Source organism: Lepus europaeus, chromosome 3 (assembly GCF_033115175.1).
Source record: "Lepus europaeus isolate LE1 chromosome 3, mLepTim1.pri, whole genome shotgun sequence".
NCBI lineage: Eukaryota > Metazoa > Chordata > Mammalia > Lagomorpha > Leporidae > Lepus > Lepus europaeus.
In genome coordinates this window covers 160,110,152-160,180,702 of record NC_084829.1, presented here as the reverse complement: position 1 = coordinate 160,180,702, position 70,551 = coordinate 160,110,152, and the positions used below count along the sequence as shown (strand labels likewise).

The 70,551-nt window shown below is 51.0% G+C and overlaps 2 protein-coding genes across 2 annotated transcripts; both read left to right on the top strand.

Moving 5' to 3' along the window:
- The first annotated feature begins 1,195 nt into the window (after positions 1-1,195).
- TAGAP (T cell activation RhoGTPase activating protein) lies at positions 1,196-8,314 on the top strand. The gene is made up of 10 exons (XM_062187286.1): positions 1,196-1,222; positions 1,314-1,367; positions 1,675-1,741; positions 2,848-2,996; positions 3,650-3,811; positions 4,331-4,440; positions 4,869-5,064; positions 5,458-5,572; positions 7,146-8,108; positions 8,160-8,314. The coding sequence occupies exons 1-10, from the start codon at positions 1,196-1,198 to the stop codon at positions 8,312-8,314; spliced, it is 1,998 nt and encodes a 665-aa protein (XP_062043270.1).
- A 21,300-nt stretch (positions 8,315-29,614) lies between these two features.
- Positions 29,615-52,410, top strand: RSPH3 (radial spoke head 3). The gene is made up of 8 exons (XM_062186997.1): positions 29,615-30,335; positions 35,444-35,531; positions 41,905-42,046; positions 45,208-45,353; positions 47,669-47,872; positions 49,445-49,607; positions 51,185-51,271; positions 51,953-52,410. Exons 1-8 carry the CDS (start codon positions 29,785-29,787, stop codon positions 52,252-52,254), a joined length of 1,683 nt encoding a protein of 560 aa, XP_062042981.1. The 5' UTR covers positions 29,615-29,784; the 3' UTR covers positions 52,255-52,410.
- Positions 52,411-70,551: the final 18,141 nt, after the last annotated feature.

Genomic DNA, 70,551 nt, shown 5'->3' with positions numbered 1-70,551 from the left:
ACCATCTCTCAAAGAAGGGGCCGTGCCTTGCCTTTGTTTCTGGTTCTGTGGCAGCGTCCTGCACCCAGGGGTGCCAGTGGGGGGATGGTGCTGGTGGACAGTGGGTGGGAGGGGAACAGTACTGAAACAGGATACCAGAACCAAGAGGCGCTGAAATCCCCACTTCACAAACGAACTCGCTGTTTACAGAGAACAGGACTCTTCCTCCACGTTCCACCCGTGACCTAACCAGAGCTCCCATCCATGCGCTCTGTCATCTTTTCCACCTCTCGTAGTTTACAGACTTTTTTTTTTTTTTTTTTGCTTTGAAGTGGAAGAGAAAAAAAAAAAAAGAGGAAAGAACAGAACCACGGCTGCCCTAAAAGGAAGGAGGAAGTGAGAGCCAGCAGCGCCTGGCGGGCTGGGTCTGTGACAGCGGTGATGCGCCTTCCGCCTGGCTCACATCTGAATTTCCACCTGCCCGCCCCCTGCTTATAACCCGCGCACGTGAAGCCAGAGCAGCTGCTGGCACCCTGCTGTGGCCATGCTGCTCCCCGCGGCTTCCGCCGCTCCCTGGAGGTAGCCCTGGGGTGAGTACTCGCAGGTGCCTGCAGAGAGGGGCGCGGGGCCCGCGAGCGCTGGGGAGCACAGGCACGGGGCGGGGGCGCCGGGCTAGGCAAGCGCAGGGCGCCCACCGCCTCGCCCCAGTGTGCAGGAGGAGCGACTCCGCGCTCACTGTTTGCTGTTCACGGCGAGCAGCCTCCTGGGAAGGGGTTTTTGCCTCTGGGTGGGATGAGAAAAGCCAGGGAAAGCAGCGCAGGCTTCCGTGCGGTGGACGGAGCGCGCGCAGGCACAGACACACACACACACACACACACACCCCAGTTGTTACAGTCAGTGGTTCTGGGATTGCCTCTGGAGGCGTCCGCAGCCCACAGATAACAGAGCTGGGAACCGCCAAGCACCAGCTCAGAGAATTCTAAAATGACCGTGTTCTGGGGCTGCTGGTGGCGGCACAAGGCTTTGGGTAACACAGAACTGACAACTTCCCAGTGACAGCTTCTCCGGTGGCTTCAGTCTCTGTGTTTGGCAAAGCCGCGCGGCAACTCAGCGACTTAACCCGAGTGCCTCTCACTGCCTTCCGTGTGCCTTTTTGTAGGCAGAGCCAGAGACCCAGGGGAGACAGAGCCACCCGCGACTGACAGCCCAGGCTCCGATGAAGCTGACAAGCGGCTTCGACGCTGTAGGTGCCCCTGCTTCCACTCCTCCATTCATAATTCTTAGAGGCTACAGACCAGAGACCTTTACCTAATTTTATTTTTTTTCCTCTTTAGCCAAAAACACTAAATGCCAATAACATGGAGACATTGATCGAATGCCAATCAGAGGTAAGAAAACTGTTTAAAACCTTCTATCTGCACTGTGAGAAGATGAAAAACTCTGTGAAATCAATTATCTGGACTGTGTAATTATCAGAGTAGAAAATTAACATCATAACTAGAGTCAATTAAACTCATCAGTTGGAATCGTCTATGATAATCAGGCTTTAACACGGATTCTAGAAACTAGAAAAAAAACCAATGCACTCTTTAGAATTCCTTTTTGGAGGGAATACAATGTCATACGCACATTTTATGGGGAAAGGCTGGGTAGGTTTCTTCAGTCACAGTTTTAACTGAAATAAATATATTTTAGGGTGATATAAAGGAACACCCCCTGCTGGCGCCATGCGAGAGCGAAGACAGTATCTGCCAGCTCATTGGTGAGTTTTGAAAACATACCATCTTTTCCTGAAGTGCAGACAACCAGGGTTCTTGGTTTGCAAAGCCACCGTGCTTCTCTGTGCTAGGAACCTGCCTTACCAAGTGTTCTCTGAAAGACCGCAGAACATTAGCACTTTGGTGGCAGGCAAGCTCCAGCCATCCAGAGCTGTGAGTGCTCCAACGGGCAGCCCCCTCTCCACGCATCCCCCTGCCCCATAAGGGGCTTACGAATCTGCTCTGACAGGGCACGCAGACATCGGAAAAGTGCCCGTCTTCCTTCTCCCAGGAAGCAAGTGTCGCCCATCTCAAATCCCAGCTTTTAATTCTTCCCCAAAGGCACCTGAGGGTCACGGGGCCCTGGGGGCCCCTGGGGAACCCTGGCCCAGTTCTGTAGGCTCTAGCCAGGCCATGATACTCTCCGCCTTCTTCCTCCTGCTGGAGCACAGCGGATAGGAACAGGTGCCAGTGCAGTTAGAAGGGAGACCCTTGCTAGCCAGGGAGGATGTCGAGGCCCCGGGCGCCCCGCCGCCCAGACTGTGGAAGGACGGGCTGTCCTCGGAACAGTTCACTGGTAATTCCCAGTTCAAGCCCCTCCCTGAAGCAATTTGGGCTTCCCCAGCCCGAAAGGGGGCAATCTTGAAATCCCAGGGGACGGCAGGCTGGCGCCCTCTAGTGGCTGCTTGGTGCTAGCATGTGTACAAGCCGCTGCTCCCTCTGTTCCATGCTCTTCCCTAGTGAAAGGTGGACGCTAACCCATTTCATATCAGAAATGTCCCCTACAGTTATTAACACCAACACCTTAAGATGTTTGCCTGTGGCCTTCTTAGGCTCTGCTACCTTTTTGTAACAAACAGCCAGGGAAGGGCAAAAACAGGAAAGGCGGGGCTTTGAGGAACCTTGGTGTTGATGTTTAGGGGCCGGTCGCCCTGGTAACAGTGCGGTTTTGTGTGTGCATGTGTGTGTGTGTTGGTTTTCGAAATTATCCCCTCCCCCATGCATACCATCAATGACACTGTGTGTTGGGCGCTATCTGTTTTTTCGTGTGGACTTGGACTCGTTAGCATTGCAATCTGATGTTCTGTCCGCCCTGTCTCCCGGGCCGCAGAGGTTAAGAAGAGAAAGAAGGTGCCGTCGTGGCCGTTTCTCACGAGAAGGCTGTCCCCTCCGTCAGACTTCCCGGGGGCTCTGTCCCTGTTTGATCAGCCCTTGGCCATCATCTGTGGTGACGACGACACACTCCCCAAACCCATTCAGGTGGGTGCGCGTGGCTTGACTCGGACGTGGGGAGTCCGTGGGAAACCCGACCGTGGTCCTCACGTGGGACTCGCTGGGGCCGTGCCTCCGTGTTTGCGCTCTCAGGAGCGAGGCTCCTGCACACGCGTGCGCCCAGGACACCTGATGGCTTGCCGTCTGGGAATGAGCCGTCCTTGGCAAGGAGCTCAGAGCGACGGTCCCCCCACCCCGCCCTCGCCTCCCACCACCACGTTGCCCTGTCTCCATGGAGTTAAGAGTCAGAAAATGTGTTGCTTCTGCAACGTGGGCAGGCGGAGAACAGAAATCCAACCCTGCGTAATGCTTCAACGGAAGGGTTTGAAAGCTGAGAGGCCTGAAGTCATTTTAAATTTGCGCAACCGGAATTGCACGGTTGGTCTCCTCTTAGGAAAATGGAAGGGGGCTGAGAGACTCGCTGACAGCAGATGTACTGGAAGCGAAGGCTGGCGGGAATGCTCTGGCCGAAGCGCTCTCCCGGTCACCCCAGAGAGCACGGCCTTTTATGGAGAGGATATTTTATGGCTAGGCCAGCTGCGGAATGTCCACGGGCACGCAGGTTTGCATAGATCCGAGGCGGAGACGCGCGCGTCCGTGCACCCAGTGACTGCTTGCTGTCCCGCCCCTCTCTGCTCCAGGACATCCTGGCTGCCCTGTGTCTCCGGGGCCCTGCCACGGAGGGCATCTTCAGGAAGGCGGCCAGCGAGAAAGCCCGCAAGGAGCTGAAGGAGGAGCTCAACTCCGGGGCGGCGGTGGATGTCACGGGGCTCCCTGTGCACCTCCTGGCTGTCGTCTTCAAGGTGAGTCTGCGGGGGCCGTGCCCAACAAACAGCCTGCCAGCCGGCTCTGCCACGCCCCTTCTCAGGAGCCAATGAGCAGCCTCTCTCCCTACAGGCTGCTCTTGGAGTTTCGTCGTTTTAGCTTAAGCCTTGTCACTGTTTCTGCAAGCACCCCTGTTTCCCATCACCCCAAATTCCGGCAGCAAGGGAATGCACTAAGTTCTGCCAAAAGTGTGATGACAAAAAGGAGCCTTGTGGGTCCCATGGCCAAGTCTATGCCCCGAGATCTAATGGCCCCTTGGAACCCACCCAACTGGGGCTGGAGCTTCTCGCTGTGCCCGCTGTCGGGCGAGTTGTGAGATGTGGGTTTGAGAGAAGCTTCCCAGACTAATCAAAGAGCAGAACCCAGCAGGTACAGCCTAGCACCGGACAAGCATCAGGGTGTCCCGGGGTGGAATGCAAGCGAGGGCAGAATGAAGACTCCACGGGTGGTGCAACCACCACAGGCCAACATCCTCCCTTCCCCCACCCCACCCCCAGGACTTCCTCAGAGGCATCCCCCAGAAGCTACTTTCCTGCGACCTCTTTGAAGAGTGGATGGGGGCCCTGGAGAAGCCAACTGAGGACGACAGAGTCGAGGCGCTGAGAGAGTAAGTCCCCGAAGACTTCTCAGGCTGGGATAAAAATGAGTCCCCCACGCTTGGGGATCACAGTTCAATAAAAAGAGGCAAGCAAGCCAGAGTTCACGGTCTTAGAAGCAGAAGGAAATTCTGCGAGGCTGAATGATAACAATGCGATTTTCAACGTAGCCGTTTTCAATGTAAAGTCACCGGGTGGTGACACGGGTGGTATGGGCGTCCCGGTGGCCCCGACCGGCCTCTTGGCTCTTCCAGAGCCTGTGGTTAACCAGTCCCGTTCCGTGTCCGTTGCCACCGAAAGCGTCTGAGTGAATATTTCACAAGACTACTTCCTCTTTTTAAAGGAAGCCTGGCTCTGGCAGCAGCTCGCGGCACGCTACGCTGAAGCCAGCCGAGGTGAGGAGCTGCGCCAAAAACTCAGGCCCCTCCTCTCGCTGCAGGATCGCGGACAAACTGCCCCGGCCCAACTTCCTGCTGCTCAGGCACCTGCTCCTCGTGCTGCACCTGATCAGCAAGAACTCCGAGGTGAACAAGATGGACGCCAGCAACCTGGCCATCTGCATCGGGCCCAACGTGCTGTCGCCCGCGCACGACCGCCACTTGTCCTTCGAGGCCCAGAAGAACCTGCACGGGAAGGTTTGTTCTGCTGGCGCACGAGAAGCCTCCGGGCCGGGATCGCAGCGTCAGGCCACCAAAGCCCCGCGGGGGAGCGCTTCCGTGTTTCTCAGCTGGCCGGGGATCGTGGGCAAAGCGCACGGCGCAGGCTGCCCCCTTAGATACGCACAGCCCACGCGGCCTCCCAGGTCTGTGGCCTTGGTCTAACAGCGTGTCCTGAAACACCAAACGGTGTCCCACGTCAGCGGAATGAAAGAACAGCCTTCTGTCGGCCCTCTGCAGACACAGGCATCCCTCGTTCTCCTTCCAGTTCAACCTCCCCCAGGGTCGGCCCTCAGCGCGTGCCCGTTCTTCCCCCACTCCCTAAGGAAAAAAATGTCCCGAAGCCGACAGCCTCCTGATTTCTCCTCCCAGGTTAAGACGCTGGTGGAATTCCTCATCGATAACTGCTTGGAAGTATTTGGGGAGGACATTCCGGCTCCTTGCAGCCTCACGTCTGACGACTCCCTGGAACACACTGACAGTTCAGGTACGGAATGTGCGGGGTGTGGGGAGTGGGGCCTGCGTGGCCAGGGACGGCAGGGATCTCTGGTATGTGACGCTGGAGTCACCTTCACAAATCACCAGGGAGGACCAGACGCCAGTCCATAAAGAGGTCCTCGTCCGGGAAAGCCGCGCTCTGTCTGGCGTCTCCCAGCAACCCCTGCAGCCTGCAGCCGCTCTGCTGGCTTCAGTCCAGAGCTGTCCGCCTCCACGCCCAGCCCAGCCCACTGCTTCTACTAAACACTCATTAGCTGTGGCGCTGGGCTGAGCAGCCCTGGTCTCCACACAATGGAAGTGGGCCCAACAAGACAGCCATCACACTTAAAGTGCTTAAAACAACAATTTTTAAATTTTAAATTCAATAAATTTTCAGTGAATGCTATCTTCTCTCTCCTCCTGCCTCCCTCCCTTCTTCCTTCATTCATTTCCTTTTTCTACTGTCTTCTCATCTCAAAATAAATTTGGAAAGAAATTTTAAAAAATTCTTATGTATTTGTTTGCAAGGCAAAAAGAAACAGAGAGACAAGGATCTCCCATTTGCTAATTCACTCTCCAAGTGCCCATGATGGCCAGAGCTGGACCGGGCTGAAGCTGGGAGCCAGGAACTCCTTCCAGGTCTCCCACGTGGGTGGCAGGCACTCAAGTCCCTGAGCTGTCCCCTGGAAGCTAGAATCCGGGGCACGGCTGGGACTCCAAGCCAGACACTCCGATACGGGAGGCGGGCATCCCAAGCAAACTCAGCTGCTGAACCAAGGCCTGCCCTGAAACTAAAATTTAAGACTGACTTATTTATTTGGAAGTCAGAGTTAGAGAGAGAGACAGGGTCTATCCACTGGGTCATTCCCCCAAACGGCCACAATGGCCTGAGATGAGTCAGGCTGAAGCCAGGAGCTTCAATCCGGGTCTCCCACATGCAGAGCAAGGGCCCAAACACTTGGCTTTTCCCAGGCGCATTAGCAGGGAGCTGGATTGGAAGTGGTGCAGCCAGAATTCAAACCAGCATCCAGATGGATGCCAGCATCCCAGACAGTGGCTTAACCCACAACGCCACCACACCAGCCCCCCAGAATTTTAACATGATACATCTTTGTCATGCCAGGCCTTGAAGTGGTTCCCTAGGGCCATGATTGGCATGAGTGGGGTGAACTGCAGTAAAAATGTATTCTGGGCCGGCGCCGTGGCTTAACAGGCTAATCCTCCACCTTGTGGCGCCAGCACACCGGGTTCTAGTCCCGGTTAGGGCGCCGGATTCTATCCCGGTTGCCCCTCTTCCAGGCCAGCTCTCTGCTATGGCCCGGGAAGGCAGTGGAGGATGGCCCAAGTCCTTGGGTCCTGCACCCGCATGGGAGACCAGGAGAAGCACCTGGCTCCTGGCTTCAGATCAGCGCAATGAGCCGGCCGCAGCGGCCATTGGAGGGTGAACCAGCGGCAAAAAGGAAGACCTTTCTCTCTGTCTCTCTCTCTCCCACTATCCACTCTGCCTGTCCAAAAAAAAAAAAAAAAAATGTATTCTGAAGAAAGCCGTGTGCAAAGTTCAACTGTCCTTTAACCTCCCACAGACACGTCCACCCTGCAGAACGACTCCGCCTACGACAGCAATGACCCCGATGGCGACACCACCGGTTCCGCGGACTCTCCGGGCCGGCAGCCCCCGGCGGCCAAGGCCGAGGCGGCCAGCTCAGACGGCAGGGCACCGCGGGCCGTGGGCGAGTTCCGGCTGGAGCCCATTGCAAGCACGGTGGCCAGGCTGAAAAGCTACGCCAGCCAGCCAGACCGGAGGTACTCTGAACCCGGCGCCTCACCCTCCCGGGAGTGCCTGGAGGGCCAGATGACAAACCAGAAGCTCACCAGGAGTGAGGACGACTTCACCAGGGGGCAGGCTGCAGACCCGTTCCCGGAGGAGGTCTTCCCGGCCCCGCCAGGCAAGGGTGGGAGGCCTGGGGACCTGAAGATCAGGAACCCGGCCCAGGATCTGGCGCTGCGGCGGGGGCTGGTGGCCAAGGCCTTCTCCAGCGGCTCCCTGGATGGGGCGGCTGACAGCCCGCCCCCAGCGTCTCCTTCCAGCCCCAAGAGAAATTTCTTCACCAGGCATCAATCTTTCACCAGCAAGACGGAGAAGAGCAAGCCCAGTCGGGAAATCAAAAAGCACTCCGTGTCTTTCTCCTTCGCCTCTCACAAGCAAGTGCTGGCCAAGCCCCCCAGCGTGGGCCCCGGGAGAGCCAAAGGCTTCGCCACCGGGGACCAGGGCAGGAGGGTCCTGAAAAGAGAAAGCCAGCTGGCTGGCCGCATCGTCCAGGAAACGGGGGCCGAACGCTGCAGCCAGACAGCCCTGGACGGCAGCACGCGCTCCTACGCCCTGTTGGTGGACGAGGTGTTCCCGCTGGCTGCGGGCAGGGGCCCCGGGAGCCCCCCGTCCTACGAGGAGGCCGTCCGGTGTCAGGCGGCCGGACTCACGGCCTGTGCGGGCCAGACTGTGGCGAGCATGAGGGCGAGAATGCTGGGAGGGGACTCGCGGGACGGGTGCGGGCGCTGCAGGCTGGGCAGGATGGTCCCTGCACCTGCGGGAACGCCAGGGCCCTGGGCTGTGCACCAGCCACCTGAGATGCTCATGCTGAGGACCACGCCAGAGTCTCTGCAGAGGGAGAAGCCGGACGGCCGCGGGCTACGCTGCAGCCAGCCAGTCTTTGAGGCAGACCAACTCCAGTATGTTAAAGAATCCTATATTTAGCAAGGAAGACCACGCCCCCAGGACGCTGGGTGTGGTGTCTCTGTGAACCTGTCACTGGGAAACTGCCTGTAGATACATTGTTTCCAAAAGAAGTCACGAATAAGCTCCTTCAGACATTTGTCCGTGAGGGTGTCTGCGCACCTGAATTTGTGCAATATGGAACACGTGCAGAAAACGCTGTATATAGGCCAGTGTCAGGTGCAAGGGCGGCCAGGGTCAGGACCCCTGTGTCCCTGTGTGGGTGGGCTTGCAGCAACACTGCTCTGTGTCTCCCGTCCTGGGACAGATCACCACCGGCCTCTATGTAAAAATCCCCTGTGCTTGTCTGTGCTGCCGGTCTTCCCCTTTGTCCACAACTCCACTTAAATGTTCCAATCTCTGCAAAAAGTTTACTCCACTTAGCGGCCCTGGGCGACTGGTTGTCTACAAGGAACAGCTCCGTGGTTGGTTGATAATCCAGGGGATTATCAACACCAGGCAAAGAAAAGGCCACAGTGAAAACTATGAAAAATGCTTAAACATGCCCTTTCCATCCCTAATTAAACTTGGGTGGGAGACTGAGAGTGTGTTCTAGCAACAGGAACTCGTGGGAGTGTCTATGTAGTTCCACAACGTCTTTTCCAACACTGCGAGTGAATGGTTCTACGAGCACCAGGGCTCATGCATAAAGTCTCAGTGTAACCGCACTACAATAAATCGCCCTTCTCATTTAAAAATGAAAATGTTCTTTCTTTACTAACGTGTTATCTTCTTTTCCTTCAGTTTGTGGAAATCCACTAAAAAAATTCATACATTGGTTCATTCAGCAAGCACTTATTAAATTTATACTCATTATTCCAGACCAATGGCAAGACCATGGATCTTGGGTTTAGGAAAGATAATCTCTGTTCTCTTGAAGTTTATAAAATCATTTAAAAAAAAAAAGTGCCCATTTTGCTGGAGTTGTGGTGTAGCAGGTAAAGCCACCACCTGCGATGCTGACATCCCATGTGGGTGCCAGTTCAAGTCCTGGCTGCCCCACTTCTGATCCAGCTCCCTGCTAATGGTCTGGAAAAGCAGCAGAGGATGGCTCAAGTGCTTGGGAGTCTGCACCCACATGGTAGACCTGGAAGAAGCTCTAGGCTCCTGGCTTCAGCCTAGCCCAGCCCCGGCCATTGCAGGCATTTGGAAGTGAACCAGCAGACAGAAGATTTCTGTCTCTCTCTGTAACTCTGCCTTTTGAATAATAATATAAACATTTTAAAGTGCCTATTGTACCCCATTTTTTGCAGCAGCACGAAGTCACAGGGTGCTATCACAAATGTAACTGTTCCCAATTCTAGTGAACTAAACTTTTCATCACTCCTATGTCTCATTTTTATTGCTTGCTTGTTAGCAAACTTCATAGTAAAAAGTGTGCGATGTATCCCACTTCTCCTGTCCAATGATTAAGACATTTATACAGCATGCTGGGGACATCAGGCTTCCATTTTTCTTGCTATCTCAGCTTTTCTCATGCTTTTGATTTGTTATAGAAATGTGTCTGTGTTGGTTGGCTACCAGATGGCGAAGTCCAGCCCTTTTCGAAGGTGATTTGTCATTAATGATGTGCAAAGTTAGTAAAGTTGTAAACCAGATTTCTCAAGTCTGCATGCTGAGACCTAATATGAATAATACCTTTTTTAAAGATTTATTTATTTATTTGAAAGGCAGAGTTACAGAGAAGCAAAGGCAGAGAGGGAGAGGGAGAAGGGGAGGGGGGAGGAGGAGAGGGGAGGGGGAGGGGAGGGAGAGGGGAGGGGAAGGGAGAGTCTTCCATCCACTGGTTCATTCCCCAAATAGCTACTTTGCAACGTAGCACTGGAGAGCTTGATGGTGCCAACAACATCCAACAGTGCAACGTGACCAGAAGGCTGAGGCTTGCAGTGACGTCAAGCTGACATTACAATGATGTAATCAAGGACCCATGAACACCAGACTCCTGTCTTCCATGGACCTCTCAAGGCCTGTACAATGACGAACAGGACAACTTGGAGTGTCCCTGACACCCCAATTCCAGGGATGTCGTAAAAACGTGTTGCATGTTGATGGCCACGAAGGGATTTTAACCTACATCCAGGGACCCACACTGTGACTTAGTGGGTAAAGCTGTCACCTGCAGTACCAGCATCCCATATGGGCACTGGTTTGAGTCCTGGGACTCTGATCCAAGTCTCTGCTGTGGCCTGGGAAAGCAGCAGAAGATGGCCCAAGTCCTTGGGCCCCTGCACCCACATGGGAGACCCGGAAGAAGCTCCGGGCTCCTGGTTTCGGATCAGCCCAGCTCTGGCCATTGCGGCCATTTGGAGAATGAACCAGTGGATGGAAGACCTCTCTCTCTCTGCCTCTGCCTCTCTGTAACTCTACCTTTCAAATAAAACAACAACAACAACAACAACAAGAACAAAACACCTTACATCCAGGTCTGATTCCCTGAGAAAGCTTCCCTGCTCTACTGACACAGGATACCCCAATTATCAGAAGTCCTGCTCTGTGCCCCCTTCCCACACCCACCCCAGCACCACCCAGGACTGAGAGAAGTGGAACCTTGATCTAGAAAGGTTGACTTGGGGAGTTAACCAAGGCTGGGTGCTCTTGCTGGAGCAGAGCAGGCCTGCCATGGCCTTGAGTTCACACGCAACCAACAGCAGCTGAGGTCCACTGGGCCCCCTTAGCAGCTGCACGAATGCCTATGGTTTGCAGCGCTAATTAACTGAAGAAGAATGGTCACAGTGCTGCCCGTGGTCATGGATGAGGACGTCCAAAGGGTTGTGACAAACACTGTTTATCTGAACGCAAGATTAAAAGAATGAATTTATAGATGGGTTTCGCTAGTTGTGATCTCTGCGGAAGATGTGCCAGTACATGCTGTCCTCCTGGGGCCAGACGCTGGAAACCCACATCAGATACGGCCTCGCATAGCTGGAGTTTCTTTTCTAATTGAATTATGTAATCCTAACCCTTCATCTGCAAAGGGGGGGGGGGTGGATTTCTGAGAACTCAGAAGCATAAACATTTTGCTAGCGATGGAAGTGAATCACTTTTGAGCAGTGTTTTAAACGTGGGCTGAGATCCTACATAGTGCTCATTCCAGAGTACAAATGAAGTGTAAACGAGGAAAAATCAACTGGATGAAGTGCCATCCTGCAATCCTCCTCCCACAGGCTGCAGAGAAGCGGAGGCTTGGCTGGGGGTGGGGCACTGGGAAACCAGGCAAATTTTGCAGAACACAGCATCTCACCAGAAGAAAACATGGACTGTTAATATCTCTGGGAAAACGAAGACCTCATATCGACAGGGGAAGAGCATTGATCTGGATGCACAGAATCTTACTTAGTCGGTGAGCACTGCAACAAAGCACCCCGCCCCTCTAAGAAAATGAGGCTGACAACCACATACATTCCTTGAAGAATCCGTATATCCAAAAACCCAGACAACAAGGACTAAGAAAGAGGAGGTTGTGCTCTGTATCAAAAGATGAGGAGCTGGGCATTGTGGTGCAGCAGGCTAAGCCACCACCGGTGACACCAGCATCGCATAACAGCACCAGTTCAAGTCCCGGCTGCTCCACTTCTGATCCACCTCCCTGCTAATGTGCCTGGGACAGCAGCAGAAGTTGGTCCAAGTGCTTGGGCCCCTGCCACCCACGTGGGAGTCCTGGATGGTGTTCCTGGCTGCCGGCTTTGGCTTGGCCAAAAGCTGTTGCCACCATCTGGGGAATGAAGAAGCAGAGGGAAGATCTCTGTTTCCCATTGCTCTTTCAAATAAATAAATAAGTCTATTTCAAAAATCAACTGTACAGGTGCAGATCTATTTTTGGTCTCTCTGTTCGATTCCACTGATATGTACATATACATGTGTACACACTGGTTGCTTATATGGGCACACTATATTGATTATTGAACTTTCTAGTCTAAGTTTGCAATTTATCCCTTCTTTAAAGATTCTGCAAGGGCTTTACCTATGGTGACTGCGCAAATGTTTTCATGGGGATTAATAACTGTAAACATTTTATAACTAAATGATATTTATTTGAAAGGCAGTGACGAAGACAGAGAAACAGAGACAGAAAAAGATCTTCCATCTGTTGGTTCATGACCCAACAGCCCAGGTTGGAGCAGGCCAAGCCAGGAACCAGAAACTCTGTCTGGGCCTCCCACAGGGGTGTCAGGAATCCAAATGTAAGGGGCTTCCAGGCACATTAGCAGGAAGCTGGATCGGAGCTGTGCCGTAGTCAGGACTCCAATATAGGATGGGCGGCCCAAGCAGCGGCTCAACCCACTGTGCCACGATGCCTGCCCCTTACCTTCTGTGTTCTAGAAAGCTGTTTATAATTTTGTTTTCATTCCCACTGTCTGTGTTGGGCACATTCAGCAATGAAGCCATTTGAGCCTGCAGTTTTCTTTGTAGGTTAGTTTGATGCTTACAAAGTTGATGTAGTCAAATTTCCAATCCATCTTTGCTCACTTTTGATAAATGCGTCCAGTTATGTCAGTTATCAAATGTGTTATCAATTTATTTATAATATTCTTATCCCTGAAATATTCAAGGACTCTTCAAAAAAGTTCATGGAATTGCATGTTATGAGAAGAATTATGCTTGGATGTAAATTTTTTGCACCAAATAAATTTATTTTTTAATTCCATTTTCCATGAACTTTCACTGATGATCTTTGTTCATCCATGATACGGTGATTTGCATTCTTTTGTCTTCCTTTGTCAGCTGGCTCGGGGTTCTGTTTTTGGCTGTTCTCTTCCCATTCTTCCATCTGAGCTAACTCCGCTGCCTGCCCTCGCCTAGGTGACCGACTTCTGCCCTCACTGCTGGATGCCCTGCACACAGGCTTGCTTCACTTGCTTTTCCTCTGCTAGCTTAACGGTGAGAACGCATATGATCACATTGAGGCTTTTCTTCTTTTCTAATACAAGCACCGAAAGTTACAAAATTCCCCCTAAGCAGCCTTGCAGGTGCACCTACAAATGTTGACATGTCACATTTTCATGGTCATTCAGTTGAGAATATTTTCTAACTTCTCTTGGATTTCTTCTTTGACTCATGGGAACACTCCATTTGGCTGCACTGTTTTTAGATTTATTAAGGCTTCTTCTATGGAATAGCATACGGTTTATCCTGGTCCAGGGACCACGTGTACCTGCACACAATGTATGTTCTAAAAACAAAAACGATTAAAAAAGAAAAAAAAGTATGCTCTTCAGTTGTGTGTTACAATAATGAAATAATATATTGAAAATATTTTATTTTATAATAAAATATGTCATTTTGTTATATAACATTAATGTTAAAAATTAACTTTTATTTTCTAAGAATTAATTATGTAATTATAAAAATCAATTACGTCAAGGTAGTTGATAGTCTTTTTAGGTCACTTACTCCTTTACAGGTGTTTTGTCCAGTGGCTCCAGCAATTGCTGAGTAACCAACGTGGCCATACCCTACAGTGGCTAAAATAGCACCTATTTGATCAGTTCCGTCCCCTCGGAGTCTATCCTGGGCGCATACACACGCACGCCTGCTGCATCTTCGGAATCGTTCCGTTTTCTCTATGTACTGCTCACTTATCTCTCTGGTACACTCTGTAAGTCCGGCTGCCTGCTAGGAATGTTGCCGCTGGAGACTTCGCGTGCTTACTGTTACCGTAAGGCTTTCCCCACCTGCTTACCCTGAGCATTTCTGTGTCCTCATAACTCAGTGTGCATCTCTTCCAAGCCAACATATAAGAGAACCTGGCTTTTCTCCTGCCCTGCTAACCTCTGCCTTGCTAAGGGCACGGATGTGGGTGGACTATTTCATTATTTCTTCTTTTAGTTTCTCTTGTTCCCCCTTTCATACAATCTTTGGAGTTACGTGGATCTTTTCTTCAATTTCATTTTACTTTACCTCTCAGCTTTTTGGCCTTCTGCGTTCTCAGAAGTTCCTCTAGGGATCCCCACACTCGACCTTCCTTCTCGCAGCCTGCTTCCTCCCCCCTCCCCTCCACACGTCACCACGCTCCATGCTGCAGCTGCCACGCCCAAGTCCCCTCCATCCAGTGTGAAGCCTCAAGTCAGCAGTGTGCTGGTGTTTCATACAGGCATGTAGACTTTAAAGGAACTAAGAGGGGAAAGGGGGTGTGTTATGTTTATCCCAATATTTGTAATTTTTGATGCTCATAACTCTTGTAGTGCAGGCTTTCAGGCGATGGATTCTCTTGGTCTTCCTTGATCTGAAAAGGCCTTCGTTGTGCCTCCATTCTTGAAGGGTACTTTTGCCAGATACAGAATTCCAGGCTGACGGTTTTCTCTTTAAGTATTGCAAAGACTTTATTCCACTGTCACCTGACTTCCATGGGTTTTGCTGAAAAGTCCACAATAATTCAGATGACTTTTCCCGGTGTCTTTATACAACGCCACTTTTCTCTGCTTTCAAGACTCTTCCCCTGGTTTTGGTTTTCGGCAGTTTGACTATGATGTGTCTGCTTTTCTGTCTGTCTTCTGCCCGCTGCTCCTCCAAACTGTATAATTTCTATTGCCCTATCTTCAAATTCAGTGGTTCTTTCTCTGTCGTCCCCACTATGCTATGAGAGCCTATCCAGTGGACATTTCCATTTCCTATGCTGTGTTTTTAAATAAGATTTATTTATCTGAAAGGCAGAGTTACAGAGAGAGGAGAGACAGAGGGAAAGAGATCTTCCATCTGCTGGTTCACTCCCCAAAAAGGCCACAACCTGAGCTGGGCCAGGCCAAAGCCAGGAGCCCAGAACTCCATCCGGATCTCCATCGTGGGTGGCAGACTCCCAAATACTTGGGCCATTTTCTCTGCCTTCCCAGGTACATTAGCAGGAGCTGGATCAGAAGTGGAGCAGCCGGGACGTGGACCAGCACCTGGATGGGATGCCAGCAGTACAGGCGGCAGCTTAACCTGCTGCACCACAACACGGCCCAAGTTTCCAGTACTGTGTTTTTCAGTCCTAAAATGTCCATGTGCCTCTTTATACATTTTCACTTATTAGTGTCTCCTTTTTTATCCTATCAAGCACAATAACTACTTTAAATCCCTTGACCAAGAGTTTCACCATTTCAGTGATCTCTGTTGGTTATGTGCTACGTGGACAACAGTCACATGTGCTCCTGACCCACGGTAGGTTCATTATAGGACAAAATGTGACCATTTAGGAAAACAACGCTGATATGTCATACAATCAAGAACAAGGAGACATTTAAAGATAAGTCAGTTTCCCAAACAAGGCACATGGGGCCCAAATAAGAAAAATCCCTTAAAGCCGGGGCAGGCACTGTGGCACAGCGGGTAAGCCGCTGCCTAAGATGCTAACGTCTCATATTGGAGCAGCAGTTCAAGTCCTGGCTGCTCCACTTCCCACCCCCCTCCCTGCTAATGCATCTGGTAAAGCCACAGAAGACGGCCCAAGCACTTGGGCCCCTGCCACCCCACGGGAGACCTGTAAGAGTTCCAGACTCCTAGTTTCTGCCTGGCCCACCCCCAGGCATTGTAGCCTTTTGGGGAGCGAACCACAAGATGGAAGATAGCTATTTCTCTCTGTCTTTCCCTGTCTCTGTTACCCTGCCTTCTAAATAAATAAATAAATCTAAAAATAGCAAAAGAAGAAAAATATCTTAAAGTCTTAAAGAACAGAAGAATGTCAACCGGAAGGTCTTCATACCAGGTAACAGGCAGCTACCCCGTCATTTCATTGAGGATCCCAATTATTTTTATCTGTGGCTCTGTAGCAAAAAAATCACAGGATTTTCACAGTGATTGGAAATAGGAAAAAGCGTATCTCTGGTTTTTGGCGAATTTGTCTTGAATTGCATGCATATTGTTTCTAATAATAATTTTGTATGACGACTTAGATTTAAATAAAATCAAATATCCTCAAAGCACACTGAGACACATGTAATATAAATCCATTATTTCCAGGATTTGTAGTTATAAAGTTCAGGAATCCCTTTAGATGTAGGGATTGCTTATCTAGTCAACAACATTACAGGAGATCCCATCTACAGGAGGCAGCCCATCCCTCTGTGAGACTGGGCATCTAACCCCAAAGAAGAGCCTCTCTCTAACTGCCCGACTTAATGCTGCTAAAACTGCCCGTTCTTGTCTAAGAATGTTCACAGGTGTTCATTTGCATGTGTGAAATTCCTCCTGTCACCTCAGCTTAGACAAGTGCTTTGAGCCAGGTAAAAGTCTGATTTGTCAACACAGATGTCTGGGCGTCCAGCCCCACAGCAGAGAGAGAAACTGCTCAAAGTTTCCATCCTTTCTAGAGACTGAAGGGACAGAACAGAAGAGCAAGACTGAAACCATGACTTCCCGGTCCAAGGCCATCTTAGCAAACGCCCAGACTTCCAATAAGCCTCCTGCTTTACCATCCTGGCTTCCGTCGCATGACAGACACTGCACGTGGTAGACGCAAGCCTCACCTTCCACACCCACTTTCGTTCCTCCCAAACTGTCAAACCCCGCCTTCTCTCCCGACTCTTCATCCAGCCGCTCCTAGGGTCACCACAGCCACCGTCGTTATTGCCTGATGCAATGCCCCACCAGCCAGCACTGGCGCGTGGCAGGCCGGCTCCCTCCCGTCAGACCCCCACGCCGCCAGCCTAGCGCAGCTCCCACACGTGTGCAAAGCTGGTGCTCACCTGTGCTTCTGCCACTTCCAGTTCCCTACCTGACACGCCTACACAGAACTCACCTCTGTCCTCCCTGCCGCCCGGGTCCTTCACCTCCAGGGTCACCTCTGAGGAGCCACAACTCCCCGCTTCCTGCCTCTCGTGGTCTCCACTTTGTACCCACATTGTTTTCTCACTTTTCTCTCCCCCTCGTAGATTTCTAGCATCTTTGAGAGCAAGAGGAGTCTCGTTCCTCTTTGTGTCCTGCAATACTAAAAAATGTCCGAGGCACACGCTGAATGTTCATTTTGTCTTTGCTGAATCAATGACAGGACAGAGGAAGGTGTATTCTTTAATCCGACCAAGAAACTATGACACTGGGTCCCTACACACAATCCATCTACCTACACCTGAGCTTTCCATAAAATGCTCTCAACTAGAAGTCCCCCAAACGAGGGTCACTCGTCCAATGGCCACTGCGGCCGGCGCATCGTGCTGATCCAAAGCCAGGAGCCAGGTGCTTCTCCTGGTCTCCCATGTGGGTGCAGGGCCCAAGGACTTGGGTCATCCTCCACTGCCTTCCCGGGCCATAGCAGAGAGCTGGACTGGAAGAGGAGCAACCGGGATAGAATCCGGCGCCCCGACCAGGACTAGAACCCGGTGTGCCGGCGCCACAAGGCAGAGGATTAGCCTGTTAAGCCACAGCACTGGCCGGGTCACTCGTCTTTCTACCACTTCTTCAAAAGTCACGGAAGGAAAGGCCCCCTCACTGGACCCTCTCAGGTCCTCATTTCTGGATTCCACCCTCCACAGGGGGCGCTCTCGGGCCCTTTTATTTAAGCATTTATTTAATTTCTTCATCGTGCCAGCTACTACAACTACATAGGAAAGGTCTTTACTTTTTAATTTACTGCTAATTCACTTAAACCCTCACGCAATAACTTCCTGGGTGAGAATTAACATCCACGCTTCTGAGAGACAAGATGGAGTCACTTCTCCCAAGTAAAATCCCACAGATGCCAAAGCAATTTTATTGCCTGGGACCATTTTTTCCTGTGTTTTAAAAATGCAAATCCCCAAAGCACAGTCAGCACAGGAGGAGGGGAGGGGAGAACCTGCAACTGGGATGGGGCTGGAGCCCTGGGCCTTACTACAACCTGCCAGACTGGGATGGGGCTGGAGCCCTGGGCCTTACTACAACCTGCCAGACTGGGATGGGGCTGGAGCCCTGGGCCTTACTACAACCTGCCAGACTGGGATGGGGCTGGAGCCCTGGGCCTTACTACAACCGGCCAGACTGGGATGGGGCTGGAGCCCTGGGCCTTACTACAACCTGCCAGACTGGGATGGGGCTGGAGCCCTGGGCCTTACTACAACCTGCCAGACTGGGATGGGGCTGGAGCCCTGGGCCTTACTACAACCGGCCAGACTGGGATGGGGCTGGAGCCCTGGGCCTTACTACAACCTGCCAGACTGGGATGGGGCTGGAGCCCTGGGCCTTACTACAACCTGCCAGACTGGGATGGGGCTGGAGCCCTGGGCCTTACTACAACCTGCCAGACTGGGATGGGGCTGGAGCCCTGGGCCTTACTACAACCTGCCAGACTGGGATGGGGCTGGAGCCCTGGGCCTTACTACAACCGGCCAGACTGGGATGGGGCTGGAGCCCTGGGCCTTACTACAACCGGCCAGACTGGGATGGGGCTGGAGCCCTGGGCCTTACTACAACCGGCCAGACTGGGATGGGGCTGGAGCCCTGGGCCTTACTACAACCGGCCAGACTGGGATGGGGCTGGAGCCCTGGGCCTTACTACAACCGGCCAGACTGGGATGGGGCTGGAGCCCTGGGCCTTACTACAACCGGCCAGACTGGGATGGGGCTGGAGCCCTGGGCCTTACTACAACCGGCCAGACTGGGATGGGGCTGGAGCCCTGGGCCTTACTACAACCGGCCAGACTGGGATGGGGCTGGAGCCCTGGGCCTTACTACAACCTGCCAGACTGGGATGGGGCTGGAGCCCTGGGCCTTACTACAACCGGCCAGACTGGGATGGGGCTGGAGCCCTGGGCCTTACTACAACCTGCCAGACTGGGATGGGGCTGGAGCCCTGGGCCTTACTACAACCGGCCAGACTGGGATGGGGCTGGAGCCCTGGGCCTTACTACAACCTGCCAGACTGGGATGGGGCTGGAGCCCTGGGCCTTACTACAACCTGCCAGACCTATATTTTTTTTAAGGTATTGAGGTTTCAGATCCTTTGACAAAAACAACTCATTTTCAAGAATTGCAAGCGTTGGGGTTTTTTATAACTTCTTACAAGAAAATTTCCATCCATTGGCTCTACATTTCACTTCTGTTCGCCGGCACAGCGTGTTTTCGCGTTGGACACTCCCCAGGAAGCTGAGGGCCACCCTCCCACACAGCGAATCAGGGTTTTGCTCTGACTGGGTCAGCAGCCAGCAGCCCCAGACCCTCGCCAGACAGAGTCCCCGACGCCCTTAGATCACACGGAAACGAGCAGTAAGCCGCTTCTCTGGTTCTCGGGCCTCCTGGAGGAAACGGAGCAGCAGGAGCCTGCGAAGCTAAATCCCAGCACCAGATTCAGATACCGACTCTGCGGAAGAACAAGGACGGGTCTGAGGGCCGGGGGGTCCCTCCCATCTGCTGCAGGTCCACGGGGCCCCAGGGAGCTTGCAAGTACAAAATCCAATCGTGAACAAAGCTATTTACCGGAGCAGCAAACAAAATCTCAAATGACAAATTTAATAAAGTTCCCAAATACCACAAAATTTCCTTCCCCCAAATTACATGTTTTTATTAACTGCCTGAAATGTTTCTGTAATGCCCCCTTTGCTACATTCTTTAATTTAAAAGGCTGCATACCTTTTTTTAAAAAAAAGATTCATTTATTTATTTGAAAGGCAGTTACAGAGAGGCAGAGGCAGAGAGAAAAAGAGAGAGAGAGAGGTCTTCCATCTGCTGGTTCACTCCCCAGCCACAACAGCCAGAGCTGCACCAATCCAAAGCCAGGAGCCAGGAGCTTCCTCCAGGTCTCCCACACGGGTGCAGGGGCCCAAGGACTTGGGCCATCTTCTACTGCTTTCCCAGCCATAGCAGAGAGCTGGATTGGAAGTGGAGCAGCTGGTGCCCATTTGGGATGCCGGTACTGCAGGTAGCGGCTTTACCTGCTATGCCATGGTGCCGGCCCCCTGGCATACCCTTTTAAATCCCTTCTTCCTAAAAGTACAGATGTTAAAATATCTTCTACAGAAAGAATTAAGTTGCTTTTCTTTTAATTTGGTTAACATTGGGGTTTCCTTTCAACGTTAGTAATTTAGAATGACTGGTTTCAGCTTCTCATGATGGGCTATGCCATGCAAATGCGTAGGATTGCTGTCAAGTCTGGAGAAATGGCCACCAAGTGTCTCTAACAGAACATCTGTCGAATCTGGAAGAATGCCATGACCAGCTTCTCGCTGCTATTTTTTTTCAAGCCTTGTTCCTCTAACAACCACATACTGCTAACGCTAGGCTCTGTCGGAAGTGCTCTTACCAAAACACGCAGTGCAAGCTGCGTTTCTAGGCCCTGCGGTCCACCCACTCCCCAGGGCAGCTGTTCATAATTTACCTGTTAATAAAGTGACTGCAGACCACATAAGCAAATCCCACCATTCGGGTCTGGATGTTGGTTGCCCCACCCTGCTCCACCCCACTCCACCCCACCCCATCCCTCCCACCCCACCCAGGTGATGGTGTAAGGAGGCGGGGCCTGTGGGAGGGCTTTGCAGAGTCCTCGTGGGTGAGGCAGAGGTGCTCCCCACTCCCACCACCACCACGGGAGGACCCAGCGAGAAGGAGCCCTCAGCAGACCAAATGTGCCAGCCTCCAGAGGGAGAGAAACCAATGCCTGGTGTTCGTACGCCGCCGCCCAGTGTTTAATGGCAGCCCAATTGGACTAAGACACTCACCGATTCCTAACTTAATAGCTCCTACGTCAATGCTCCCTTGACAGATCCCCAGATCCCCCATGGCCACACCAGGGAAAGCCAGTCTGAGGGGAAGACAGCCAGTTTTGTTTTTTTTTTAAAGATTTATTTATTTATTTGAGAGGCAGAGTTACAGAGAGAGAGGGGTCTTCCATCCGCTGGTTCACTCCTCACATGACCACAATGGTTGGAGTTGGGCCAATCCAAAGCCAGGAGCTTCTTCTGGGTCTCCCACGAGGGTGCAGGGGCCCAAGCACTTGGGCCATCTTCCACTGCTTTCCCAGGCACATTAGCAGGGAGCTGGATTGGAAGTGGAGCAGCCAGGACTCAAACCGGCGCCCATATGGGATGCCAGCACTGCAGGTGGAAGCTTAACCCACCACGTCACAGCACAGGCCCTGACAGCCAGTTTTAAGAGATGCCGTCAACTGAACACAGGAAGACATCTTGTGCGAACTGAGCCCACCCTGACATCTCCCGAGCCTCAGTCAGGGCCCGTGTGAGGTGAGAGGCTCTGGGAGCAGACTGCATCGGCTTCCCCGGGGATGCGAGCTCTGGCTCCCTGCTGTCTCCCGCTACCCTTCAGTGAAGAGAGCGAGCCCCAGGGCTCCCACGCTGCCCCGTCGCTCACAGTAAGCCACGGTGGTCAAACGCACCACAGAGACAGAGGCACCAGACTCCGGAGTGCGTGGCTGCACGGCACCCACCTCCATTTGCTCATGTCCTCCTCACAGCAACACGGAGGCCTATCCCCCACGTCACGCACCCACTGAGAGACTCCAACAGGAGCCGTTGCTCAGGCAATTTCCGCAGGTCCAGCCTCACCCCCAGGTGCAGAACGGAGCGGACCCCATTGGGCCAATCATGAAGCCGCCCTTGGGGCAAAGTGAGCGGGGCGGGTCTTACCAGGCCCTGTGGATCCCGAGGTCTCATGGCCAAGTTCTCATGTGGATTCTTGTCCTGAGCGCCTTTCATCTCCCCATACGGGTCCACCCCTCTCATCCTCTCTCCACACCCTGGGAACACTCTCAGGTGGTTCTTTAAATCCCTGACTTCAACAGCCTTCTCTCCAAGGGGGACTTCATGCCGCTGTCGCCTCTCTAACTTCCTTTTATGCACCCATACTCCCTGCTGCACACTCTGCTTCCTCTAAATTCCAGGGTCTTTCACTTCCACCCCTGTGCTCTGTTGTCGGGAAGGCCCCTGCCCCCACCTTCGCCTCATCCGGCCAACTCCTGCCCTTCCCATGCTCTGAGCTGCGGCATCTCCCACCGGAGCTCGCCCCAGTGACGCTGGGGCCGCGCGAGACTGTGGTGCTTCGTCAGTACACCCTCAGCCCCAGCACCACTCCCGGCTCGTGGTGAGCGCTCAAACACTGCACTCCCTCGCAATCACATCTCAGGACCTTTGCACCTAAAGAATCATTTCTGCCACTTTCTGCTCCTGCTCACAACGGTGCGAAGCCATGCACTTCCACTCTTGGAGATCCGTCTTCCTCCCACTGTGCCTTTATCCCAGCCACAGCAGTTGTCACAGGCCTCCTGTTCCCCCCCCACCCCATCCTCCAATGAGGAAAACAAATCCAGACGTGGTGCCTGCCACAGACACGGTCTCGTTCGAGCCTCTCCCTTTCAGGCTAAGCACACTGCGATGCCCAACTCTGTCCCCGGCTCCTGGCTCCAGCCGCTGCCCTCTCCTGGGCAGAAACGGGCCACAGCCTCTCCCCGCCAGGAGCTCCCACCCCTGTCTTTTTAAACAAACCCCAGGGTTGAGGGCGTATGAGCTCATCTCAGCAACAATCCTGGAACACACACTGAAGCCCTAACTCTGTCCTATATGTTAGAGTTTCTTACGGAAGACACTTAAACACTGAAGAATAGACACTTGCGTAAAGCCAAAGCCTGCAACACCAGCATCCCACATGGGCAGCAGTTCGAGTCCCGGCTGCTGCACTTCTAATCCAGCTGTCTGCTAATACTCCTGGGAAAGCAGTGGAAGATGGCCCAAGTGCTTGGACCCCTGCACTCACATGGGCGACCAGGAAGAAGCTCCTGGCTCATGGCTTTGGATCTGCTCAACTCTGGCTGTTACAGCCACCTGGGGAGTGAACCAGCAGATGGAAGATTGATTTCTCTCTCTCTCTCTCTCTCTCTCGCTCTCTCGCTCTCTCGCTCTCTTTCTCTCACTCACTCTAAAACTCTGCCTTTCAAATAAATAAATCTTTAAAAAAAACAAAAACAAAAATCTGTAGCGCACGTCCCAGCCCCTAGTCACTAACAGTCACAGATACAGTAAGGCACAATTCTGCCAACTTTACCACTGTTTGCAGACACCAGGAAGGCTGTGTGAAGGCACTGAGCGAAGTGAATAGAGAAGCATCAACTATCTCTGGTTTAATAACAAAGCAAGACAAAGAGTAACTGAAACTTTGCCTAGGGTCACATGGCTAGGCAGTGCACCAGTGAGGGGGCTGAACTCAAGTCTTTGAGTTGCAACACCTCTGAATTCAGATCCCAGGTCTTCCAATCACCAGTAACTACCTTCTCATAGGACTACTTGGTAATTGTGGTTTCTTAAAAAAAAAACCAAAAATCGTGTTTCCTTAACACAGGTACTCACTAAGCACTAACAGAGAATTAGTGACACCTTGTGGCCAACACTTGTTAGTTCATGTAATACTGCTACCCATTGTCACTAGAGAAACTTGTTCAAAGACCTCACGTGCTTCACTGAGAAGCCAAGAGTGACAAACCGAATGGAAGAACGATCTATGGTTGCAGACTCTTCTGTAACTCGATTTCTCTCCTCAAGGGCTCTTCACAGAGAGCGCTGACTGTCACGTTCACAGATGACGCTCAAGGTCACAGGTGACTGTCACGTTCCCAAACCCGGTGGCTCCTTCTCAGCCCTCACCTTACGTAACCTCTCAGTGCATCTCACAGTGATGGCACTGTTCCCAGATCCCTTGGTTTCAACAAGACCCATTCCGTTTGCCTCCTACCTTCAGTCTTTAGAGCCCACTCAACGCTCGTGAGTTCCAGATCTGTATCTCCAGCCCGGCCTTTCCACTGACCCCGACTCACCTTCGAACCTGTAGACACGTGGACGTGCGAGAGCATCCCAAGGCTAACCAGTCCGACCTGGAACTCTAGATCCTCTGCTCCTCCCAATGTCGTCGTTATTGTGTCATTTTCCTCAATCTAAAAGCTTAGCAGCCACCTATATTTTCTATTCCTCCCCCTCACATCTAATCCGTTAGTAAGTTATTTGAATTCATTCTCCAAGATATCCCAAGCACAGCTATTCTGTTTCCCCTTCTGTCACCCTAATTCAAGCCACATCCCCTCTCTAAGTGACAGCAATACCTTCCTGACCAGTATCTTAATCTCCAGCCACAGGAGCCCATTCGCCGCGGGGCAATATTTGTGCAACATAACTCAGATCATCATCCTTCATGATCACCCTTCATGGCCCCAGAATCCCAACTCCTCCCCCTCCGGCCCCCCAGCAGCCCTCCTGACAGGCTCCTCACTGTCTCCAAGCACTACTGAATCTCGCTTCTGACTCCTCCCCTGCAGCACACGCCCCCCCCCCCCCCCCCGGCCTGCCTGCTGCCCCTGCTGCCGAGCCGTGCCCCAGCTGCCACCCTCCGCCTGCACTGCTCACGCCCAGAACTTCCTGTGGTTGGTTCCCTGCGGGTCACACAGGCCTCCCGTTAAACACGGCCTCCTCGGGCCTTTCCCGCCATTCACTATAAAGTACCCCCGGGGGACTCCCTGCCATCGCATCTGGCTTTTGCTGTCATCATAACTGTCATCACGCCTGGGTTTTTCTGTTTTCCCTTCTGGGTTTACCTGCCTGCTATCTGCTTCTCTACCCTAAGGTGAGCGCTGTCTCTCCCGAGCTCTTACGGCAGTGCCTGTTGCGTAAGGAGCCGGCACGAGTCCCCCCAGCATCCTCCTACCCGAACCTGACTATCCCCCGACCATTTCACACTTACAGGGGAAGATGCTCCCTCGATCGTCCCTTGGATCAACCGTATCAACCTCTGCCATTCATTCATCCAACAAACATTTACAGCCTAACTGTGGGCTGTACTACGGGGCTACAAATGCCAACAGGACACGACCCTTACCCTCAAGGAGTCCATGGCCTGGTTAGGCAAATATGTTCACAAATTATCCTAAACACCACAAGGTAAGTAACAGGGGGAGCACAGCTGAGGACTCCACGGCCCCAACTCAGAGCCATCAGAAACCTCTTCCGGGATCAAACGAGGAGCTGAGGTTGAAAAGAATAGAAAAGGAGGCAGGAGAAGCAAAGCGCAGGGCCTCAGAGGCAGACACAGGCGGTCTGGGCAGTAGGAAAAAGTCCAGGGCCAAGCTGGTGAGAGGAGATTGACAAACAGGCAGTAACTGGACAGTGACGGAAGCCTGAACTCAGGAGGCACTGTGGTTGTGGCTCAGGGGAGCGAGTCAGCAGGATCAGAGTGGCGTTTCAGTGAGGCCAACCGTGGCTCCGTAGGAGACTCAACTGAGGTCGCAGGGCCGGCGCTGTGGCGCAGCGGGTTAAAGCCCCAGCCTGCAGCGTCGGCATCCCATATGGACACTGGTTTGAGTCCCAGATGCTCCACTTCCTATCCAGCTCTCTGCTATGGTCTAGGGAAACAGTGGAAGATGGTCCAAGTCCTTCAGCCCCTGCACGCACTGGGGAAACCCAGAGGAGGCTCAGCTCCGGCCACTGCAGCCATTTGGGGGGTGAACCAGATGATGGAAGACCTCTCTCTCTCTCTCTCTCTGGCACTACCTCTCTCTGTAACTCTTTCAAATAAATAAAATAAAAATCTTAAGGAAAAAAACCTGAGGTCGCAGGGGTCAGGATGCTCAGGTCAAAAGCTGGTAGGAGTGGTAAGTGGGCTAAAAGTGGACCCAGAACCACGAAAGATTTAGGTAAAATGGACAGGACTTGGCAGCAGGACATGGATGTGGAGAAGGGAGAGAGGAAAGGAAAAGGGAAAAGAAAGAGGAGTTTGGAGTAGGAAGGTTAGGAGCACCGGAAGCTGCTCTACCTGGGCACACGGCCCAGGGTCAGGCACACGAGGACTTGCGTCCAGGCTCCGTCACCCACTTGCAGAATGACTGCGGGAGTTCCTGGAACTTCTCCAAGTTTCAGCTCCTGTGTAAGTTAAATGGGGACAGGAACAGAACTGACCTCATGGGGTCATCAGAATAACTAAATCACATCCTATAAAGCACTTAGCATAGTGACTGCTATACCAGAAATGCCACTAATTACTAAGTTATCACTGACCTGTTCCTGGACAAGGTCAACCCCTCTACTTATGCACAAGAGCCCACCCCTTCCCCCCTCCATGGCTCCATCAACTCTGCTATCCCCACTGAGCTATGCCTATCAACAGTCAACTCTGTGACAACCCACAGAGCTTCCCCAGATCCAATCTCCTTCCACCAGCCCTCTTCTTCCCTTGGCAGGAAACCTGCCCGAGTCACAGATCCCTCTCCTGCCACTCCCACCTCACCCCACTGCAGCCAAACGTTCTCCTCCACAGCTCCACAGAAGGTGCCCTTGTGCACATCCCGTGTCCTGGTCTTGCTTGGCCTATGTAGTACCGGACATGGACAATCACTCCCTTCTCCCATGTCCACTTTCATCACATGACCGCCAAAGGGCCAGCCCTGCTTTTTCTTCCATCTCTTTGGCCCCTCTTCAGTCTCCTTTGCTGGTTATCCCTCATCTTTCCAATCAGTAAATACTGAAACACTCAAGGTCTCACGCACGCCCCTCCACACTCCCTTAATAACCTCACCAAGCTGCATTGCTCTAAATCCCATCTGTACACCATTAGCTCAAAAACGCCTACCTGTGGGGCTGGCGCTGTGGTGTATCGAGTAAAGCTGCCATCTGCGGTGCCGGCATCCCATAGGGGCACCAGTTCCAGTCCCGGCTGCTCCACCTCTGATCCAGCTCTCTGCTATGGCCTGGGGAAGCAGTGGAAGATGGCCCAAGTGCTTGGGCCCCTGCACCTGCATGGGAGACCTGGAAGAAGCTCCTGGAGGCCACTTGGAGAGTGAATCAGTGGGTGGAAGACCTCTCGCTCACTCTCTCTCTCTGCAACTCTGCCTTTCAAATAAACATTTAAAATAAAAATGCCTATTTAGACTTTCAGGAGCAGTCCATCCCCTGGAACTCTAGACTCCCATAATCAACTGTCTACTCCACTTCGCCAGCTCACCAGCTAGTGTATCTCAAGGTCAATGTGTCCCAGAACGAGCTTCTAATGCTGGCATGCTGGCCTCAGAACCCGCCCAGGGATGAGCGTTTGGTGCACAGGCTGAGACAGGCGTGGGACCCCTGCGTCCCCTATCGGCACGTTCCGCCCGAGTCCCAGCCCCTCTGCCTCTCATCTCTCCCTGCTCCTGATGTGCGCCTTGGGAGCCAGCAGATGAAGGCTCAGGTGCTTGGGCTCTGCCGCCCACACCGGAGAGCCACACTGAGTTCCCGGCTCTCGGCATCAGCCTAGCCCAAGTCTAGCTGGCGCAGGCATTTGGGGAGTGAATCCGAGGATGGAAGATCTCTTGGTTTCAATCTTTCAAATAAAATGAAAGTAAACACATATTTGAAAAAATGTTTTAACACTCTCTAGGACCCCCTGTATCAGTAAGCAGCGACTCCACTCTGCCAGGCAACAACCTGGAGCGGCTTCTAACCATCCCTGCGCACCTTTAGTCAGCACAGCCCTCCCACAGAAATGACTGCTAACGCAGAAAATAGAGCAAAAACAAAACCACCACACAGCACACGGGCGTCTGAAGGTACTGCAGAGCCAGCGACACGGTCTAGGACAGAGGGCCCGGGTCCCAGGAGAAGGGCCAAGTCCGGTGAGGTGAACTCCACTGCTCCTTCTCCGTGGGGCAGCTGCCACTTCTGTGCAGGTTGAGAGTAAGTAGAGGGCCCGGCGCCGTGGCTCACTTGGTTAATCCTCCGCCTGCGGCGCTGGCATCCCATATGGGCTCTGGGTTCTAGTCCCGGTTGCTCCTCTTCCAGTCCAGCTCTCTGCTGTGGCCCAGGAGGGCAGTGGAGGATGGCCCAAGTGCTTGGGCCCTGCACCCGCATGGGAGACCAGGAGGAAGCACCTGGCTCCTGGCTTTGGATCAGCGCACCGCCAGCCTTAGTGGCCATTTGGGGAGTAAACCAATGGAAGGAAGACCTTTCTCTCTGTCTCTCTCTCACTGTAACTCTACCTGTCAAATAAATAAATCTTTAAAAAAGAGAGAGAGAGAGCAGAAAGCACTGGCTCCAAGGTGTCAGAAGCCTTTCAGGTCTGGGGGGACCAAAACCCAAGTTGAGGGGCAGGCATTGTGGCGCAGCAGTTACAATCCTGCTCGGGAAGCCCTCCATCCCAAATCAGAGAGTGCCTGGTTCAAGTCCCAGCAGCTCTGCTTGGGATCCAGCCTCCTGCCAATGCACACCCGACAAGGGAGGCAGCAGGTGGTGGCTCAAGCTCTCGGGTCTCTGCTGCCCACACGGGAGCCCCAAGAGTGCCAGGCTCCTGGCTTCAGTCTGACCCAACCCAGAGAGGCACTGGGGAGTGAAACAGTGGATGGGAGACCCCTGTGTTTGTTTCTTTGCCTCTTAAATGAGTGAAAACACATTTTAAAGGAAAACTGGAGTTGAGGACTACACGGGACTAGAAGAGACACGAACCAAAGAAAGGACGCTCATGGAGAAGTCAGCCTGGTATCTGCTAGGCTTTTTTTTTTTTTTCTTTTTAAATATTTGCATATCGGCCGGCGCTGTGGCTTAACAGGCTAATCCTCCGCCTTGCGGCGCCGGCACACCAGCTTCTAGTCCCAGTTGGGGCGCCAGATTCTGTCCCGGTTGCCCCTCTTCCAGGCCAGCTCTCTGCTATGGCCCGGGAGTGCAGTGGAGGATGGCCCAAGTGTTTGGGCCCTGCACCCGCATGGGAGACCAGGAGAAGCACCTGGCTCCTGGCTTCGGATCAGCGCGATGCACCGGCCGCAGCGGCCATTAGAGGGTGAACCAATGGCAAAAAGGAAGACCTTTCTCTCTGTCTCTCTCTCACTATCCACTCTGCCTGTAAAAAAAAAAAAACAAAAAAAAAAAAACCTAGAGTTAGAGAGAGTGGGAGACAGAAAGAAAGGCTTTCCATCCACTGGGTCACTCCCCAAATGGCCGCAACAGCAGGAGCTTGGCCGATCCGGTCCCTGGGTCCCTGCACCCACGTGGGAGACCAGGAAGAAACCAGAGGATGGCATTTCCCGCTTAAAAAACACACACACACACACAGAATTGCCTGCGGTCCCGGGACCAGCTCACTGCAGAACCAGGGTTAAACCCGAGGGAGCATTGGCTGACCCGTCCCGAGCGACGAAACCCTTCCACAGCCCCTGTACACTGCAAGGCACGGCCACTCCGCGGGGCCGAGGGGGCTGCACCGGCCAGGCCCGGGGCCTGCGGGAACCAGACTACAACCCGCCCGCGCCTCTCCCCTCGCTCCGTCTGCGGGGCGGCCCTCGGGGCCCTGACGCGCAGACACGGAGGGCGGAGAGACGGCGCGGCCGGCGGCGGTGGCCCGCCCCGGGGCGGGGGACGCGCGAGGAAGCCCGGCCCCGGCCACGTAACAGAGCGCGGAGCCCGGCTGCCGGGGCGCGTGGTCTAGGGGCTGCCCGGGAGTGCGGCCGCAGGACATCAGCCCAGGACGCCCCCCGAACGAAGGGCACGTGGGCCCGCGAAGATGCAGCTGACACCAGCCCTGCCAAGCCACGCGCGGACGCAGCGCCCGAGACCGCCGCCATGGCGTCGCAGGCCTCCAACACCGCCATGGCCACCTCCTTAGCGAGACGGCGTCCAGCGCGCAGGCGCAGCCGCGGAGCGCCCGCCCAGGGGCGGGGCCAGGAGCCGGAAGTGCCCCGCGCCGCGGGCCTTCCCGGGAAACCCGCCGGCCGGAAGAGCCCGGATGTCCCGCCCCCAAGCGGAACCCCAGGTTGCTGGGCAACCGGCGCGGGCGCCGCGGGCTGGTCCTGCGGAGCCTGGGGCCGGCCGAGTGTCGTTCTCGCTGCGCGTCCGGGCAGCCTCCCGTCCCGCCCGCTTCCCTGGTCTCTGCCCTTCGCCGCGTCGCCCAGCCCCTGCCCTTGGCACTACTTACACGTCTCCAGCTCCCACGACGCCTTAGCGCCCACCTGCTTCAAAGCCAAGCTCCACCGAAGGCGGGGCAGTCCCACGCCGGACATGGCCTCCACGGTGACTGACCGGAGCTCTCGGGCCATGGGCACCTACACCTACACCAGCCGGCCCCGGGCCCTGCCGTGCCAGCGCCGCCGCTACCGGGACAAACTCCTACAGCCGTGAGTGACCGTGGTCCGCGCGTGCGCCCGCCCCCGGGGTCCCTCCGTCCTCCGGGCCCCCGGCCCTCCGGCAGGTACCCAGGGAGCAGGGAGTGAGCCCGCCCCGGGGACGGGGTCCTGCCCACCCCCGGGGTCCCTCCGTCCTCCGGGCCCCGGCCCTCCTGCAGGTACCCAGGTACCCAGGGAGCAGGGAGTGAGCCCGCCCCGGGGACGGGGTCCTGCCCACCCCCGGGGTCCCTCCGTCCTCCGGGCCCCGGCCCTCCTGCAGGTACCCAGGTACCCAGGGAGCAGGGAGTGAGCCCGCCCCGGGGACGGGGTCCTGCCCACCCCCGGGGTCCCTCCGTCCTCCGGGCCCCGGCCCTCCTGCAGGTACCCAGGTACCCAGGGAGCAGGGAGTGAGCCCGCCCCGGGGACGGGGTCCTGCCCACCCCCGGGGTCCCTCCGTCCTCCGGGCCCCCGGCCCTCCGGCAGGTACCCAGGGAGCAGGGAGTGAGCCCGCCCCGGGGACGGGGTCCTGCCCACCCCCGGGGTCCCTCCGTCCTCCGGGCCCCGGCCCTCCTGCAGGTACCCAGGTACCCAGGGAGCAGGGAGTGAGCCCGCCCCGGGGACGGGGTCCTGCCCACCCCCGGGGTCCCTCCGTCCTCCGGGCCCCGGCCCTCCTGCAGGTACCCAGGTACCCAGGGAGCAGGGAGTGAGCCCGCCCCGGGGACGGGGTCCTGCCCACCCCCGGGGTCCCTCCGTCCTCCGGGCCCCCGGCCCTCCGGCAGGTACCCAGGGAGCAGGGAGTGAGCCCGCCCCGGGGACGGGGTCCTGCCCACCCCCGGGGTCCCTCCGTCCTCCGGGCCCCAGCCCTCCTGCAGGTACCCAGGTACCCAGGGAGCAGGGAGTGAGCCCGCCCCGGGGACGGGGTCCTGCCCACCCCCGGGGTCCCTCCGTCCTCCGGGCCCCGGCCCTCCTGCAGGTACCCAGGTACCCAGGGAGCAGGGAGTGAGCCCGCCCCGGGGACGGGGTCCTGCCCACCCCCAGGGTCCCTCCGTCCTCCGGGCCCCGGCCCTCCTGCAGGTACCCAGGTACCCAGGGAGCAGGGAGTGAGCCCGCCCTGGGGACGGGGTCCTGCCCACCCCCGGGGTCCCTGAACCCCGGGTTGTGTCTCCATTGGTCGTGCCTGTTTGCAAGCGCGGAGACGTCCATGTTTGGAAACGACCCAGAGCCTGGCGGTGCCGTGGAAGTTCCTTCCCCGGGCCCCGAGTTTCGGGAGTGGGGAAGATGTGGCAGGATCTGTGTGTCCCGGCCAGTGTGGGCGCGCGGCGAGCCGCGTCTGCATTTACATTGCCTGATTGCGCAGACACTGTAGTGAGGTGCCCATCGCTCTGCGGAAGCCAAGGCAGAGCACTGGAGCTTGAGGAGGGAGCGACTTGCGTTGCAAGAGGACGCAGGGTAGAAACGGCTGCTGCCTGAAACCCTCAGCTGCTGTCCAGGCAGACCCCCAATCAGAAAGAGCCTCGTGGTGGCTCCCCAGCGGGTTTGGGAGTGGATTGGGATCCACCGAGGAAGGTATGGAAGGAATGCATTTTTAAAAATTTGAAAAGTAAGTTAAAAAGTAAGGGGAAAAGGCTGACCGCAAGGGGGCTACAGCCAAGGAATTGGCGCAGCCAAGTGGCCCCCTACAGCCTCCAGGAACAAAGGTCTTTTGCGGCCTTGATTCTAGTTCATTAAGACCCATTTTGGACCTCTGAGTTCCAAGATTCTAAGAGAATAAATTTGGGTTAAACCACTAAATTTGTGGTGCTGAGTTATAGCAGCAATCGGGTGCAATTGTAGTTGACAGAGTTACATTCTTTGATGTTATCTTGCTTTGCCCACATTTCCCCCTGCGTCCTCCCCGTTGTCTTTACCCAATGCCCCCCCCCCTTTTAGATTTATTTATTTGAAAGAGTTACGCAGAGAGTGGGGGGGGTCTTCCATCCGCTGGTCCACTCCCCAGTTGGCCCCAATGGCCAGAGCTGCATTGATCTAAAGCCAGGAGCTTCTTGCAGGTCTTCTGTGTGGGTGCAGGGGCCCAGGGAGTTGGGCCGTCTTGCACTGCTTTCCCAGGCCAGAGCAGAGAGCTGGATCAGAAGTGGAGCAGCTGGGACTCGAACTGGCACCCATGTGGGATGCCAGCCCTGCAGGCGACGGCTTTGCCGGCTACACCACAGTGCCGGCCCCGCAATGTCCCTTTTTCTTCACTCACTCCAATATGGAAACAGGAAAGGATTTAGTCTCTTTTAATATGACAGTTAAGCTTGGGAATGCTGTTAGTTTTGTAAAGCTGTTAACCTCTGATAATGTAAAGAACTTTTAGATATTTGCAAATAGAGAAAGCAAAAGACCCTAAAATTACTAGCTTTTAATGAAACTTCTGGAAGAATGTGTGCTTTTAGGTGACTTAAAGAATGAATCCTTTACATTATGGACTTTTCCTCTCTCCGTGGGCCCTGTATTTCTAGGGGGGAGTGGACAAAGAGAAGTGGAGGAACTGCATTTACTCTGGGACAGTGCAGGGGCCGCCAGGGCTCCAGGAACGAGGTTGGGTGCTCTCACCTCGCCTGCTGCAGACCGCCCCTTCCTTCCATTCCTCCCTCTGAACTCGACTTTTTCCTCCTGCTCCAAGGTTTCTAGATGTAACTTGACCATAATTTTAGCTTGCATTTTATATTCAGCTGGAGTGTTTGTGAGGTTTGATTTGTGGCTGTGTTCCTTGTCTGTTGAACTCAGCAAGGTCTAAGGAGACCACGGCTGTACTGACAGCTGCTCTTCTTGGGTGCTGGCTGCCGGGCCACACAGCTACTGCAGGGGAAGGCGGTACTGCTTCCTCCTCTCACAGGAAGAGAACGCCGAGGGAGGATGTTCCCCCATCACACATTCTCACAGAGAGAACACTGAGAGAGAGTGTTCCCTTGTCACACGTGCTCACAGGAAGAAAACATGAGAGTGTTCCCCCATCACACATTCTCACAGGAAGAGAACATGAGAGAGTGTCCCCCATCACACATTCTCACAGAGAGAACACTGAGAGAGAGTGTTCCCTTGTCACACGTGCTCACGGGAAGAAAACATGAGAGTGTTCCCCCTGTCACACATTCTCACAGGAAGAGAACATGAGAGAGTGTTCCCCCATCACATGTTCTCACAGGAAGAGAACACTGAGGATGTTCCCCCATCACACATTCTCACAGGAAGAAAACACAGAGGATGTTCCCCCATCACACATTCTCACAGGAAGAGAACATGAGAGAGTGTTCCCCCATCACACGTTCTCACAGGAAGAGAACACTGCGAGAGTGTTCCCATCACACGGTTCCTATACCACATTCACCATCTAAACTGATCTGACGGCCCCCCACTGCTTTCCTCTTTCAGCCCACTGTGGACCTGTTAACTATACCTCAAAGCACAGTCCCATTCCTCACTTTATAAACCTGTCATGCACAGTGCTTGCTACTTGTCAGTGTGCTTGGATCTGGAAAGATACCAGTGAAAAATGCCGACGTGGCTCCACCCTGCTAACACTCACTGAAATTTGAAACAGACACTAAACAAACTCTCATGTAATAACCGCAACAAACGAAGAACACAGCCTACAGTCAGAGCATGCCAGAAGACCTCCAGCCTGGGCAGGGAGAGGGGCTACAGCCTACAGTCAGAGCGTGCCAGAGGCCCACCTGCCCAGGGTAGAAGGGGACACAGACTACAGTCAGAGCATGCCAGAGGACCTCCAGCCTGGGTGGCTTTGGGAGGGGGGTGAGTGTCAGATTTTTTTTTCATGTTTTGTTTGTTTGCTTTTGTTTTTGGTGGTGTCATACCAGGATGTCTCCTTATTGTTACCTTATTTAGCACTGGGAAGCTATAACCAAGTAAGCATTATCTGTGATTTTCCATCCCAAAAGATCACTGGCTACATTATGTAGAACAGATTGAGGGAGAAATGTTGTTTGAGACAGTTGAAAGACTAGGAGACTTGTCAGCAGTGCAGGTTACGGACATTGGCAATGGGTGTGTGCGGGAAAGACCTGGGGGCAGAGCCCGTAGGACTTGCTAGGTCTGGGGAAGAAGGAGTCGTGTTTCTGGACTACGCCAGCTGTGTGGTGAGGGCACCAGTCAATGAAATAGGAGACACGGAGGAAGCAGCAGGGGGGAATGCGAGAGTGAAATCCGGTTTTGAGATTACCTTCTCACACATCCTAGTGAGATTCCCGGGAAGTGGAAATGCCTACAGTAGAAGGGAAAGTCTTCGACTAAAAATAAAATAAAGTTGGGAATGTGAGGTACGTGGATCGTAACTGAAAGTGAATGAGGCCAGCTAGGGACAAGAGAAGGCTGACGTCCTTCCCTAACGGGAGGAGCTGCAACAGAGCTGAGAAGTAGCAGCCAGACCAGCAGAAGAACAGGCAGGTGTCACAGACGCGGGAAGGAAGGGCATCGGGGAAGGTGGCGGCCGGGCGAGGGGAGAGTGCGTTGTGCCAGGGTGAGCAGGAGCGGCCTCCGCGGCCGATAAGTAAGAACCCAGCCCCCACCTCACCTCTGCGGGGGCTGTTCCTGGGGGCCAGGGTGGAATGTCCTTTACAGAGCTGTGAATCGGTGTTCTCACGACCGATCTCCTGATCCCCGAAATGAAACTGTGATTAACACTTCAAGCAGTAACCTAAGAAAATCTTTGGGCTTAAAGAAGAGTGAGAAACTCGCCCTTGTTTTGAGCTCTCCTTGGTCCTCCCCAGCAGCCGTGTTCAGACGTCTCCCCACGTGTTAGCCGCTGCACAGACCTAGCCTGACAGGCTCTGCCTAGACCGGCCAATGGCCTTGGACGGGTGGCCTTGGACGGATGCCCTCCGAGCCTCTTTCCTCTCCCGTCAGTTGTTCCCAACTTGAAGCCTCACTGTAGCAGTAAGATGATGTGTGGGAAGCGGCAGCACGCGGTAAACACGCTGTACGTGCTAGCCGCCGTCTGCTGACCGTACGGCCCCAAGTCTGCTTGCTTCAGTCGTGTCTTCCTATCTAATCCTGCTGGAAGTGAGCTGCTGCGTAGCTTCCAGTCCGAAGGCGTTTGCTGACGGCCTGCTCTCTTACAGAGACGAAGAGCCTCTGCCCTACGGGAACATAATGTACGACAGGAGGGTGATCCGGGGCAACACGTACGCCCTGCAGCCAGGGCCGCCGGTGAGTAGGCGCTGCTGGCACAGCTCTCCCGCTGCGGCGAGGCCGCCTTTGCTTACTGTGTGAACGCCTAGGTCACCGCAGTCTGAAGCGTTTCTAAAATAAAGATGATGTACAAGCAGTTCAAGCCAGTTTAAACTGTTCACAGCAGGAGTATCTGGACCACCTTTTCGGTATCATTGGTCTAATCAGTCAGACTTTTGCAGATTATCTCTTGCTCTAATACAGTTACATTTAATCAGAAACTCAATGATGCTGCGTTTTAATCGCTCAGTAAATATTGAATTGTAGGTCTTGTGCTGGATATGTAGGATAGAGATGAGTAAGACATAGTATGATTTTTTTAAAAAAAAGATTTATTGTTTATTTGAAAGTCAGAGTTACACACAGAGAGAAGGAGAGGCAGGGAGAGAGAGAGGTCTTTGTCTGCTGGTTCAGTCTCCCATTGGCCACAACGGCTGGAGCTGTGCCCATCCAAAGTCAGGAGCCTCCTCTGGGTCTCCCACGCAGGTGCAGGGGCCCGAGGACGTGGGCCATCCTCTACTGCTTCCCCAGGCCACAGCAGAGAGCTGGATCGGAAGTGGAGCAGCCGGGTCTCAAACCGGCGCCCATGTGGGATGCCGGCACGGCAGGCGGCGGCCCCAACATGATGTGATATTAAGTGTGCTGATTTCTTGGCAGAGAGATGAACTTGTGAATCTGTAAACAGCGTGATCGATAAATGCCTAGCGCACCGTGGTGGTATGTAGCATATGAGTCCAAACCAGTAGTTCCCAAAGCTGAGCGTGCGTCAGAAGCACCTGGGAAACTTACTGGCGTGGATGCTTCAGCCCTACCCGGAGCTCCTGCGCCAGTGCCCCCAGGAGTTGGGCGTGGAAATGCAGGCGGTTCTGGAACGGCCAGGTGAGGCCTACCATTTGGGAGCGGCAGCTCAGACACCTGAAGCAGACGTGCCTCTTGGCGGATGTGCCCTGCTGGGCCGGTTTACTGACCTCAAGGGCCTGCGCTGAAACCCTGAGCTCCATGCACACCACAATTCTCTCCCGTTCCTCCCCTCTCGGCTAAAAAGCCCGCAGGCAGAGCCCGGCAGGAAGGGTGGAGAGAAGGCAGACTAGCTAAGCCCCGGAACCAGAGCAACCAGGACGAGGCTGCAAAGGAGGCAGCCCAGCAGAACGCAGCACACTTGGCTAAATCTACCCCTGCTGCCGCCAGATACAATGAAAACCCTGCCCCGCCCTCCCAGTGGTGTCAGTGAGGCTGCAGGGGGGGCTACACGTCCATCCACCCCACCACGGCAGCAGCGAGACAATGCAAAGTGGTCCACTCTTCCCACGGACGCAGTGTCCGCGTGAGTGGGGCGCCAGGCTGAGCGTCCACCCTCAGCATCAGCAGTGAGGAGTTCGATGGTACAAGTCAGCCCTCCACCTCTCTGGGTACGAGTTGACAAAGCCGGCTGGGAGGCGAGTTTTCAGTCACTGTGACGGCCAAAGTGATAGGAGGCAGTGCCAGTCCTCAGAGCGTCAACGCCCTCCTACCCGAACACCATGGTCAGTGGAGCCCATCGGAGGTCTTAGCTCTCACCCCACCTGGCTCCAGTGGGTGGGACAAGTAGACCCTGTGCCCTTGCTGACATGGTGTGGGTGAGGGGGGGACAGCAGGGAATTGAACTTCCAGCCCCACTCATGCTTGCATGTTAAAACATAAGGCTGAATTCCTTGTAAGATTAAATAGGATCCAAAGTCAATCCAAGAATATCTAGGATACAATAAATAAATTATTCATCACACAAGAACCAGGGCAGTCTACTGCAGGAAGCCACAAGAGATGACAACACCGAGGTGTCTCAGATGTAGGAATTACCTAACAAGGATTTTGAAGAACTAATCATAAAAATGTCTCCGGGTCCAGCGCTGTGGCACAGCAGGTAAAGGCTCTGCCTGCAGTGCTGGCATCACATATGGGTGCCGGTTCAAGTCCCAGCTGCTCCACTTCGATCCAGCTCCATGCCAATGTGCCTGGGAAAGCAGCTGAAGATGGCCTGAGTGCTTGGGCCCCTGCACCCATGTGGGAGACCTGGACAGAGCTCCTGCTCCTGGCTTTGGTCTGGCCCAGCCCCAGCCGTTGCTGCCATTTGGGGAGTGAACCAGCGGATGGAAGACCTCTTTCTGCCTCCGCCTCCGCCTCCCCCTCTCTGTAACTCTGCCTTTCAAATGAATCTTTTTTAAAAAATTTCCATCAGGTCGGCGCCGTGGCTCAACAGGCTAATCCTCCGCCTAGCAGCGCCGGCACACCGGGTTCTAGTCCCAGTCAGGGCGCTGGATTCTGTCCCGGTTGCTCCTCTTCCAGGCCAGCTCTCTGCTGTGGCCCGGGAGTGCAGTGGAGGATGGCCCAAGTGCTTGGGCCCTGCATCCGCATGGGAGACCAGGAGAAGCACCTGGCTCCTGGCTTCAGATCAGCGCAGTGCGCCAGCCGCAGCGGCCATTGGAGGGTGAACCAACGGCAAAGGAAGACCTTTCTCTCTGTCTCTCTCTCACTGTCCACTCTGCCTGTCAAAAAAAAAAAAAAAAAATTTTCCATCAAAAGTGAAAAATTATGAACACTTTGGAACAAAGAAATGGAAGATGCTAAAATGAGCCAGGTGAAACTGTTTAACTGAAAAGGACGGTAATCAGGGCCAGGGCTGTGGTGTAGTGGGCTAAGCCTCCACCTGCGGCACCAGCATCCCGTGTGGGCACCAGTTCATGTCCAGCCGCTGCTCTTCCAATCCAGCTCTCTGCTGTGGCCTGGGAAAGCAGTGGAGGATGGCCCAAGTCCTTGGGCTCCTGCAGCTGAGTGGGAGACCCGGAAGAAGCTCCTGGCTTCGGATCGGCGCAGCTCCGGCTGTTGTGGCCAACTGGGGAGTGAACCAGAGGATGAAAGACCCCTCTCTCTCTTTCTTTCTCTGTGTGTGTGTGTGTGTGTGTCTCTCTCTCTCTGCCTCTCCTTCTCTCTCAGTGTGTAACTCTGACTTCCAAATAAATAAATAAATCTTTAAAAAAAAGATTTACAGATCCAAGAAGCTAAGTGAACCCTAAACAGTGATAAACCCGAAGAAATCTACCCCAAGACAAAGAAAAGTCAAACTTCGGAAAACTAACACCTCGAAGGCAGCTGGAGATAAATGACGGAGCTGAAGATGAGCAAGGATCAGACAGCGGATTTCCCGTCTGGAACCTGGAGGCCAGACGGAAGTAGCCCGGCATTTCCAGTCCTGAAGAACAGGCCCAGCAAGCTCTCGTTCTAATCCAGTGAAAATGCGTGTCGGGTACAGGGAGACAGGGCAGCCCCGGCAGAGGGGAGCCGAGAGCTTGTAGCCGGCAGCCCTGCCCCGGAGTGGCTGGAGGACGCTCTCGACGCAGAAGGCATGACGGGGCTCGAGGTTTCAGAAGAGAACAGTAGAACGCACCAAAGCAGTAAGCATGCTAACTCGCCTTCCCCTGAGGTTTTAGAATTATGTTTGATTATTGAAGCAAATTGTAACATTGCATAGTGTATGTAGGCGAAATAGTAGAGATTATATGTGTATATATGTATATATATATATTTTTTTTTTTTTTGACAGGCAGAGTTAGAGAGACAGAGACAGAGAGAAAGGTCTTCCTTCCGTTGGTTCACTCCCCAAATGGCCGCTACAGCCAGTGCTGCGCCAATCCGAAGCCAGGAGCCAGGTGTTTCCTCCTGGTCTCCCATGCGGGTACAGGGCCCAAGCACCTGGGCCATCCTCCACTGCCCTCCCGGGCCACAGCAGAGAGCTGGACTGGAAGAAGAGCAACTGGAACAGAACCGGCGCCCCAACCGGGACTAGAACCCGGGGTGCCAGCACCACAGAGGATTAGCCAAGTGAGCCACGGCGCCGGCCGAGATTACATTTTTATTTTAGAAGTTGGAAGAATAGGGGCCAGTGTTGTGGTGTTGCGGCATAAGCTGCTGCCTACAACGCTCTGATCCCATGTGGGATCTTTTCAAGTCCTGGCTGCTCCGCTTCCTATCCAGCTCCCTGCTCATGCACCTGGGGAAGCAGCAGGAGTTGGCTCAAGTGCTTGGAACCCTGCCACCCATATAGGAGACCTGGATGGAACTGCAGACCATGGCCTGGCTGCCATTGCAGCCATTTGGGGGAGTGACCCAGCAGGTGGAAGACCTTTCTCTGTGTCTCTCCCTCTCTGTCTGTAACTCTACTTCTCAAATAAATATTTTTTTTAAAATATAGTGTAGACTAAAGACACAAAGAGAAGAGTCCTCGCTGAATGATCTCAAAGTCATATTGTAACTGTCTTGGGAAAACGGAATTGTAGGCAGTTCTTTCCTTTTTTATAAAGCGCTTACTTTTCAGATACAAGTACTTGGGGAAGAGCTATTCTATGTCAAATATTGTGTTATTCCCAATACATTAGTATCTGATTTGTCCATCGCCAGACACAGACATGGATGTTATTAGTGTTCTCATCATACAGGTGAGCAAACTGCATCCTATCAATCCAAGCCTTACCAATCTCAGTCATTAATAAATGGAAGAATCGGAACTTGCACTTCAGAGCCCACGGTCTGTCAACACTTTATAACACAAATCCGGGGGGGTTCATGAGAGACCGTGCTCAATTAGGATAACAGTGGCATCACAGCTTCAGAAACACTGATCTAAACGATGGAGGATCACACGTTTTCTCCTTTTAAAGAATGTTACTGTTACATTGTCATTTCTGTTGAAATGTGGTTAGAATTCTAATTTTTAGTGTTTTCATGCAAAATACTTTCCTATTTCCCCATTATTCTCATATTTACCTTGAGATAGGCCGTTACTGCAAATGACTACAAAATGAACTATAAATACCAAGTAATGGGCCTCTGTAATTCTTCAGTGAATTTATTTTGTGTATTTGGAGAGATTTCATTTGAACTGGGGATGTTTTCTTTGTTTTATAAATATAAATATATATATATATACATATATATATATTTTTTTTTTATTTATTTGACAGAGTTAGACAATGAGAGACAGAGAGGAAGGTCTTCCTTCCATTGGCTCACCCCCCCAAATGGCCGCCATGGTTGGCGCTGCATCGATCCGAAGCCAGGAGCCAGGTGCTTCCTCCTGGTCTCCCATGCGGGTGCAGGGCCCAAGGACTCAGGCCATCCTCCACTGCCCTCCTGGACCACAGCAGAGAGCTGGACTGGAAGAGGAGCAACCAGGACAGAATCCGGTGCCCATATGGGATGCCGGCACTGCAGGCAGAGGATTAAACAAGTGAGCCACGGCGCCACACCCGTAAGATATATTTTTAAAGGAAATTCTATCCCAACAAAATTCAGGTTGGAAAAAAAAAAAATCCTAGTGCTTTTCAATTTCTTAACCACACATTAGAGTTCATTGTAATTGAGGGATCCTCCTGGCTTCCCAAGGCACCAGGGGGAGTCATGTGACAACACCCGAGTGAAAGTCCGTTAGATGGGGTTCCGCCCCATGTATTCCAGCTAACAGCATACTTTGAAGTTACCGTTTTTAAAGATGTAATTATTTGAAAGGCAGAGCAACAGAGAAAGAGAGGACAGAGAGGTCACTCCTCAAATGGCCACAAAAGCCAGGCCTGGGTCAGGCCAGAGCCAGGAGCCAGGAACTGCACTGTGGTCTCCCACATGGGTGGCTGGGGTGTAAGCATTTGGGTCATTGCTCTGCCAGGTGCATTAACAGGAAGCTGGGTCAGAAGCAGGACTCACACTGGCTCGCGGGATGGGATGCCAGCATCGCACGCAGTGGCTTAACCTGCTGTATACAACACCAGCCCTTTACTTTCATGCTTCGTCAGAGTGTTTAATTTCCTGACAAAGTAACCATAAATTTTAATCAAGTCACTGAAAATCAGGAAGCGTTATGAGAGATGCTTTTAAATTATCCAGAAGTCACTTTTGGAATGGCAGTACCCATATGCTTTGAGAAATGCTTTCTAGACCGGCACCGCGGCTCACTAGGCTAATCCTCCGCCTGCGGTGCTGGCACCCCAGGTTCTAGTCCCGGTCGGGGCACTGGATTCTGTCCCAGTTGCCCCTCTTCCAGGCCAGCTCTCTGCTGTGGCCCAGGAGGGCAGTGGAGGATGGCCCAGGTCCTTGGGCCCTGCACCTGCATGGGAGACCAGGAGAAGCACCTGGCTCCTGGCTTCAGATCAGCGCGGTGCGCCAGCCGCAGCACGCCGGCCCCAGCAGCCATTGGGGTGAACCAATGGAAGGAAGACCTTTCTCTCTGTCTCTCTCTCACTATCCACTCTGCCTGTCAAAAAAAAAAAAGAAAAGAAAAGAAAAGAAATGCTTTCTAAATTTTAGAAGCCTTTTCTGTCGCTCTTAGCCTGGACAGCCAGATCCTATGGAGATGCAGAGGCAGCAGGAGGTTAAGAGGAAAGCTTTGGCCAGAAAACGAGCCCAGGAGCAGCTGAGACCACAGACGCCAGAGCCCGTGAAAGGCAGGAAGCACGTGGACGTGCAGACAGGTACGTGGCTGCCATCAGATCAAGGCTGCTCGGCTCGCTGACCACATCAGTCAGTCTGTCCTGCCGTTGTGTTATCTGTGTGTCTCCAGGCCATCCCGTACTTCTCCAGTGTTAAATAAACAAAAGAGTTTACAGGAGCACTTCAAAAAGTTGGTGGAAATGGAATTAAAAGGTGTTTATTTTGTTGCAAAAGAATTTGAAACTCATGCCTAGTTTTTTTCATTATACACATTTTCCGTGAGCATTTTTGAAGACCCCTCACACATGGTGATTACGGTGGACGTGACTGGACGTGCGGAATGGGGTTTAGAAAAAAGGCTCTCACATGCTGTGTTTCCAGCTGGAGCTCTTGTGTTCCGACCTGAGTCACTGTCCTTCCTTCAGGCTTAGAGGGAGACAGCAGCGTGGTTCCAGCAGGGACTTTCTCTGTGAGGGAGAAACCCTCTCGGCTGAGGCACCTGCTTCCCGTGGCAGCCTCCGCCCTCCTCTCTCACCGGGCCACACCCCAGCGCGACCCAGGCCTCCCCAGGCAGGGCCGGCACTGCCCTGCTGTGCTCACCGTCAGCCGCAGAGGCCCTCCTGGCCCTGTAGGGTTCGCTGTGTTGTTGATGGAATCTTGGTAACCAGAAAACGCTCGGTGCTTTCCTCGGGCTCATGTTAGCTACTCAGGACACGCCTGGCTCTGCCAGAGGATGTGTGGCTTCATCCGGGTTATTTCTGGGTAGTCAGGCAGAAGACGAGAGCTGTTTTCCCTCGTGCAGTTGGCATTCTGTGAAAGCTGAGTTTCAGTGCCTGTTTTCCCGTCTGTTGCGTTACCATGATGAAGATGAGGCAGGCTGACTCATGCAGAGGAGAGGTTTAGTACCCACAGTTCTCAGGAGCTCATTTCCGGTGGGGACCTCCCTGTAGGTGGCGTCACAGTGGTGGGAGATCTGTGGCAAGGAAAGATCACATCTCGAAATGGGAGATTCCTCAGGGAGAAACTGGGGCTTCACAGGGAGAAACTGGGGTCCCGCAGGGAGAAGCTGGGGTCCCACACAGAGAAACTGGGGCTCCACATGGAGAAACTGAGGCTCCACAGGGAGAAACTGGGTTCCACAGGAGAAACGGGGGCTCCTCAGTGCCTTCTGAAGGTGCCCTCCAGTGCTATGAGACCTCTGGCCAGGCCTCGTCTTAAATATCCCGCACCTCAGTACCAGCGCACTGAGGACCACGCCTCCAACACACGTGTCGTTGGGGGGGACAAGCCAAATGCAGACCATAGCACCATGAGAATAGTGGGTGTGCTGAGTATCAGCTCGGGGGTCCATACCTACCTATCTCCCCTGTTCGCAGAAGGAGTCCATGTGATGGGTGATGGTAACCTCCTTTACAGATGAAGGAGCTCAGGTCCAGAGCTGACGGGATTTGGCTGGATCCTGTGTCAGCCTCTGACTCCAGAGTGCATGTTCTTTGCATGAACCACTTGTATTTACCTTACATAAACTATTCTTTACGTGAAATTTGTTTTCATACACACACCTGTTTATAATCCAAGCATCAAGGGTATATGAAATAATATGTTGACTTGGTACATGACTTTCTAACATACCAGCAATTTTCAAATCTTTGTATGTTTACTGTATTTCAGTTTTATATACAAAACAAGTTTATTTTGGTGAAAAAATTGAAATCCATGCATATGAGAGATCTTCAATATGTTCATGGGAAATGTATATTATGAAAAAACTATGCATGTTTTCAAATTTTTTACACCAAAACAAACTTACCTTTTAATTCCAATTTTCCATGAACTTTTTACTGTTACTAACTATTCATTCCTACTATACTTTGCTTGAGACATCTATGGTCCCATGTTTCTTCTTTTAAAAAAGAAAAAGATGTATTTATTTATTTGAAAGGCAGAGTAACAGGGAGAGACAGACACGGACAAAGAAAGAGGGATGGAGAGATCCTCCATCTGCTGGTTCACTCCCCGAATGGCCATAGCAGCCCGGCCTGAAGCCAGGAGTCAGGAACCCCATCTGGGTCTCCCACATGGGTGGTAAGCGCCCCAAGACTTGGGCCATCCTCCGCTGCCTTCCCAGGCATGGTAGAGGGAGCTGGATAAGAAGCAAAGCAGCCAGGACTCAAACCAACACCTTGTCCTGTGGGATGCTGGTGTCCCGAGCGCCACCTTGACACTGCGCCACAACACCATTCCCTCACCTTTCTCCTTTAGTTCCGCTCTCAAGTATGAAGTTCAGTGTTTGGTTCTAGACATTTAGTAAAAGTTGTAGCTAACAAACTCTGGTCTTCCAGATGCATTTAAAAATCTTAGATCAAGGTGGACAATGGTGAGGCAGTTAGGGTACTGCTTGGAAGGCCTGAATTCCATATCAGAGAGCCAAGATTTGAGTCCAGCTCTGCTTCCAACCCCAGCTCCCCGCTACTGTGCACCCTGGGAGGCAGCAATGATGGCTCACTGGGTCCCCGCCACCATGGGGGAGACCTGGATTGAGTGTCCAGCTCCCAGCTTCACCCTGCCCAGCCCCGGCTGTGTGGACATATGGGGAGTGAACTGGCTGGGAGGCAGCAGTGATGGCTCACTGGGTCCCCGCCACCACAGGGGAGACCTGGATTGAGTGCCCGGCTCCCAGCTTCACCCTGCCCAGCCCCGGCTGTGTGGACATATGGGGAGTGAACTGGCTGGGAGGCAGCAGTGATGGCTCACTGGGTCCCTGCCACCATGGGGGAGACCTGGATTGAGTGCCCGGCTCCCAGCTTCACCCTGCCCAGCCCCGGCTGTGTGGACATATGGGGAGTGAACTGGCTGGGAGGCAGCAGTGATGGCTCACTGGGTCCCCGCCACCATGGGGGAGACCTGGATTGAGTGCCCGGCTCCCAGCTTCACCCTGCCCAGCCCCAGCTGTGTGGACATATGGGGAGTGAGCTGGCTGGGAGATCTGTGTCTGTCTTTTTCTGTCTCTCTGCCTTTCAAATTAAACAAACAAACAAAAAAATTGATAGTTGAATTGAACTCCACATTTGAGCAGTTTCATTCTCAAACTTATTTTCTGATCCATTTAATTCTGTTTTGGAGGAGCTAAAATTTCAAATACAGATGTATATGCTTGAAGTAGGCCGAATTTCAAACTCGATATGTATGATACTCTTCTTAGAATTATACCTTGAAGAAATCGCTGACCGCATAATAGAAGTTGACATGGAATGCCAGACAGATGCGTTTCTGGACAGACCACCGACACCACTCTTTATTCCTGCCAAAAGTGGCACAGATGTGGCCACCCAGATACTACAGGGAGAGGTACGGTACATTCTCCATCATCTTCATCAGTGAGGTAAAGTCAGGTTCCGGCAAAGCTTACCGTGGGCGAGAACCACTTCACAATCAGGGGATCTGCTTTCACAGACTTCTTTCCAGCCGTTATCTGTATAGTTTTTCCTGTAATCGCCAGAAGTGGTTCTGAGTGCTGTGTTCTGAGTTTCCTCTGTGCTTGTCAGAAATTATTACACAATTGATTGTTGCATACTTGCTGAAGTATGTAAGGTAGATTTGTCCCAAATAAGGAAACGTATTCCATTGTTAGTTACTTGTGGATCATATAACTTGTATGGAACTACTCTCCTTTTAAAAAAAAAAGTTAAAATTGCATTTTCATGCCAGTGTGGATACTTAAAGCAGCCAGTTTATGAAATTAGAAAGAAAGCAGTGACTATACACGCAGTGAGTTTCAGACTTGAAGAAACTTGAAAGAACTGTCATGAAATCGGGAGGTAAAATAACTTAAGAAGCCACTTAGAGGGGCCGGCAATGTGGCGTAGCAGTCAAAGCCACCGCCTACAGTGCCAGCATCGCATATGGCACCGGTTCAAGTCCCAGCTGCACCACTTCAGATCCAGCTCTCTGCTATGGCCTGGGAAAGCAGTAGAAGATGGCCCAAGTGCTTGGGCCCCTGCACCCGCACGGGAGACCCAGAAGAAGCTCCTGGCTTCAGATTGGTACAGCTCTGGCCATTGTGGCTAACTGGGGAATGAACCAGCGGATGGGAGACTTCTCTCTCTCTCTCTCTGCCTTTCCTTCTCTTTCTATGTAACTCTGACTTTAAAATAAAATAATTCTTAAAAAAAAAAAAAAACTACATAGAAAGATGCATTTGTCTCTTAAGTCTTAGACGTGAATCACTAAAATACTCAAGTTCCTTAGTTTATCCGGCTAAGTGAAATAGCACCAGGCGGCTACTTGGCCAGCAGTTGAGCCACAAGTCGGGATGCCCACGTGCTGTATCAGAGTGCTGCATTCAGTCCCTGCTCTACTGCAGGCTCCGGCCTCCTGCTAGTGCATGCCTAGGGGTGGGGGGGCGCAGCAGGTGATGGCTGAAGGGTGTGAGCCCCTGCCACCCACCTGGAAGACCCAGATGGGGTTCCCTGCCCCTGGCTTTGGCCCCAAGGGGCTGTTGTATTTGAGGAGTGAACAAGCAGATGGCAACTCAGTGTCTGCTGTCTCTCAGTCTGTCTTGCCCCTCAAACAAAATAAAATTAGTTAATTTTAAAAATTATAAAAAACATTTATCTAAAAATAGAGCAGGAAATGCAGAGAATAAGAAAGACAAGGGGCCAGCACCGTGGCTCACTAGGCTAATCCTCCACCTGCGGCACCAGCACCCCAGGTTCTAGTCCTGGTCAGGGCGTCAGATTCTGCCGTGGTTCCCGCTCTTCCAGTCCAGCTCTCTGCTGTGGCCTGGGAGTGCAATGGAGGATGGCCCAAGTCCTTGGGCCCTGTACCTGCATGGGAGACCAGGAGAAGCTCCTGGCTCCTGGCTTCAGATCAGCACAGTGCGCTGGCCGCAGCGGCCATTGGAGGGTGAACCAACGGTAAAGGAAGACCTTTCTCTCTGTCTCTCTCTCACACTGTCCACTCTGCCTGTCAAAAAAAAAAAAAAAAAAAAAAAAAGACAAGGATATTTCCCTTGGGTTTCAGACTTTGATCTGCCTTAAATTGAGGTCAGGGCCGGTGCCGCGGCTCAATAGGCTAATCCTCCGCCTTGCGGTGCCAGCACACCGGGTTCTAGTCCCGGTCAGGGCACCGATCCTGTCCCGGTTGCCCCTCTTCCAGGCCAGCTCTCTGCTATGGCCAGGGAGTGCAGTGGAGGATGGCCCAAGTCCTTGGGCCCTGCACCCCATGGGAGACCAGGAGAAGCACCTGGCTCCTGCCTTCAGATCAGCCCGGTGTGCCGGCCACAGCGCGCCTACCGCGGCGGCCATTGGAGGGTGAACCAACGGCAAAAGGAAGACCTTTCTCTCTGTCTCTCTCTCTCACTGTCCACTCTGCCTGTCAAAAATAATTAAAAAAAAAAAAATTTGAGGTCAGAGTTCATTTTGATGAATGCATAGGTTGTTTTTTCCCCAACTTGACTTAATGTATGATTGCATGTAAACAAGATGCTACTGTGTACCTTGCAATTTTGTTTTGAGAATTAGAAACTGTAAATGAAGGACCAGCACAGCACCTGGAACACAGAAGCCGATTAATAATATTATTTTATTGCTGTTCTTTGTGTTCTTATTGCACATCAGATTCATGATCAACATTTCCAGTTTGCTTTATTTTATGTGTTCCAGCTCTTTGACTTCGACCTTGAAGTGAAGCCAATGCTAGAAGTCTTGGTGGGAAAAACCATCGAGCAGGCTCTTCTGGAAGTGATGGAGGAGGAGGAGCTGGCTAACCTGCGCGCTGGGCAGTACGCCTATGAGGAGATCCGGAACATCGAGCTGGCCGAGGTTCAGCGGCTGGAGGAGCAGGAGAGACGGCACCGGGAGGAGAAGGTACGCACCCTGCCGTGCCGTCGTCGTCTCTGGCTGTTTAACGTATTATGTTCACACTGCATAGAGGATGTCATAAAACAAGATGTTCGGGAAGACTTTAGAAAAAAACCTCTGCTCTTTGTTACCAGGTCTCACCTATGTCAGCCCCTATAAACTTGGCTTCCAACAGGTCCCAGATGAAATGCAAGTCCTAGCTGGAAGGCGCTCTTACATATCAGGAGTCCTAGAGAAAGAAACGTGCGGATTTTCCATATGCTAGTGCCAGAAACATGGAAAGGAGGAGAAAGTCGAGGTGCTGGGGCCAAGAGGGAGCCGGAGGCCGAGGACCCGAGTAAGATGCTGGGTCTTTTCTGCCATGGCGGTGTATAAGCACCAAAGATAGATTTAATTAGAAAAACAGTCATGTTCTTTTAGCATCATAGATACCACATGATCTCAAGGAAGCAACCCCCCCAAAATAAGTGACTGTCTAATCTTCAGAACCATGTCCAGTTTCTGAATACAGAAATTATTACAGATGACCTAATCCACTGGCCTTAGTTGTTTACTCAAGATGTCTAAGCAGTTCTGATTTTCCTATCAGAAACAGCCTGTGGTCTTAGATAACACTGATGAAAACACACATAGCCACCGTGCTTTTGATATCACCATCGAGTCAAGCATATGTATCTTGACATTATTTTACTTGAAAATGGATCAGGTGATGAGCTTGACCTTAAGCGCCATCTTTTGTGTCTTTTTTTAAGTTTATCTTCATTTTATTTGAAAGGCAGAAAAAGCTAGAAGAGAATGCAAGAGAGACAGATGGGCAGGCGTTGTGATGCAGCAGGTTGAGGTGTTCTTGAGATGCCCACAGCCTGCTCTGGGGCGCCGGTTCCAGTCCTGGCGACTCCTCCCGTCCAGCGCCCTGATAGTGCCCCGGGGAAGCAGCAGATCACGGCTCACGGCTCGCACACTTGCGTTTCTACCACACACATATGTGAGAGAACCGGGTGGGATTCCTGGTTCCTGGCTTCCACCTGGCCCAGCCCTGGCTATTGCAAGAATTTGGGGAGTGAACCAGTAGATGAAAGATCTGTATCAGTCTCATGTTTTCTCTCTCCCTCTCTGCATTTACATAAGTAAGTCTTAGAGGAGTTTTCCATCTTTTTCACTCCCCAAGTGCCCCCCAATAGCCAGGGCTGGGGCAGGCAGAAGCCAGGAGCCCGGATCTAAATCCAGGTCTCCCACAGGAATAGCAAGAACCCAAGTCCTTGCCACCTGCCTTCCACAGTGTGCAGTAGCCAGAGGCTGGAGTAGGATGTGGCAGGACTTGAACCCCAGCACTCCTACATGGGCTATGGGCGTCCCCGGTGGGGTCCTGACCACTGCCCCGAATGCCCGGCTCACCCTCTCTATAGCTGTCTAAACACCACACCTACCACTTGTTGAAGTTCATTAGAATCTTGTTGAAAAATGAGAACCTTTCACAGAAGGACGCCTCGCTGTGCCCTCTCGATGAGTTCTGTTTGCTTCATTAGCTCCAGTGCGGGGAGGACAGTAAGTGACCCTCCGCGGTGTTGCCCTTGGCAGGAGCGGCGCAAGCAGCAGCAGTGGGAGATAGTCCACAAGCACAATGAGACCGCCCAGAAGATCTCCGCCCGCGCCTTCGCGCAGCGCTACCTGGCCGACCTCCTCCCGTCTGTGTTTGGCAGCCTCAGGGACAGTGGCTACTTTTACGACCCCATCGAGAGAGGTTTGTGAACACGTTTGCTGGAGTCACTTTAGGAGGAGCGTCCTCTTAGTCGTTGGCAGGTATCTCAGGCCCACTTTTATTTTCAGCTGGAGTCTCTCAAACGAGAATCAGTTACGCTTTTTTCAGGTGAGCCCTGCTGCTACCCAGAGCTGAACTGTGACGAGCTTGCTCCACGGAGGAGCGGCAGTGAATGGCAGGAGGAGATGCGGGCTTGACGTCAGAACCCCAGGGCTGGGTCCCAGCAGCTGCGTCCTGTGTGAAGTGCGGAAAGCACTGTTGAGCAGGGACGCCGTGGAGTCCGTGAAAACCCGTGGAAGCCATGAAGACCCGGATGTGCGGGTGGTGGCTGCGATGACCTGCTCAGAGGAGCTCCCATTCCAACCAGAAACCCTGGGGGGCAGCTCCTGGGGTCATTTATTCACTTAATTAGGCACTGCGTCAGGAGTTAGAGATTAGAAAACAAAAGGAGGAACCCCACTTGGGAAGGGGAAGAGGTACATGGCCTCCTTGCAGCCCTCCCTCCCCGGCTTAGAAAGCACTTGGGCTGGCGCCGTGGCTCACTTGGTTAATCCTCCAACTGCGGCGCCAGCATCCCATATGGGCGCCGGGTTCTGGTCCCGGTTGCTCCTCTTCCAGTCCAGTTCTCTGCTGTGGCCCGGGAATGCAGTGGAGGATGGCCCAAGTCCTTGGGCCCTGCACCCGCATGGGAGACCAGGAGGAAGCACCTGGCTCCTGGCTTTGGATCAGCGCAGTTCCAGCCATTGTGGCCATCTGGGGAGTGAACCAGCAGATGGAAGACCTTTCTCTCTGTCTCTCCCTCTCACTGTCTATAGCTCTACCTCTCAAATAAAATTCTTAAAAAGAAGAAATGAAAGACAGCACTTGGGCTTGTTAGGCTGCTGTGCTCCAGTGGCTCCGTGTTTTGCTCAGTGCCCAGGTGTCCGACATCACTCGTTCTGTTTCCAGTGTACTCTCCAGCTTACGTTTGTCTTTCACCTGGGACGTTGTTCCATCCTCCCGCTAACTAGGGGGCAGGTCCTGTCCAATTCCCGACTTTCAGACGCAGTAATGGAAGCTCAGAGAACGCACGTGCCCTGTTCTGATACCCTGCGGAGTGTCGGGTCCACCCTGACCTGCGGCTCTGACTCGTGATGCGGGGTCTTCTTGGGTTCTCCTGAGCTCAGAGACCGCTTGGGATCTGTACATTCTATCTGTAATGATTCATAAAATCCATGGGCAGTACTGTGGCGTATCAGGTTAAGTATGGGCTGAAACACTGGCATCCCAGATCGGCACCAGGTCAAGTGCTGGCTGCTCCACTTCTCATCCATCTCCCTGCTAATGTGCTGGGGAAGCAGCGGAGGATGGCCCAACCCTAGGGCCCCTGCACTCTCGTGGGAGACCTGGATGAAGCTCCTGGCTTCTGGCTTCAGCCTGGCCCAGCACTGGCCGTTGAGGCCATTTGGGAAATGAACCAGTGGATAGAAGATCTCTATGTAATGCTGCCTTTCAAATAAATAAATCTTTTATTAAAAATTAAAAAACAAAAATCACTTAATGAAATGTTTTTATTACAGATATCGAGTTAGGATTTCTCCCATGGGTAATGAATGAAGTGGAAAAAACCATGGAGTACAGCATGGTGGGAAGAACGGTGCTTGACAGTAAGTGGTTTTATTCAAAAGTCCTCTCAGGGTAGACACTCGGTGCAGTGGGTAAGACACCTCCTGGGACCCCCACACCCGTGTCAGATGCCAGGGTTGGAGTCCCAGCTCCACTTCGGATTCCAGCGTCCTGCTGATACACACCTGGGAGACCGTGGTGGTGGCTCAGGCCTTGGGTCCCTGCTACCCGTGTGGCAGACGTGGGGTTCCAGGCCCGCGGCAGGCCTGTGGGCAGATCACTCTGCCTATCTCTGTGTCCTCTCTCTCTTTCTCTCTGTCTCTCTGTCTCTGTCTCTCTCTCTCTCTCTCTCTCTGTACCTTTCAAAAAAAAGAAGTCTTCAGTGGAAGAAATAAATTGAAAAAGTAAGTTTTACAGTTGCAGTACTTAAATGTTCAGTATATCAGCTTCATTAACAAAGACACAAATTTTCACCTCCAGCACTATGTTTTGTTCTACAATCCTGTCGGTGTTAATACTTCCTGTCATTGCTTTGTAAATGGAATTCTGCTAAGACAGGCAGAGAACAGAATTCACATTGACGGCACTCAGTGGTCCGGAAGTTACGTGCGCTTTTGCGGAAGGTTACGGAGGGAGGGGAGGCGGCCTGGCGTCTGTAAGTCAGCATTGCTCGTGCTAACGTATGGACAGGAACAGTGACTCGTGAACACGTGATGTTTCAGTGCTCATCCGTGAGGTGGTGGAGAGGAGGCTGGACATGTATGACCAGAAGGAGGCCAGGCACTCGTCCCTGAAATCCGAGGACGAGCTCGGCGACCCGGAAGCCGCAAGAGATCCGCTGGGCTATGACTTCCAGGAGGCCAGCGCAGCCCGGGCCCAGCAGCTGTTTTCAGAGGAGGAGCCGTCCCAGGAAAGGCAGCCGCTGGAGGACGGAGAGCACGTGGTGCCCACCGAGCAGACGGAGATGAGGAAGTCCTCGGGGAAGGAAGAGCTGTCCCAGCTGCCGGGGGCCGCGGAGCCGTGAAACCCTAGCGGCTGCGTCGGCAGTGCGGACCACCAGGTACACCCGAGCCGAGGCCCCTCGGGATCAGCAGGTTAGGTTTCATTCAGTCAGCACGGCTCGAGGGCAAATGACAAGTGACAAAATGACAAAGCTAATAAAAAGGACACGTTTGATTCATTTTCGTAGACTACCCAAAGGCTCTTCTGTAACTCTGGTGAGTGAGGTTTCATTGCGGTCAGCACTCACGCACCAGCAGGTGCCCGTGCTGTTAGCGCAGACTTCCCGAGAACCTTCACCCTCCAGAGGCTGTCTACACGCGGTGTCGCGGGAGGCTGCACTGCTCACCCCCTGTGAGGGCCAGGAAAGCTGCCAACCTTCAACGTCCCAGGGAGGCTCAGAGGACTTCGTGCCCGGGTAACGTGCTCTCGCCTGTTCGCCCACATACCTCCTGTGAGAAGCGTGACGGGCAGTGCCAGTAGAGCACTAGTCCCCGTCTGTCCTGGCGTCGTCGCGCTCCCTTGTATGTGTGCACACCACAGCTCGCAGGGAGCAGGGCGCCACGCTAGACCTTTTTGGGGCTATTCATATAGGTTTGAACGTGGAGAAACACGTAGGCTGACTTTGCTTTACGTAAGGATTTTACTTTTCATCTGAGAGCTCCTATCTCCTGTGTCACAGTACAGGGAGATGGCATTGTACTTTGTCACCTGTCACCTACCATATTGAAAGTCACAGAGCATTCTGTTTCCAAAATCTTGTTCATCTTAAGCAATAATTGAAGTCTTCAGGTTGGAGAGATTTGAAATAACTTACAATTATTAACCTATTTACCTCAATTTCTTTTTAAGTTGGGTTTCAAGAATATATCCACATTCTATAAATGTAAAAAGAACATACCCACATTCCCATGTATTGTATAACTATCATTTAAACCTCATAGCAACCCTCTGAGAACACATGACAATATTTATATTTTCCTGTATTTTCATTTTCTGGTTGTTAGCTCAGTCCACCAGCAAACCTTGACTGAGCACCTGCTGCGTGTCAGGAGCCACGCAGGAGACCAGGAGCAGAGTGGAGAACAGACAGGAATACTGCACGTGCTCTTGCAGGCTGCAGCCCAGCTTGGATCTAGGTGAAGGTACTGATGTGGATGAAGAAATCAGAGCCGAGGGGTTCCAGGTGATTTCTCCTAAGTAATGGGACTAAAGCTGGAACCAGATCTTCTCTCTCCTAATTGAACATAATTCTCTAAATAGCCTGATGTCCTGGTGAGGTGATTGCACTGGGGCAGGCGTTGGGGCACCGTGAGTCGAGCTGCTGCTTTGGATGCCCACAGCCACGCTGAAGCCAGCTCCAGTCTTATTTGGCTACTCTGCTTCCCATCCGGTGCCCTGCTGATGTGCCTGGGAAGCAGTGCACCCACACAGGAGACCCGATGGAGTTTCTGGCTCCTGGCTGTTGTAGCCATCTGGGGAGTCAACCAGTAGATGGCAGATCTCTCAGTCACTGCGCCTTTCAGATAAACAACTAAGTAAATAATTACATTAACATTTATAAAATTACAGCCATACCTGTTATCAACTGCTAGGTTAGTTCCATCTTGTTAAACAGACTTTATGAGCATCTTAAAATTTATGCTACTAATTGTGGCAGGAAGACAAAAAACTGTTTGTATTAGGGTTGCTACTGATTGCTTTTACTACTTTTTAAAATATTGACAACCAACTTTTTTTTTAAAGATTTATTTATTTATTTGAAAGTCAAGAGTTACACATAGAGACAAGGAGAGGCAAAGAGAGAGGGAGGTCCTCTATCTGCTGGTTCACTCCCCAGTTGGCCGGAGCCAGGAGCCAGGAGCTTCTTCCAGGTCTCCCATGTGGGAGCAGGGGCCAAGGACTTGGGCCATCTTCTACTGCTTTCCCAGGCCATAGCAGAGAGCTGGATCAGAAGTGGAGCAGCCGAGACTCAAACCGGCGCCCATATGGGATGCCGGCACTTCAGGCAGTGCCTTTACCCACTACACAGCACCGGCCCCCACAACCAACTTTCAGAAACCTTAAAATGAACTTGAGGTTGCTTACCTTCTACAGTTCTAATCTTCCTTCACAGTAATCCAATCCAGATCTATGTTTTATATTCCATAAATTAATTCAATATATTAGAATATATGGAAATCTGTAGGCCCCATAATGAAATTGGTTAAGCTTAATTGTCATGCTAATCCATCCTAGAAACAAAAATGACTGAGAGAGCAGGCCCTTGTCCCTGTCAGAAAACTTAGAGATAACGAGTTATCTATTTCCTGGAGAGAATAGCAAACAAAACTCTTCAAGTTTTCTTAAAGTTATGAAGAATTTCTTCAAGTGTGTGAAAGACTTTATGGTAAATCATAAGGCACTTATGAAAAGTCTTCTAGGTACGGAACCTAACTGTAAGCAGTTTTGCAAATGAGCTCAATGCATAAAATCTTCAAGTTGACATTGACATTACCTGCATTTTCTAATACTTGTCTCATGACTTCTGTTCCTTTTTTTTTTTTTTTTTTTTTTATTTGACAGGCAGAGTTAGAGCGACAGAGAGAAAGGTCTTCCTTCCGTTGGTTCACCCCTCAAATGGCCACTATGGCTGGCGTGCTGCGCCAATCCGAAGCCAGGAGCCAGGTGCTTCTCCTGGTCTCCCAGGCAAGTGCAGGGCCCAAGCACTCAGGCCATCCTCCACTGCCTTCCTGGGCAACAGCAGAGAGCTGGGCTGGAAGAGAAGCAACCAGGACTAGTACCCAGCACCCCAACCAGGACTAGAACCCAGGGTGCCGGCACCACAGGTGGAGGATTAGCCAGGTGAGCCATGGCGCCGGCTTCCTTTCCTTTTCAGTTAAGCTAGCAGAAGCTAATATCAAAATGAATAACATGCAATCAAGTATCGAGGTTGCCGTTTCCGATCTAAGTCCCCACGTGACTGAAGTGCTCTTAGATCAGAGGTCAGATGTAGTTTCTCCCGCGCAGGCCTCGAGGTGAGTGCGTGGCTGTGAGCAGCAGGGTCTCAGTGAGGGTGGAAACTGAAGGAACGGATGCGAAGCCAGGGGCCTGGGCTCACTTCTCCGCCTGCAAGGAGACTCTTCACCACACTGAAAGTGGTTTGCCTTTCTCAAAGCTTTAAAAAATAAAATAGGCAAAAAAAGCTGGTTTATCAATCTTGTATTCATTTCTTATGGACACTGGTTCGAGACCCAGCTGCTGCACTTCTGATCCAGCTCTCTGCTTCGGCCTGGGAAAGCAGTGGAAGATGGCCTGAGTCCCTGGGCCCCTGCATCCACAGGGGAGTCCTGGAGGAAGCTGCTGACTCCTGGCTTTGGATTAGCACAGCTCCAGCCATTGCAGACATCTAGGGAGTGAACCAGCAGATGAAAGACATCTCTCTCTCTCTCCCCCCCCCCACCCTGCCTCTCTAATAAATAAATCTTTTAAAAAAAAGAAAAAAGTCAAGATGTAGGCCGGTGCCGCGGTTCAATAGGCTAATCCTCTGCCTGCGGCGCTGGCACACCCGGTTCTAGTCCCGGTCGGGGCACCGGATTCTGTCCCGGTTGCCCCTCTTCCAGGCCAGCTCTCTGCTGTGGCCCGGGAGGGCAGTGGAGGATGGCCCAAGTGCTTGGGCTCTGCACCCCATGGGAGACCAGGAGAATCACCTGGCTCCTGCCATCGGATCAGCGCGGTGCGCCGGCCACAATGCACCAGCCGCGCCGGCCATTGGAGGGTGAACCAACGGCACCTTTCTCTCTGTCTCTCTGTCTCTCACTGTCCACTCTGCCTGTAAAAAAAAAAAAAAAAAAAAAAAAAAAAAAAAAAAAAAAAAAAAAAGTCATATAATGGCAGTCCGAGTGGGGGAAGTGGCTTTTTGTGTATTATATCAAAATGTCGTTACAATAATTTACTAATGGTACCCATCTCATCTGTTCCAGAAAAGCTTCAGTTTCTTATTTTCATGTTTTATTTTCCATGGAAAATTTGATAACACTCTGCTTTACTCTTGTGTTGAAATCAGGAAATATCCATATATATTCTGTATCTCAGTAGCCATGGCAATTTATCTCTATTTATTTAGGATAAAGGCATTCTGAAGAGGCCCAGACATAGGCTTAATATCTTCATTAACCTATTAGCACCTATTCTTTTTTTAAGATTTATTTACTTACTTAAAAGGCAAAGTTACATAGAGATCAGTCTTCCATCTGCTGGTTCACTCCCCAGATGGCCTCAACAGCTGGAGCTGTGCCGATCCAAAGCCAGGAGCTTCCTCTGGGTCTCCCATGTAGGTGCAGGGGCCCAAGGGCTTGAACCATATTCTACTGCTTTTCCAGGCAGCTGGATTGGAAGAGGAGCAGCCGGGACTAGAACCTGCGCCCATATAGGATGCCAGTGCTTCAGGTCAGGGCTTAACCCGCTACACCACAGCACCAGCCCCTATCAGTAATATAAGTTTACATCATTAAAGTTTAATAAATGGATGGGTTAGATGTTGTGAACCAAGAAAACAATAACTGAAAGCTATGAGTTAAAAGATAAGGTAACAACATTATAGTTCTGCTTATAAATAAAATTTTCAAGAGTAAAGTATTTTAAAAGATAAAATAACAATTGTTTGACAGTTTGGGAGACAGCACTATGGTGTAGTAGGTTAAGCCACTGCTTGCAGTGCCAGCATTCCATAACAGAGTGCCTGTTCAAGTCCCAGCTGCTCCACTTCTGATCCAGCTCCCTGCTAACGCAGCAGGGAAAACAGGAGATGACAGCCCAAGTTCTTGGGCCCCTGCACCCACATAAGAGACCTGGTTGGAATTCCTGGCTTCAGCCTGACCTAGCCTTGGCTGTTGGCAGCCATTTGGGAAGGAAACCAGCAAATGGAAGATCTGTCGCTCTGCCTCTTGAATAAATATTTTTTAAATAACTATTTTAACTGTTTTGAAAACAAAGTTCAAAGTCAGTAAATTTTTTGCCACTGTATTCATTCATGACTTATGAACATTGGTAATAATTGTCTTCTCACATGTTAAATTATATGGATATCTGTATTTACCACTAGGGGTCAGTAAAACCCTAAAGTAAAATTAACGTGCTGCCAACTTCATACGTAATTTAATGATCCTAAGAGACCTTGGGAGGAAGAATTCAAAAACTCCTTGGAGACTCTGAACTCCGTTGACTATTTTAACCCGCCCTGAGTTATCTTCCAGTTCTGTGGGGATGGTAGACTAAAATGTTCATTCAGAGTGGCCCTCAGCTCTCACGTCTGCCAGTCTTCTGTCCAATTCAGAATTCTTAGATGGCCACGTAGTCTTTGTTCAGTCACTGTGAGGGAGACTTCCGCTTTCTTAGCTGCTTGAGATTTTGTTTCACTAGGCCTGGGCTATGGTTAATGTTTAGTCAAATCCTTTGTTGGACAGTTCTCATTTTTGGGGAAAAAAATTTACAATGAATCAAAAATCTATCCCATTCTAACCTGTGCTTATTGGTCATAATCCTTGGGACTAATTATGGTGTAGGAAGCCAAAACAATTTTTTATCATATCAACACGTTTTTTTTCCCCCCCGAGTCTTCCTCCTAGTGTAATATCACAATTCTTCCCAGTTTATCTCTCAGATGGCACAGTGTCAGGACTTGGCACACTTCCCACTCGGTGCACTGCTTACCTTGAAACTCCGGGTTAGTCAGAGTTCCTCTTAAACCCTGCTTCGAGAAGTAGGTGCATACTGTAGATGTCATTTCACTCCACAAGACATTTGGTAGAACTGCTCTCTCCCATGACTTGGACATTACCAACTCACTCCCTTCACACTCACACCAGATATAGCGAAGAAAACGCCAAAGTGCTTCTGAGTGGTCACAGTGCCACAAAGTCCACATACTGCAGTGTAATCTCTAAGCAGAATCGAATGTTTTTCTAACCATCTTGGCTATTTGGTTATTAACCCCCCAGCATGTGAGAAGTGATATAAATGATTTATCAACAATACCAGCACTGTGGCATAACAGGTAAAGCCACCGCCTCCTGGCTGCTCCACTTCCGATCCAGCTCTCTGCTATGGCCTCGGAAAGCAGTAGAATATGGTTCAAGTCCTTGGGCCCCTGCACCTGTGTGAGAAACCCAGAAAAAGCTCCTGGCTCCAGATCAGTGCAGCTCCAACCATTGTGGCCATCTGGGCAGTGAACCAGCAGATGGAAAATCTCTTTCTCTCTGCCTTTGCCTTTCAAATAAATAGATAAATATTTTTAAAGTAATAATGTGATAGATCAACAGAGAGAGGACTGTCATAGGAAGACTCATAGGGTTAGTATGTGTAAAACAAAAAGCAGGGAAAAATGGGTAACTCACAGTATGAGTGGGGTGGGTATTTGGCACAGTGGTTAAGGAACAGTGGCTAAAACACTGCTTAATACACACCCTGGGAAGGCAGCAGCTGGTGGCTCAAGCAACTGGATCCCTGCCAACCACATGGGAGACCAAATGGAGCTGGGCATTGGCCCAGTGCTTACTATTTGGGGGGTGAACCAGTGGATGAAAGATCATAGTGTCTCTCTCTCCTTGTATGTGCCTTTCAAATAAAATGAAAATAAAATTTTAAAGTATAGGCCAGCGCCATGGCTTAACAGGCTAATCCTCCGCCTTGCGGCGCCGGCACACCGGGTTCTAGTCCCGGTTGGGGCGCCAGATTCTATCCCGGTTGCCCCTCTTCCAGGCCAGCTCTCTGCTATGGCCCGGGAAGGCAGTGGAGGATGGCTCAAGTCCTTGGGCCCTGCACCCGCATGGGAGACCAGGAGAAGCACCTGGCTCCTGGCTTCAGATCAGCGTGATGCACCGGCCGCAGCAGCCATTGGAGGGTGAACCAACGGCAAAGGAAGACCTTTCTTTCTGTCTCCCTCACTATCCACTCTGCCTGTCAAAAAGAAAAAAAAAAGTATAACCACTTAGTAAAAATTGAATGTTCTTGCGCTAGATATATCATTATATTAAAGCACAGAACAAAAATTAATGTATATGGAGGAAGCACTTTTTGATATTTACTTATTTAAAAGGTAGAGAGAAAGGAGAAACTTGCCATCTGCCCAGTGGCCTCCCAGGGCTAGACCAGGCTGAAGCCAGGAGACAGGAGCTCAATCTAGATGCCCCATGTAGGTGACAGAGACCCAACTACTTGGACCACATTTCACTATCTTCCCGGGCACATCAGCGGGAGCTTGATTGGAACTTGAGAAGCTGGGACTCAAAAAAATACACTGATGTGGGATGCTGGCTTAACCTGCCACACAGCTCCAGCCCCTGTAATGATGGGATGCAACCTCTGAAAATCCCCTCTTCCATAAAGCAATGGAGAAACAGGCAAAAACTGCCATGATCGACATTTTCAGAACTCTGGAAATTAACCAGTGGCTTGCAAAACTGGAGGAGCATTTATCGAAAATGAGTGAATCTCGGAACAGTGAACTCCACGACACTAACTTGCCTGAGTTCCATCTTATTCTTCTCAGCTCCACAATAGCCTTGAAAACCAACAGACTCAGAACCATAGTAACGGGGAAAAAAAAAAAAAACAGCAACCGAGAAGCCACAGAAGGGAGCAGAGTGGGCTTGCTGCTGCCCAGAAAGCCACATCCTCAGACTATTTGACCTGTGTAGCAGTTCCCTGGAAAAAGCCGGTGTGCAGGGCTTATCTTTATTTGACCTGACTCAGAGCTTGCTCAATGAGGAAGGTCCTAACACCAGGGCATTTGTTTTTTGAAAAGAACAAGCAGCAATTGTTTTACCATCACAGCTGCCCGAGTTGGAACGAGTACAAGAAAACTTCATAAAGGTCATGGGAAAATGGAACTAAAAGATAAATTTTGGTACAAAAAAAATTTTAAATCCATTCATAGGTTTTTAAAATATTCATTTTCATAAACTTTGTGAGGAGACACCAACACTAAAACACACACATTGAAAGTCATGGGATTGGGATATCCATAAGAGGTTTTGACAATGTTTGTAATGTTCCTGGAAATATGTGTGTAGGACTATATACATGCCCAGGAAAGACCTGGGAAGGCCTGAGGTGCCCATATCTGACTAACCTTGAGGACCTGCATAACCAAGAATGGAAGGCTAAGGCAAAATTAAAAATGCCAGAATACTGAAGGTGTGTCCCAACACATAAAGAATCCCTCTACAAGGGGTGGGAGTCTCACTGGCTGTGGGCATTTATGGAAATCTGTCCAGTTATTAACTGACAACTAAGTCAACTGAGCAGACATTGGTGGCCTCACAAAGAATACAAGGTTTACAGAATGTTTGCAGAAACTCATTCAACAAAAAGCAACAAATAGAAAAGTAAGCAAAAACAGGTTGGAGGAGTGAGACAAGAATGATTTCCACAGCAGCTACATTATAATTATTTAAAATGTCCCAGTTGGGGCCAGTGCTGTGGCACAGCAGGTTAATACCCTGGCCTGAAGCGCCAAATTCCCATATGGGCACCAGTTCAAGACCTGCCTGCTCCACTTCTGATCCAGCTCTCTGCTATGGCCTGGGAAAGCAGTAGAAGATGGTCCAACTCCTTGGGCCCCTGCATCCACCTGGGAGACCTGGAGGAAACTCCTGGTTCCTGGCTTCAGGTCAGCACAGCTCCAGTCATTGCAGCCAACTAGGGAGTGAGCCATCAGATGGAAGATATTTTCTCTCTCTCTCTCTCTGTAATTCTGACTTTCAAATTAAATAAAGTCCCAGTTATCAGCAAAGCAATTAGAAGACATACACATACAGAAGAAATAACCAATAGAAAATGTTACTGAGGATGGTGCTTTTTGAACGTTTACTAAACACACTTTAATCAGCTATTATATGTGCAAAGAACCAAATGAAAGCATATCTGCAAAAATAAGTATGAGGATAGAATGTTATCTCACCAAATAGTGAATAGCAATTAGATAGAAATCAGAAAACCAATAGAAATTCTTTTGTTGAAAAAGACATGAACTAAAATGAAAAGATTGTCTCCAGGGCCTCAGTAACAGATCTGATTTAGCAGACGACCAAAAAAAAAAAAAAAAAAAAAACAATGAAACTGATTTTAAGCTGAGATAATCCACTCTGAGGAACAGAAAAAATTATGAATGAAGAGAAGTAAACAGAGCTTCAGAGGCTGTGGGACATCAAGTGGAGCAATAGGAGCCCCAGCAAGAGAGAGAGGGCAGAAAGAGTATTTGAAGAGATCATGGCCAAAAACATACTAAACTGGATGAAAAGGTTTATCTTCATACTCCAGGTAAGAGAACTAAAGAACTACACAGCCAGACTTACCATAATCAAGAGACAAATAGGATATTGAAAATAGCAAGACAGAGGTGACTCCTCAGCTACCTGGGATCCTCAGTGAGATTAGCTGCTGACTTCTCATCTGGCACAATGGAAGTGAAAAGGGATGGGTTGATCAACGTTCAAAGTGCTGAAAGAGAAGGCCTGCTGCTATGGTTGGGGTTTGTCCCCCAGAATTCCTGTTTTACAGACTTCATCCCCAAAGTAATACGTTAATAGTGTTTGGAGGTGGGGCTTTGAGGAGGTAGTTAGGGTTAGACACCATCATAAGGGTGGGACCACAATGACTGCATTGTTCATAGGAAGCAACAGAGAGACTTGAGCTGCTTCCTCTGTCTCACCCTGTGATGCCCACCCCACCCTACTGCCATGATCCAACCAGAGCCTCACCAGATGCGGAGCACATGCCAGCACTACCTCCCTGCCCCTGCCCCACTGCCATGATCCAACCAGAGCCTCACCAGATGCGGAGCACATGCCAGCACTACCTCCCTGCCCCTGCCCCACTGCCATGATCCAACCAGAACCTCACCAGATGCTGAGCACATGCCAGCACTACCTCCCCGCCCCCACCCCACTGCCATGATCCAACCAGAACCTCGCCAGATGCCGAGCACATGCCAGCACTACCTCTTATTAAACTTCCCAGGTGCTACTCCTCTATCCTTTACAAATTGCCTAGTCTCTAATATTCCATTATAGCAACAGAAAGATGGAGAAGTTAAGGCATCCCCAGGTAATCAAAAAGAGAGAACCTGTCACAAGCAGACCTGCCCTACAATACTAAAGGAAGACTCACACAGAAACAAAAGACAGTAGACAGTAACTCAAATCCACATGAAGAGAATAAAGAGCACCAGTAAAGATCGTATACACTCTGTTCACATATACTTTTCTTTGTAACCCTTCTGTCATTTAAAAGACAACTACATCATAAAGCAATCATTATAAAAGTGTATTAATGAACTCTAGCATAGAAAGATCCATAGGATGGTAAGATTATAAAGGAGGGGAGGGAACAGAATGATACTAGAGGGAAACTCCTGTGCACTACTGTTACCTAAAGTAGACTGTTAAATTAGGGTAAAAGTTGTAATCCCCACAGCAACTACTAAGAAAGTAATTTCTTTAAAAATTAAAAAAGAGGGAGCTGGTGCTGTAGCACCATAGGTTGATCCTCTGCCTGTGGCACTGGCATTCTATATGGGTGCCGGTTTGAGTCCTGGCTGCTCCTCTTTTGATCCAGCTCTCCACTGTGGCTTGGGAGGGCAGTGGAAGATGGCCCAAGTGATTGGACCCCTTCACCCATGTGGGGGACTTGGAGGAAGCTCTTGCATCCTGGCTTTGGATGGGCCCAGCTCCAGCTGTTGAGGCCATTTGGGGAGTGAACCAGAAGGTGGAAGACTTTTCTCTCAGTTTCTCCCTCTCTCTCTCTCTGCAACTCTGGCTCTCAAATAAATAAAATATTGAAAATTATAAAAGAAACAAGGACATTAAAATTGTACACTAAAAGATATCTATTTAATGTAAAAGACAGCAATAATGGAACTAGAGGCACAAAAACTATGAGATACAAAAAACAAGTAGAAAAATGACAGCTAGAAATCCTAACTTATCCATAATTAGATAAAACATGTTTTAAACACTCCAACCAAAAGGCATGATGAGATATTTTACAAAAAATGATCCACCTATACTAGCTAAAAAAGACACATTTTGAAGACAGTGAAGTTAAAGGATGGAAAAGATTGTGCAAACAATTATTTGAAATAATTTGAAAGAGGTAGAGCAGTCATACTAATATCAGACAAGGTAGATGTAAAGATGAAAGTAGTTATGAAAGAGAAATTCATATTTTGATGTTTAAAAGGTCAATCCATCAGGAAGACAATAATTATAAACACTTAACAACAGAGGCCCAAAATACATGAAGCAAAAACTAACAAGTGAAGGGAGACTTCAGCAACACAAAAATTGTAGTAGTTGGTTCAAAACCCCATTTTCAATCACACAAGTGCACAGGAAACATTCTCCAGGATGCTGTTAGGCCATACGTTTAAAAATATTAGTCACAGGGGCCAGAACTGTGGTATAGTGGGTTAAAGCCCCAGCCTGCAGCACCCGCATCCCATATAGGCACCTGTTTGGGTCCCAGCTGCTCCACTTCTGATCCAGCTCCCTGCTAATGCACCTGAGAAAGCAGCAGAAAGTGGCCCAAGTCCTTGGGCCTCTGCACCCATGTGGGAAACCGAGAAGAAGCTCCTGGCTTCTGCTTCAGATTGGCTCAACTCCAGCCATTGCAGCCATTTGGGGAGTGAACCAGCAGATGGAAGACCTCTCTCTTTCTCTGTCTTTCCCTCTCTCTTGTCTGTAACTCTGCCTCTCAAATAAAGAAAAAAATTTTTTAAATTAGTTATACAAAGTTATTCTCCAGTCAGAATTCATGTAACGTAGCAATCAGTAACAAAAATGTCTTCAGAAAATTTAAATTTATAAATGTGTATAAATTTAACAGTATACTCCTAAATAATAAATGGATCAAAGAAGAACTCAAACAAAATTCAGAAGTAATTCAAGATGAATGAAAACAAAAATACAACATACCAAAGCTTACGGATGCAGCTGAAACAAAGCTTAGAGGAAATTTCATAACTATAAAAACCTATATTTTAAAAGGGCAAAATATCCCAACATAAAATTCCACTTTATGAAACCAGCAGAATGAAATAAGCCCCAAGCCAACAGACAAAAGAAAAAGATTGGAGGAGAAAAAATGAAACAGAATGGAAAAATTATAAATAAGGCCACAGCTGGTTCCTTGCAAAGATCAACAAAATTAACAAACCCTTAAGTTAGGCATGAAAGAATATCACATCACTCTTACAGTAATAGAAGGATTATAGGGGGAATGTTATAAACAGTTTTACACAGGGCCAGTGCCGTGGCTTAACAGGCTAATCCTCCGCCTTGCGGGGCCGGCACACCGGGTTCTAGTCCCGGTTGGGGCGCCGGATTCTGTCCCAGTTGCTCCTTTTCCAGGCCAGCTCTCTGCTATGGCCCGGGAGTGCAGTGGAGGATGGCCCAAGTGCTTGGGCCCTGCACCCGCATGGGAGACCAGGAGAAGCACCTGGCTCCTGGCTTCGGATCAGCGCGATGCGCCGGCCGCAGCAGCCATTGGAGGGTGAACCAACGGCAAAAAGGAAGACCTTTCTCTGTGTCTCTCTCTCTATCCACTCTGCCTGTCAAAAATAAATAAATAAAACAAACAGTTTTACACCATCAAATGCAATAACCTAGATGAAGTAGGCAAATTCCTAAAAAGAATCAAATTACTAAGAATGGCTCAAGAACAAATAGGAAACAGCCATAGATTTATAACAAATAGACATTAAATTATTAATATTTAGAAGTTCCCATGGCCCAGTGCCATGGCTTAACAGGCTAATCCTCCACCTTCCGGTGCCAGCACACCGGGTTCTAGTCCCAGTCAGGGCACTGGATTCTATCCTGGTTACCCCTCTTCCAGGCCAGCTCTCTGCTATGGCCCGGGAAGGCAGTGGAGGATGGCCCAAGTCCTTGGGCCCTGCACCCCATGGGAGACCAGGAGAAGCACCTGGCTCCTGGCTTCAGATCAGCATGATGCACTGGCTGCAGCGGCCATTGGAGGGTGAACCAGCGGCAAAAAGGAAGACCTTTCTCTCTGTCTCTCTCTCACTATCCACTCTGCCTGTAAAAAAAAAAAAGTTCCCATGAAGGATACCCCAGACCCAGATGGCTTCTTTGGTGAGTTCTAACAAACATTTAAAGAAGGGCAGGTATTTGGCTTAGCAGTGAAGATGCTGGGTGAGACACCTGTATCCCACATCCATGTGCCTGGGTTTGAGGTCCAGCTCTGCTCCCAGTTCCAGCTTCCTGATAATATGGCAGCAGGTGAAGACTCAAGTAGTTCAGTCCCTACTATTCACACAGGAGACCTGGGTTGACTTCTTGGCTTCCAGCTTCAGCCTGGCCATCGGGGGTATTTGGAGACTGAACCAGCAGATAGGTGCTCACACTCTCTCACACTGCATCTCTGCCTCTTAAAAACATTTAAAGAAAAAAAATCAATACTTGTCCTTCAGAAATTGTGGGAGACACAGAAAAGGGAGCACTTCCCAACACATTCTGTGAGGCATCTTAAGAACACTGCATTATGGAAAAAATGGCATGGCAAAGTTGTTACTTATCAAAAGTCACCTTGAATGTAAATGGCCAGTTAAAAGACATAGACTGGCTGAATGGATTAAAAAACAAAACCCATCTGTTTGCTGCCTCACTAACAAAGATGCATGCAGACCGAAAGTGAAAGGATGGAAAAAGATATTCCATGCCAACAGAAACCAAAAAAGAGCTGGTGTAGCCATGCTAATATCAGACAAAATAGACTTTAACACAAAAACTGTTAAAAGAGACAAAGGACACTACGCAATGATTAAGGGGTCAATTCAACTAGAAGATGTAACTATAATAAACGTATATGCACCTAATTACAGGGCACCTGGCTATTTAAAAGAAATGTTAAAGGACTTAAGGGAGACATAGACTGAAATACAATAGTAATGGGGGATTTTAATATCCCACTTTTAGCAATGGACAGATCAACCAGACAGAAAATCAAAGAAACAGCAGAGTTAATCGGCACTATAGACCAAATGGACATAACAGATATCTACAGAACTTTCCATCCTACAGTTGCAGAATACACATTCTTCTCACCCATGCATGGAACCTTCTCTAGAATTGACCACATGCTAGGCCATAAAGCAAGTCTCAGTAAATTCAAAAAAATCAAAATCATACCATGCATCTTCATGAACCACAATGCAATGAAGCTGGAAATCAGCAATTCAGGAATCTCTAGAACATATGCAAATACTTGGAGACTGAACAACATGCTCCTGAATGAACAGTGGGTCACTGAATAAATCAAAAGAGAAATCAAAAAAGTTCTGTAAACTAATGAAGATGACAATACAACATATCAAAACTTATGGGATATAGCAAAAGCAGTGTTAAGAGGAAAGTTTATAGCAATTGGTGCCTACATCAAGAAATTGGAAAGGCACCAAATAAATGAGCTATCAGTGCATCTCAAAGATCTAGAAAAACAACAGCAAACCAAACCCAAAACTAGTAGGAGAAAAGAAATAATTAAAATTAGAGAAGAAGTCAACAAAATTGAATACAAAAAAGTACAAAAGATCAGCAAAATGAAGAGCTGTTTTTTTTTTTTTAAATAAACAAAATTGACACACCATTGGCCCAACTAACCAAAAAAAGGAGAAGTCCCAAATCGATAAAATTAGAGATGAAAAAGGAAATGTAACAATTGACACCACAGAAATAAACAGAATCATCAGAAATTACTACAAAGAGGTGTATGCCAACAAACTAGGAAACCTAGAAGAAATGGAGTCCCAGGACTTGAACCAGCGCTCACATATGGGATGCTGGCATCACAAGCAGCAGCTTGATCCACCGCGCCAAACGCCCTCCAGTAGAGGCGACCAAGATACAACACCAGCTTCTCGCAGGTCAGTCCTCTGCCGCGTGTTGATGTGGAGCTCATCTTTCTGTGAGTTCACAGAGAGCTCACCAGAAGTTCTTCATTTTTTAAAAAATATTTATTTATTTGAAAGTCACAGTTACACAGAGAGAGAAGGAGAGGTAGAGAGAGAGAGAGAGGTCTTCCATCTGCTGGTTCACTCCCCAGATGGCCACAATGGCCGGAGCTGCACCGATCTGAAGCCAGGAGCCAGTAGCTTCTTCCAGGTCTCCCACATGGGTGCAGGGGCCCAAGGACTTGGGCCATCTTCTACTGCTTTCCCAGGCCATAGCAGAGAGCTATGGAAGTGGAGCAGCTGGGACTCGAACTGGCACCCATATGGGATGCCAGCACTGCAGGCAGCGGCTTTACCAGCTACTCCACAATGCCAGCCCCTCTCCATTTTAAATTAAGAGCATTTTTAAGGCCACCAAGTAGATGTTAACTGATGACAAGAGTCTGATTACATCTGGGTCCCAGGCCTGAGATACCAGTGGAAGGCCATACAAGCACGGTGTAGAAAGAGCCTGGAGCCAGCTAATCCCACAGACCTGTACTTTAACTCAGTCCACAAAAGCTCGTACAGTCCATGGCAGAAATTGAAAAATACAGACAAGGCTGTGAGTTTTTCCCCTTTAAAGAACTGTCCCTTTTTTCAGAGATTACATTTGGGAAAGGCATGACAATAAATTGAAATAAAAATAATGGAGATTAGATACTAGCGATTTTTCCTCTCCATTTGTCCATTGTTAAGATTGTTCTTGAATTCTTGCTGGGCTTTGGTGTACAAGCTGTAGGCACATTTGTCCACACCTCCTCATCTTTGTAGGATGGTAGATATACAAGTAATTCCTGCAGCTAGCAAACCTTCTTGTGGGGTGAGAAGGGGGAAAATCTACTTTCTAATGTCACTAAGATCTATAGATTGTACAGTGGCCAGTGCTGCAGCATAGTAGGTTAAGCCTCCATCTGTGACACCCGCATACCATACGGGAGCTGGTTCGAGTCCTGGCTGCTCCTCTTCCAATCCAGCTCCCTGCTAATGACCTGGGAAAAGCAGCAGAAGACGGCCCAAGTGGTTGGGCCCCTGCACCCACACGTGAGACCTGGATGGAGTTCCTGGTTGCTGGCTTTGGCCTGGCCCAGCCCTGGCTGTTGCGGGCATTTGGGGAGTGAACCAGTAGATAGAACATCTCCCTACCTCTGCTTCTCTCCCTGTCACTCTGCCCTTCAAATAAAATTAATAAATCTCTTCTAAAAATCAACTTCCTCAGCAACTGGGCATGGACGGAGCAGACAGACGGTGAAGGGGCGGAGAGCGGGGCTACGCAGCAGAGGTCCCTGTTCCCCGGCCTCTCGCTGGACAGAGTGCAGTCCACGCAGAGTGCGCCTTCGTGGGAGGGGTGCAACTTGGGGCAGCAGCCCCCGTAGCCTGGCAAAGCAAACACTGGGGCGAGGAAGACAGGGCCGCTCAAGAGCGTGGAGGAACTTTGAAAGCCAAAAAGGAATTCTCCAAATGTATCTGCCCACATTTCTGAGGGACCTTGGAAGCATGTTCTATATGGACCAAACTCAGAGCAGCGCATCAAAGAGGAAGCATTTTGGGGCCAGCGTTGTGGTGTCGCAGGTTAAGCCTCCTCCTGCGATGCCAGCTTCCCATATGGTTTCTGGTTCCAGACCCAGCTGCTCCACTTCTGCTACAGCTCACAGCTGATGCACCTGGGAAAGCAGTGGAAGGTGGCCCAAGTGCCTGGGCTCCTGCACCCACGTGGGAGACCTGATGAAGCTCTTGGCTTTGTCCTGGCCCAACCCTGGCCATGAAGGCCATTTGGGGAGTGAACCAGCAAATGGAAGATATTTCTCTCTCTCTCTCTCACTCTTCTCCTCTCTCTGCAACTCTGCCATTCAAATAAAAAAAAAAAAAAAGGAATGATGATCGTCAGAGAAAAGTAACAGAATCCAGAATTTTCACAACTTGATATTATAATGTGCAGAATACAATAAAACTACCTGTCAAGAATTCACAGAAAAGTTAACTATGAAAGTACTTCAAAAGTTCATGGGAAAATGAAATCAAAAGAAGTTTAATGCAAAAAGTTTTAAAAATATGCACAGGTTTTTCCCAATGCACATGTTCTGTGAACTTCCTGAATTCTCATAGAACTCCCTTAGGACCCAGAATCCCATTCTTGGGTGTACATCCAGGGGGATGAAGTGAATCTGCACTGTTCCCAGTAGCCAGGAAATGGAGACTACAGACTGTTCATCCACCGGCGCACAGGTAGGGAAACGTGATGCACGGACACAGTGGGATGCTGTCAGCCGTTAGACGGGCCCGAACCCCGCCGTGGGCACAGCATGGCAGAACCAGTAAGTCCAAGAAGCCGAGCACAGAAAGACAAATGCTGCAGGATCGCACTCACATGGGAAGCTAAGCCAGCTGAGCTCACGGAAGAAGAGAGTAGAATAGAGCCACGGGGGGAGGAGGGGGGTGGGGGATGGAGGCAGAGAGAGGTGGGCTATCAGGAATCAAAACGCAGTTAGAAAGGAACGAGTAGTAAGATGACTAAGTCACCACATCTTATACATGGTTCCCCACACAGACAAGATGACTAACTCACCACGTCTTACGTATGGTTCCCCACACAGATAAGTGATGGACGTTTGAGGAGTTGAAGTGCTGGTCACCCTGATTTGATCGTCACGCACTGGATCCGTGTATCAGTTCACCATACTGTGCCCCTCAAATATGTAGGATTATTACGTGTCAGTTCAAAAACTAGGGTCGGGGTTTGGCACGGAGGTTAAGTCACCACTTGGGCTGTGCGGTTCCCAGCTGTGCCACACTTCCAATCCAGTTTCCCGCTAATGCACCTGGGAAGTAATGAACCATAGCTCAAGTGCTTGGGCCCCTGCACCCACGTGGGAGACCCAGACGGATTCTTGGCTCCTGCTTTCAGCCTGGCCCAGCCCAGCTGCTCGTGAGCATCTGGGGAGTGAACCAACAAATGGAAGATTTTCTCTCCACACCAAGCCCCTGCCCCCAGCTGTTCAAAAATGAAAACACAAACTTTTTCAATAAAGAAATTTATTTTTAAGACACATTTTATAATTTTAAAAAATTAAAAAATTTTATTTTTTAAGATAAAAAATTATTTTTTAATCACAGAGAGAGAGACAGAAAAATCATCCATCCACTGGGTTCACTCCCCAAATGGCCTCAACGGCCAGAGCTGGGCTGGTCCAAAGCCAGCAGCCAGGAGCCTTCTCTGGGTCTCCCAGGTGGGTGCAGGGGCCCTAAGGACTTTGGCCATCCTCTGCTGCCCTCCCAGGCACATCAGTAGGGAGCTGGATTGGAAGTAGAGTAGCCAGGACTCGAACCGGCACC

Excerpts from the sequence above, each read along its gene's own strand:
- RSPH3 (XM_062186997.1), top strand. The coding sequence starts at position 29,785 with ATGGCGTCGCAGGCCTCCAACACCGCCATGGCCACCTCCTTAGCGAGA. Across the intron at positions 42,047-45,207 it reads GCACGTGGACGTGCAGACAG|AATTATACCTTGAAGAAATC; the intron begins GTACGTGGCTGC and ends TACTCTTCTTAG. Across the intron at positions 51,272-51,952 it reads GGGAAGAACGGTGCTTGACA|TGCTCATCCGTGAGGTGGTG; the intron begins GTAAGTGGTTTT and ends GTGATGTTTCAG.
- TAGAP (XM_062187286.1), top strand. The coding sequence starts at position 1,196 with ATGAAGCTGACAAGCGGCTTCGACGCT. Across the intron at positions 1,223-1,313 it reads TGACAAGCGGCTTCGACGCT|CCAAAAACACTAAATGCCAA; the intron begins GTAGGTGCCCCT and ends TTTCCTCTTTAG. Across the intron at positions 1,368-1,674 it reads TGATCGAATGCCAATCAGAG|GGTGATATAAAGGAACACCC; the intron begins GTAAGAAAACTG and ends AATATATTTTAG.